Genomic DNA, 60948 nt, shown 5'->3' with positions numbered 1-60948 from the left:
AAGCCCAATTCTTTTTTGCTTGGATCCAAGTTGACCTAGTTTGGAGACCCTAAACCGCCCTAGTTTTCGACAGTAGACCGGCCAATACTTCAACCCAGCTAGATTTGACCACTTATGATCTTTACCCAACTCTGAATCCTACTGGCTCAGACCAACCGGAGCAGTCAAGCACATCACCAGACCGAGCTTATCTGAGGACATGAGATCGTAGATTTAATTTTGACTTCAAAATTGTTAAATTAATAATATTTATAATATTAAACAAGGGTATCTGACATGTTTGCCTGAAATAGAATTTAAAACGAAAAGAGATAAGTAACCTAATACTTCAAAGTATATTTTTTAAATTATTTGTGTAAAATAATTATTAGTTGATTAAATTCTGATATTTGTTTTACTTAGTAAAATAGGTCAGACATGTTAATAATCAATTTAAAAATTATGTTATATGCTTGAAATCTGAAAAATGTAATTGGGCAAATTATAAAAAATCAATTTTGTTTGCATATATATATTCTCAACATGGCTATGATCTGGCCTACCAATGGGACTATTCGTTGGCCTTTGACTTGTAATATATAACAAACTGATTTTGACACCACACCACCGGTGATTAGATAGTAGTTAAATGGATACTATTACCATCGATGGTTAATAATAGTAGTTTTTGGCTCTTTGTGTGACTCGTGCCATGGAGTTCGTAGCCATAGCCTATTAATGTTCAAATTTGGTATCAAAGATTTATAAAAGTAATAATAAATTTCAAAAAAGTATGTTTATTGATTATTTTTTGGTCATTATTTTATGTTTTATTTAAATATGCCATGCTTTGACCCACTCTGGGTATTCTGTTGCCTACTGGGCCAATATAGCTCATTATCATATTTTCTCTATTTTCAGATCCAGATGCATGATCGCACAGGACTGAGGAGTGTGCTAGATTTTCTAGAGATACTTCAGTTATTGGCATTTTAGTTTAGACTAGTTAAATATTTGTTTTATGTTAGCACTGTTATATTGAAACTATTGTAAGAACTATATGAATAAATTAATGCTTAAATAAATTTTAAGGATATGTCATTGCTTTGATATAATCTATAGACTTGCATGCCTGTACTGTCCACCGTACTGGCATGTGGCGTCGGTCATGCTTCGAATTCGGGGCATGACACAATTCCACCTGTAGTTGTATTAAGTGTTCTCATAAATATTGGATCTCCACATCTACTAGATCGATCTCCAATATGGGGGCATTACTGATGCTCCAGCAAACGATGGCTTAATATTGATGTAAAACACTATGTACAAACCGAAATGCTCTGATGCCAATAATATGCACATGCAATCTCTCCTCAAAGAAAAAGAAGATCTATCTAACAATGGAATAGCAAATCGGAGAAAAAAACAACAAAGTAAAAACGTGGCACATAGAATAATAGGAAAAGAGAAATAGAATTTTAATTCAACACAAGATGGCTTTTACAATAGCTTGCCACCCTATTTATAGATGTAGGAAACCTTGAACTATCCATGAATACATCCACATCCGTTTGTTATTGAAAAGTAGGAGATTTTTTACAACAAAAAAAATAACCGTAGAAAGAATATTTCCATAATTTGCTAGGATTTGATTTGGTATAAATATGGAAGTGGTGTGTAGAAATAACTCCTGTTGATTTGATAAGATGACTAATTAATCTTAATATCAGATTTTCCAAATTTACCCATATTTGATTGATGTTGGATCTTGAAACCCAATGTTAATCTCTTTGCTTCTTAGGTCAGTCTTTGATATGCATCAGATCAAGTAGATGTATATCAGTTCCATGACACATGCATCATACGTCTATTATATTAGCATACTTCTAGTAACTAATACGTTCATCCTGCTCACCTCTTCTGGCAATGGCAAGAGTGGTGAGAGTAAAGAGCAAAGACAAATTCAAGTGGGGTTGAAGGGGACCATATATACAGTGACTAGGAAGGGGAGAGGAATATATTATGGTAACAAAGAACACTTCTTCAAATTAATTTTGCATTTGATTTGTATTTTATTATATGTAAAATATTTAAGTATTATTTTCTCAAAAAACAAAAGAAAAGGCATGGTGGTTGAGTCTTTGAAATATGTTTGTGATTATGGATATTCGTTGCATATATTTTCTAATTTTATTGACTTTCTATAAAATTCTTGTGCTTTATATCAATAGCTTTAGAGAAATTTATGTCATGGACTCATTAGATTCTGCAATATTATGTTTTCTGTATTCTCCCATAACTATTCAACCTTAGCAACATTATGTCTCTATTAATTTTTACATGAACTCTATTTTCTAATACGTTAGTAGTTCAATTCAATTCTTAGCCATCTAAAATTTTTGTACATAATTTTTTTCTTACGAAGGATTTTAGTTAGTTGGGATGGGACAGAAATTTGTTGGAAAATGTTATCAGGAATAAAGCCCAAAGTTATTTAAGTTGTGTCATAAATAGCCAAGCCAAACATAAGATAAGGTAAAACCTTTTGTTTAACCTCAAAGTGTCCTTGAATGATTCCATCTCAATGTAGAGAAGGATATTATAACCTGTGAATTTCATTTTTGCATCCTTGTAAATCATATAATTTATGCTTGAAACCTGTCAAATTTCAGCACATCAGCAAATTGCATACACCTGTGAGCTGTGTTAACCATGAGGGATTTTTTCAGATTAGTTCTTAAAATTGTCCATATTTGCATATTAATTCATGTTTCTTCAAATTTTCATTTTAATCCCTGAAATAGTTTGCTTATATTGTCCTCACAGATATTGTCTGATGGACACATTGCAATCCACTCTCCAAGCTTTCAACGAAAAGAAAATTGGATGCATCTAGTGAAACAAGAGTATCTTTATTTCAGCTTACATTTGAAAGAGATATTGTGTTTCAGACCATGACCTTGGACAAACATAGCCCCGCATGTTCCATCTCAAAATTAAATGCAAAATAGAGATATCTGGCATCACACATGCTTCATTCCAAGTGTCATGCAATACTGCCGACCAGAGTTAAAAATACTCACAATGATTACCAAAAGTCAACTTTATGTAGTTACGGACTCACGGTCAACCATGATTAGTTTTAGTCAAACATAATAATAACAATGCAAATCTACATGAGGAACTTTACAATTCATCCAGATGAAATTTTTTCCATTAATGCTAGTAAAAGGATGCAAATATTTGAGTTAGCTTGTGAATGTTTGGATGAATGGAAGTGGATTACTCGGTGTGCTTCCACATCGTATCCACCACCAAAAACCAAAACAAAAAAAAAAAAGGATGCATGTACATCAAGTTAATATAAATGGCTGAAATGCCCACCTGCAATCTTCCTCCATTCCTCGACAGTTATTTCCTCTCTTTTTCCCCCCTTTTTTCCTCTTTTAGGAAGGGGTTGCAGTCCAATCTTGCTTCTAATCCTGAGATAAGCAATTAACTTCTCAGTGCAAACCAGGCATGTGAAAGGAAATATCAGCAAGGACCAAGGACCATCAGTCTAACCCTATATCCTTTATCAAGGAGGAATTAAAACCCAAGCCAAGATAATTCCAAACAACTGGTAACATTATGCAAGCTGCCTCCGTATGCATTTCTCTTAATGCTGAGTGGGAACTGCTATATATGCACACGACTTGTCTTCGCACAATAGCTAAAATGATTTTGAGCTCAAGAATTCTACCATGTCACAGATGAAAAACTGCCATGCAACTACTTCGGTTGCCAAGTGCTACCACCTCTACATTCAAGCTCTACAAACTAAATTTGTTAAGGGTACAAAACTTGCTTAAATCACCTATACAAGCACTCCGAGAACTATGAGTATTGGTGTGCATAAGCAAAGAAAAATTTGCTATACTTCAGCAGGCATAATTTCAACTGAAGAAACTGATATGGTTGAACGTGATCTGCAGGATCCTTGCTGGTCGAGAGAGTAAGTGATCAGCTGCTTCACAACCTGCCTATATCTCCTTCTGTAGGTTGGAAACTTTGATATGCCCCTCGTCATGCCTACTAACCTGCCAATGGCCACTGTCAGCATCCAACAAAAGCATCTCCTGCTTTCTGTGTGTTCGTGTGCATGTTTCTAAATGATGCTCTTGTTGTGAACAAAAATGATTTTGGTGCCACAATCTCCTCTGAATCACATTTATAAATTTTCTTAATTGGTGTGAACAAAAATCATGACTGTTTTGATTTATCATCATGTGCACAGTTGTATTTGCATAACACAGTAGATTTGTTTCTAAATGATGCATCAAGTCAATTAGAGCTGGGCTAAGATTCAAATGATATTCATACCTTGCTGCTAATGGCTTGAATTTGAGCAGCCTGAGAGCATCTTGAGAGCCACAGAACCATTGTCCCAAGTGTCAATGCTGGAATGTTACAATGAAGAGAAACTAATTTCTCCAAGAACCTCACCTCATCTTCTCCCATTTTTTATGACCTAATGTGCTCTTTCAAAACATCACAGGATGGAAGAACCAGTCTAATAGCCGATCTTGTGGACGGTTTAGTTGGGTAACTTCAATCACAACTTAGCAAGAATCCACCTGATCCAGCCTTTATAGAATAAAGAAAGACTGTGTAGGAAAGCATAAGAAGGCAGGCCCAAGGCCAATGGTTTCTTGGTTGCTTCCCTTTGTTCTTAACCACTTCATTTAGATCACTGATGTTATAATATTTGCATCTACAAAGTTCCTTGCCCCTCATCTCACAGCACTTCATTAATCCTGTCCCATAATCTGTTGAACCAAAGTATCGAATCATAGTTATACATTGGGAGAAAGAATAGCTTAAAAGAAACAAGAACTTAAGGTCACAAGTGATTGGCAATGAGTCACAAGGAAGACGTGAAACAGACAGTAACATCAAGAAACTGAATGCCAAACTATGAACATCAAGAAACTGAAATGCAAACCTATGGTAACAGATACATAGAAGAATCTATATATGCATATCAGATGCCATATTTACAGTTAAACTGTTCTTGCCAATGCTTAGTTGGCACACACCATCCATGAACACATAAATGTAAGAAGTAAACATCAATAGATATCTGTGTAAGTTCATGACACATGCATTTTGTAACATTTTCCTAATCTCTTTTCCCTTTTGTAGCAAGATGGAGGCGTCCATTAAAGGAAAAAAAGAATAGTTAAAAATTCAAGTAATACCGAACTTTAATTTTTAACAATATTAGAAAGAATTAAATGCTCTACTCTCAATGTGCCCAGAAATAAGCCTGACAACATGACTGGTCAACACGGCCCAATACTTGAGCCTTCAGATCAAGCTCACGGCCCAATACTTGAGCCTTCAGACCAAGCTCATCCAAGCCTTGAACAAAGGTGAAAAATACCTTCAGAAGAAAAAAGATCGCAATTTTTCCACCTCTGCCTCAAAATGGAAAATAGGCTCTCTATAACTTATTTTAGTGAAAATGTGAATTCCATTATCTCTTTTTCTTTCAAGTATGTTTAGTAAAAACTCATTAAAGAAAAGAGAGATCAGAAGGAAACCACAATAACTACTACAAGACTATGGATATGCCGGTTAAGGATAGTACTTTCATGTTAAAATGCATCTGAGTTAATGTTCTTTTTACGATCTGGTCTCTCATTTATATTTTCAGTCCTAACATAATCCCATCTTACATTCATTTATGATTCCCCTCTTCACACAATCCCATCTTAGGTTCAAATGACATTTTTAAATTACTTCTTTAGCTTTTATCCAGCTTATTATAGAATTTCTGAAGACTTCTCCACTCTTGTAATATCTGGTACACGACCGATTATAACATTACCTAACTCAATAGTCATTTATCCAACTCATAATCTCATTTTGCTTAATTAATTATATGCTTGATATGAGAATTTTATAAATCCCTGTGTTTGTGTTGACCAATACTCACATAGAAATATACAAAGTCTTTTTAAATGATAATCTTAAATAAACAAATATAAACCCATAAATTTATTTTTATTTTTATCTTAGACTATTTTGGCAACATCATAATGACAACTAAGCATGCTTTCAACTCCTAACCCTGGGTCATCTCTAATTTGTATAAATGGTCATACACTAAATCTGCATGGATATAACTTTATGCCTCACTTGTCTCTGTATTAATAACTCCAAGGCACGAAGTAAATTAAAATAATATGACTTAAGATAGAAAGTCTCACATAGAAGTGTCCTAACAGATTTGATTTTCTTTTTCTAAAGAAACAAAATTCCTTACCCACCTGAATTTAATTATTAAGCACCCTCGCTAAATTTGTATTGTAGTAGAATAATGTTAAGATCTTTCTTTGACCAACCCTAAAAAGTTCTCATAAATAGATGCCTATAGTTAAAATAAATTAAACCAAGATACCATTTCATAACTTTTTGCCTCATTTTCTACAATCAACAATCCACCAACATATAAACCCCCAACTTGGACCTCTACACTCAGAAAAATATTAAATTCAAATTTAGGTCCCTAGAAATTATAAGTTTCATGATTCAAAATAGGAGCATATATTATCTTTTCAATCACAATGTTTAATAGGATTTGTGATGTGATGTTGTTGCAGGTTTAATATCAAGATGTGCTGCAAGTGACACCTCATGCGTAAAATAAATTGATGAGAACAAGTAATCAAATTTTTAATATCAGGTGCCTAAATTAGATTTTAAATGAAATTGCAGAAAACAGTCCATCCTAGATAGTCAAGCTCATCAATTTGAGGGAAATATTAAAACAATACTCTTTTCTTTTTTTGGTAAGTGGCAGTCTTAATCCAATTATGTTACTTGAAGCATAATCTATGGTCATTTTGTAAATCTCAATTTTGTCTTGGAGCAAAAGTCTGCTATGCGTATCGGGCCTCGTACCGATTGTCGATGGATGGGTCGATACAGCCCTGCGTCGTGCTGTGCTGGCCCAAGTACCGACACAGTAGAGGCGGGGGAGAGGGAGAACGGGAGAGAAAAAAAGAAAGAGAGCGGGGGAGGGAGGGAGAGGAAAGAAAGAAGAGAAAGAACGGCCGAAGCGGTCGGCGAAAGCCAGGGAGCCTTCGCAGGGAGGCGGAGGCGGGGAAATGCCAGAGTTGGATCTCCGTGACCGGTCCCCTATTTATTTGAAACAGGAGGCCAGAGAGGGACCCTTTGATTTATTGTGAATTAAATGGATCCATGATAGTTCGTATTTATGTTATGAAAAGAATAATTCATGATTATTCTACTGTTAAATGCTTATTTATGGGCTATGAACACTATTAAAGTCAATTAGTATTTTATTCATGTATGATTTATGAAAAATATGATTTAGAAATATGCCTTAAGAAAAATTGTCTTAATGACTATGGCAAAAAGGCTCTCAAATAGCTATGTATGTCCCCTGAAAGTAGGGTAGATCGACATTCAGTTTCTATACGACTCTGCCAGCGGATAATAGTAGTTGGGCATACGACCCTGTCAGCGGTAATAGTAGTTGACATACAACCCTGCCAGCGGTAATAGTAGTTGATACAACCCCTGCCAGCAGGTAACAATAGTTGGTGATATAACCCTACCAACGGATAATAGTAGTTGATGTTTGTTGACTGACGGCCTGTCATAAATAAAATAGTGACCTTAGCATTTAGTCTAAGAGCAGTAATTTGATCAATGATAAATACTTTATGATTTTATTTATGCCTATACACTAGGGAACCCATGGATTCATGAATGATTTATGCATGATGATCGGCTTTATGATTTGTTTAATATATTTGTACTATGAAATTTTTATTTTGTTAATTTTGTTGTTTTCTTTAAATGATGCCTTGACATGTAAAATTTATTACTTGATCCGATAAAATGGTGAAAACTTTACTTATTTAAGCTATGTCACTCATACCTCTATTTTTATTTGTTTCTTTCTCTAGGCGAATAGGATCAGCAAAGGACGAAGGTTGTCAAGCTTGGAGTTCGCACTAACAAAACTTGCCGATTTTGTAAAAAGAATTTTAGCATTTTAAATTGACTATAAATTTGTAGTCAATGATTTTCGAATATTGAGGATTATGGATTTAGTATTATGTTTGGATTTAGACGCTCTGAACTTATATTAGTTACATTTATTGGATAATAAAATTGAATTTCTATTTTATTCTATTATATTTGAGATGAAATTGGAAGTTAAATGTAATGTTGGCTTCGTGTTATCGTAGGCAGTACCCCTCGGTAGCACAGCCATATTATGTTCTGGATCTAGGGCACGACAAATCTTCAGATCTGGGTCGTGACATCGTCAGCCGGCCCCAGCCGGCCTAGCCTCTCTCTTCCTTCCTCTCCTCTCCCTTTCCCCCGCTCCTCGCTCTCTCTCTTTTCCTCTCTTTTTTCTCCTCCTTCCCTTCTGGCAACAGGGTCTCGGTTTCAATAACGGAACCATCCCGATCAACCACCGGTACAGGCTCGGGACACTCCGAACTGGGCAGTTCAGGATGGTTCCGCCAACCATATTTTGGAGAATATAAGAAACAATATTTCTTCAACCTCAGTAGTTGCAATTTAGATTAAAGAAACCATTCTTATCAAAATTTGCCTTCAGAGATGCAGTTAGGGAAACAATCTTACTTTTTTCTCTTAATTGGTATAGGGAAACTTTGAGAATAGATATTCCTCCAAGAGTTTTTCGTAATTTCCACCAATTAATATAATAGCCAATGACATAACAATGGTGTTAATTGCAATAGCCCCCAGTAAATTACAATTAACAAATATTAATCTCAATCAAATGTTCAATCCACATTGGATCAGACTACAAAAACTTGTGTGGAGATATAGATTCATAACATTATTAAACTTATTGCAATGAATTTTAAGTAAATATAATAATAGCCATGGAAGATCAAGCAGCTTCTACAACAATCATCTAAACACCAATCCCTTGACAAATTGGTGGTAAAACTCCAACCAAGGAATCCTAGGCATGAGGAGCCAAACGTAAAATATTGAAGGCCAATTGGCAGGTAGAGAGTCTTGCTTGATTCATTGTAGTTTAAGCTTATGCATCCAATAACAAGCAACTGCTTCTTGACTCAGAAAGGGCCTTCAGAAAGGGGAAAGCCACCAAGGTTTAATACAAGGAATTGACAAATCTCTAGGGCACAAAAATGAAATCATAGATGTCCTGACTTCCAACATAATAACATTTTATGACATTAAGAAATGTCAAGGCAAAAAAAAGGATGTTAATAGAAAACCAACCTGAACCATTTTCACTTCCTGTATCGCCTCTCTCACAGATCTTGAAGGAGCCAGGTTTGGAACCAACATTGCAGGTGCATTTGAAGAACCAGAACCAATCTTAACTCCTCTAGCAGTGCTGGATCCAACAGAAAACTCTGTTGAGTGTGAGACTTTCCTCTTTCGGTACCGGAGGCCTGGCTTGGCAGCAAGAAAGCTAAAGTTAAATAATTACCTAAAAGAAATGTAAAACAAATATTTAAGTATTTTAGCCACATATCTGAACACCATATTCGACAAAATTAAAGGTAAATACAAAGAAAAAGCAATGAACGGTTACCCTTGGGAGGATAGACCCTTCTCTCAGATAGAGCCAATCATTAGTGTACTCATCAAACTCTGCAACCATTGCAATCACAAAAAGCAACTCCCCTTCGGAAAGATCTCTCCTATAGAAGATGCTTTAGAATTAGAGTTCATCTGCATATAGCAGGCCACATAAGAACAGATAGGTACCTGGTACACAATAACTGATCCATAGAGCCCAATGAAGATGCCGGAGATGATAGCCAATAGGATACTCCTACAACGACAAGTGGCCAGAGAAGGATGGCCAGACCAGCAATTGGCACACAAGCTGTTTCAAGAAATGGGCCTTCTCGACTAATCAGGTCTTGCAGCAACCTCTGCCAGCCCTTGAAAAGCATATATGGACTCTTTATACTGCAATAACAGTGTAAAGTGGTATATCCACATTAAGCCATCAAGCCCACAACGATACATGAAGGCACCTCCATCAGCCTGCACATAGTTTTGAAAGAGGAATTTCAGATAGAATGTAGAAGAATGATTTCAGCAATGCAACTTATCCAGTGTATGCAAATGTTAGAACTTGGAAATAAATAAAAACTGCCAGCCAACTAAGACATAGACAGAAGAGACCATTAAAGTAAACTAGGTTACAACTACTACTAGAAAGTATTTACGTAATGCATACTATTGCAGACAAAATCACTCTTCATTCAATAAGAGTAACTTCTATCTTCATCAATCCAGAGAGCATTTATATTGTCATGCACCATAATATTTAGGATTCCAATCACTATGAGTTATAAACTCACATAACAAGCAAATTTAATGCCATTACATTGATAATATATAATCACACACTGAAACATGTCAATATAAAGAAATGCAAGACAGAATCACTTATGAGAGGCTTCTTCTACAAAGCTGCCTAGCAACCAATCTAGCAACCTTACAGATTCATTTATTCCTCTTGTAAGTACACCTGATTTATGCTAATACAAGGCATTACTATGTGTAGAAATTATTGTCTAGTGTTGCATAAAAATTCACCAATATATATTAATTTTGCGCAAGACATTTTTAATATGAATCTGTTTACTAATAAGCCCAACATACTTGCAATTTTTCAGTCAATGGAGAAAAAATAAGTTGAGTTGATATCCTACCTGATTGAATGTGGTTGATGATCATGGGTGCTTTCCCGTAACTCTTTTTAAGTAGAGCGGGTATGAGTGGTAGCAAAATCTGCAAAAGTCTCTGACCACGTGCAACTCCCTTTAATGGTTCCCCATGTTCCATCCTGGTTAATTGTGAGATAATATATGGATGCTATTATTCAATTTTTTATAACACTCAAAAAAATGAATTAAAGAACTGCTCGACATATGAGCTTATTTCTCTCTTTACCACAATGCAGTGAAGGAACTTCTTTGTTTCACTGTTCTGTCGGAAGGCTTCAAAAGTTGACACCCATGGTGTGAAGAACCCATAACCAACTCCGACCAGGCCACTCCCAAGATGCTTTAAGGCCAACCAGAGGCCAAACAATACAGGCAGAGCAAAAAGAAATGCAAATTTAAGAGCTGCATTCATACAATTAGTCCTGCAATCAAAAAGACAGCTTAGATTAGGATGTCAGTCTCATTAGTTATATTTAATTCATAGAACTCATTTTAGTTCTATCAGAAAGCTAAAAGTTTCAATCAAAGAGAATGTGATCTGGTGGAGCAAGCATTGTCCAAACATAAAGAGGATAAAATCAAAGATTTTAAAAAATATTATAGAAGAGAGAGAGAGAGAGAGAGAGAGAGAGAGAGAGAGAGAGAGAGCAGAGTTCTATGATCTTTAAGATATCGAACCACGAAAGCTTCAACACTAATCCCAACAAAAATGTCCAATATTCCCATCTCTAAATTATCTTTTTTTTTGTTGTTGTTGCTATTTGCTCCAATGGATGATCATTTCATTAGCTAGCTGAGTTCAAGAAACATCCTTGATAGATAGATAGATAGAGAGAGAGAGAGAGAGAGGAGAGAGAGAGAGAGAGAGAGAGAGAGAGCATTGTGATTTCTAAAGATTAATTTTTCATTCACTCAAAAACCAAAGCAATGACACCAAATACCTTGACCAAACAATTAACAATTGCGACAAAAAAAAAACCCATTTCTATACCAACAAACAGTTATCTAGAAGTGCTTCCTCTGTTTGCAAAAATCAATACTCAGAATATCCAGCGAAGGAACAACATATTTGGCATTCATAATCCAATCTCGACGAGAATCCATCGATCCATCAACCTGCCTCCATCAATATAAACCAAAAAAAAAAAATCAAAAAAATCCCAAAAAACAATTAAAATCTCAAAGAACTTTACCAGCAAAAACAAGAAGAACAAGCAAAAAAAAAACAAAGAAAGAGATTGAAGAAAGAATTGATGGCTAACTTGAGTAGAGAGTAGACAGTCCAGGCGACGTGAGCCGGGAAGAGGCCGAGAATCACCCCGACGTTCCCGAGTATCAGCAGCAGCGCCGCGATGGGTCCCACCACCAGAGCTGCCCCCAAGAACAAGAACAGCACAAATATAATTTAGATATATTGAACAGAAAATTAAAAGGAAAATAAATGTATTCATATATATCAGAAAAAATTAGAGAAAGACCTTTGAGAGCACCGAGGAAGAGGGGCGGCGCAAAAGGCGAAGACGACGTAGGCGATCCTCACCGTTCTCTGCACCGCATCCAACGGCTCCGCGTAGTTCGTCGTCACCAGCGTATCAGCGAATCCAACTGCCACGACGACGATGCCATCTCCGTCGGAAAACCACCATATAACGAGAAAGAGAAAGAGAGCGAGGAGAAGAAATATAACGAAAGAGAAGAGTGGGGAAGAAGGAAGGGAAGAGAGAAGAAACGCAGAGAAGCTTCACAAACTATTAGTTAACTAATTAATTAAGTAATCCGATAGATAGTAGAAGAAACAAATAGAAGTATTCAAAAAGGGAAGGCGGACGCTGGAGAGAAGAACTTTTTATTTATTTATTTATGGTTCGTTTTGTTTAGAAGAGGTTAAATACTTGTCCGCGGTTCGGTCGTCTCAAAGGATGACGTTTCCGTGAAGTGCGATGGCCATCGCCGTTCGGATCGGGGGTTGCCCTGCCCGCGCGCCTTCTTGCGTCGTAACGTGACCGTTATGATTAAATATAAATAATGAGATTTATTTATTTTTAATGAGACTAGTACCTGATTATTCCTTGTACCTGCGGCACATTTTATCATTGCCCGCGCCGGCAACGCACTCTTGCCGCCATTTCTCTAGGAAGAGGATGAGCTTGGACCATGCATTGTACTAAAACAGCGTGGTACACCAATCAGCATCTGCAACGTAAGTCTTCCACATCAATGAGTCTTTTGGGACCAGAAAGGAAAATATCGTGGAGGTTTGACATTGTGCTGCTTGTCTGTTCCGAGTCTTATTCTTCAAATTTCCCCCGTCTCATCCTTAGCCTGGTTGCGTGTGTTTTGTGATGGTGCAGGTGGACCAGCCTACTGGGTTCCAAAGCAAACGAAACAAACACCTGAAATGATGGGGACCTATCATCACACATTGGCAATCACGATATCTCAATCGGCTCCGTCTGATTCAGGTGCAATTTTTTATGATAATCTCAACGCACAATCGGACATCATTACGATTACGTTGGGATTCAGGAAAGGGGGTTATCCGAACACGGGCAGCTTTTCTGCACCTTTCGCTGATTTGGTGCGGTAAAAAATGGCCAATTTTGGCAGCAAAATCTGCGATTGAGACCGAGGAGTTGAGATGGGAAGAACTCGGTTTGTCAACGCCATGGGAAGAAGGAGTCGGTCGCCGAATGATGATTTCTGCGGCCTCTTTCATAAGTCAATGCTGAGAACTTGATCATATCCGAAATGTTAGAATGAATGTAGGTACGTGGAGCCACCCCATAGATGTGTTTCTCTCGCGTCAAACCATCGCCACATCTAGCATCATATTTTTGTGACGATGCATTTGGGGCCTTGTTTATGGAGAGCCATGCATTCTAGATGTGCTCTATATAGTCTAAAATGGGTTCTTGTGCTGGCCAATCAGGCACGACGAAAATAGAGCGAATTCAATATCATCATTTTTCTTCTGACCTTTCAAACCAACTAGTGACTCCAATTCAATGTCCTCTATACTCAAAAAAACACAAGAAAAAACATGACAAGGCCGCATGAACTATAATGGTCTAATCATTAGTTATCGAGCCCCAATAGACAATAAGTGGTGATATATCTCGGATCTGACCTCTGCTGACATCATCTAACTGATCAATGGCAGCTCGCTACATAATCTTCATTAAAGGTGCTGTTGCTGGAAATTGGACCCGGGGGCAATCTTCGTCGAGGAGAGGGAGCGGCGAGTTCTCACGGCGGGGCGGCGGTCCGTCGGCGAGCGGCGTCCTCTGTCTGGTGTGATCGGGGAGAAGGAGCAGCTGGTCCTCGTGGCGAGGCGGCGATCCGTCAGCTGGCGGCGTCCTCCGTCTGGGTGCCTGCACACGAACCGGTGGCCGGGTTTTCCGGCGCCGGCCCTCCGACGCTCAAGTCAGGGAGGGGGCAAATAGTGTAAAAAGGGAGATAAATAGTGTCTGTAGAGTGCATCAATCTTTCCCCCTCCTGAGAGGCCAAGGCTCCCTTTTATAGGCGGGGGTCGGTTTACCTGCGATGTAACAGGGCGAGGCCGTAATACGGCTCGGCATGTTGTTCAGGTCGGCGCACGGTCAGGCGAATCATTGCACCGATGTCGGCGGTGAGGGCGTCGTACAACCCGAACTAGCACGCTACCAGGCGAATTATTGCATTGGTGTCGGAGGTATGGCCGGGATCAGAGACTTATCATAGTCGACTAGACTCTGCTGGGCTAATTTGTCGTGGAGAGCTGAGAGTCCCGTAGATGACAGGAGCCATGCGCATTAATTGTGGAGTAAGCCGGAGATCCGCATTTATTGTGGAGTAAGCCGGAGATCCGCATTAATTGTGGAGTAAGCCGGAGATCCGCATTAATTGTGGAGTAAGCCGGAGATCCGCATTTATTGTGGAGTGAGCCGGAGGGTTACAGCGACCATGCGCAATAAATGGCAGAGGGGCGTCAGGGTATGGTCTTCGGCCGGACCTCAGAGGTGCACGGCCGTAGTAGGTGGCTGACAAGAGTAGACCTCGAACATCGGAGTTTTTCTCAGATCGGAGGTCTCGAGGTCGGTCGTCTTGAGGTCGGGTGTCCCGAGGTCGGACGCCGACTTCGGCCGTCCAGGGTCGGAGGTCGTGCGGCTCCTTAGGGACATTTGCGTCATTTGGGGAAAAATCTTGTTCCCCCCAACACTACCCCCGACTTCCGAGTTCGAGCGGCTTGTGGGCTCGGACGTGGGAAGTAAAGTCTATCATTAAAGTTGGGGGGGGGCGAATCTCGTCCGCGTCCTTACGCTTCTCGGAGTTTTCATGGTGAAACCTGCGCCCTTTGGCGTCTCGAGGCTGCTTTAGTCAGCGAGCTTATGATGAAGCTCGTATCATTACGCTTCTTGAAGCGGGGGTGGCGTCTCTTGAATTGCCGAGGTTGCTTTGCGGTGGATAAAGGATGGGGTCCTCGAGCTCGTCGAGGCGGTGTCTCGATCCCGTAATCGAGACCCCTTACTCATCAATGAGTGTGCCGTTGCGGGGTCTAAAGCGGACACGCGGCATGACCTAAGGTCGGACGCTTCCGCTTTCGTGTTACTGGATCATAATTTCGGGGAGGTGGAGGCCACATCGGGGCTCCACGTGTCCCAGATCTTATTAAATGAGGGGAGCGGGGGCGGCGTCCGCTCGTTCCTCAAGACGATTTGATTTTGCGGACCCATGATGAGGCCCCGAGATCCGATGGGACAACGCTTCGATTTCGTACCCGATTTATTAATCCGGAGTGAATACGGTGCCTCGGCTTCCGAGGTCGACACGTGGCGCAACCCGATCGAGGGATGGGAACCGACCCCGTTGATCTGGGCCGTCAGGGGGGTCTATATAAACCCCTCGAGGTTGCCCTAAAGGTCTTGTTTGGCTGCTTCTTATTTTCGTTGTCTTTCTCCCTTGCTTCCTTCCTCAACCGAACCTTGCCATTGGTGCCCGGAGCGATTTCCGGCGATGTCCAGTAGGTTCCTACCCCGTAATTGCTAGAGTTCCTCTTTTCTTCTCCTCCCCAGCTTCCATTCGCTGTTTTTAATTTTTATTTCGTTCTTCTGTGGGAATGGGTTTGGGTCCTGAGGAAGTGGGGTCGAGCCTGTCGGGGGAGGAGTTGGAGCTGATCCGCTCCCGGTTCTTCTTCCAGCCCGGGTTTCGTCTTGAAACTGCGGGGCCGGGGGACAGGGTGACGCAGCCGCCCCCAGGTCGGATCGCGGTCTACCGCAAGACACTTTGGGCTGGCCTGCGTTTTCCCGCCCACGAGTTCGTGAGCAACCTGCTGGCCGAGTACCAGCTTGTCCCGGCGCAGTTGGCTCCGAACTCGTGGAGGACCATAATCAGGTTCTTGTCCCTGTGCCTCGGGCACGGGGTCCCGATCTCGGTAGGCCTCTTCCGCCGGTGTTTTCTGTTAAAGAAGAACCCGGCGGACGCAGGGTGGCTATACTTCGCCTTTCGGGGCGGTATGTCACTCTTCCAGGGTGCCCCTTCCTCGATTCATGAGTGGAAGGGGAAATTTTTCTTCCTGGCGTCCGAGGCGCCTTGGGGGTTCGACCCGAGGTGGGGGAACCCTCGGTTGAAGGCCCTCAATAAGCTCTCTGAGCCCTCGAGGAGGGAGCTGAGGACCCTGGACTCTCTGCGAGCCCTCGGAAGGGGCAACGACCTGACCGAGCTCCTGCGGGAGGACGCCCTGGCGAGCGTGGGTCTGAGCTCGACGCGCCCCGAGGGTAAGGGTGGTTACGTTACTTTCTTTTCTCGTTCTTTGGTTTTACTGCCACTGGTCTAACACTTAACGAAATTTTTGATTTCAGATATTCCCCATATGCCGACCAGCAACACATCACTTTTTTCCCGCCTGAGAAGGCGAGAGGCCGAGGCCGGGGGAGCCATACCCCAGCCTCGGAAGAGGGCGAGGACGGACGGCGCTTCTACGTCGACCGGGACGAGTGGCCCCGAGGCGGGGGCCTCCACAGCTGACCCGAGGCGGGTGCGGGTCGCCATTGAGGCGGGTGCATCGGCCCCTCCTTGCCCTGCCCCCCTTGCCCAGCGGGGGGAGTCGTCCATGGCCCGGCCGCGGCAGCCAGAACCCGGGCTTACTCGAGGCCCCGAAGCGAGCGGCTCCGGGACCTCGGGCTCGATCGTGCCGAGCTCTTCCCGGGCTTTCCGAGAAGATTCAGTCGAGCCGGACTCCTCTATTCCCGAGGGGAGTTCGGCCTTTCATGATGCCGAGGTCGCACGTTCCGTGTTGCGGCGTGCGATGCTTCCAGCGGACCGGGCTGATTTCCGAAACATTCCGCTGGAGGAGGTCGTCAACGGTGCTTACTGCAACACCGCCCGGGTAAGCTTCCTTCTTAATTTTCTTAAGCTACTAGCAAACTTGTGTGTTTTTCAACTCATGATATCTTCGTTTCTTTCTTTTCAGCATGTCCACGAGCTCGACGCCTTGGTGTCTATCGCCCAAGGCTGTCAAGAGGAGGCCTGGCGGCTCGGCCGACAATTGGAGCCGGCCAAGAAGAGAGTCGCCGAGCTGGAGGCGGCGTTGGCCGAGGCCGAAGCTCGGAGGGCGGCCACCGAGGCCGAGCGCCTTGCTATGGCGGGGGCGCTTGAAGAGGAAAGGGCTGCTCATGCCCTGACCAGGTCGGCCATGCGCGGTACGGAGGCGCGGTTGGGGCAGGTCCAGGCCGAGGTCGCGGCCCTTAAGTATGAGGACGGGGTTTCCCGCCTCCGAATCGAGCAACTCGAGGCCCGAGAGCAGAGGGCACTTGAGCGGGCTGACCATGCCGTGGAACTCTTCAAGGAGTCGCAAGAGTTCCGCGACATGTTGGAGGAGGAGATGGTGGACGGGTTCCTCCGGGGCTTCAAGAACTTCCGGCTGCAGATGCGCCGGTACTGCCCTCAGTACGACCTCTCGACAGTCCGTCCGAGGGAGGACCTGGGCTGGGGGTCCGACACGGAAGGCCTCCCCGCCATTTTGACATCCGAGGCGGGAATATACGAACAAGACCCCGCCGAGCCTTCGACGGGGGTGGCCGAGGCGGTCGGCGCCATGGAGGCGGCTCCGGCGGCCGAGACGGACGCCGTCCCGGAGGCGGTACCTGAGGCCCCTGCCCCCGACCCCGAGCCTATGCCGGCCGAAGACCCCGAGATCATCAATGTGCCGAACGACCCCCCGGATGTTGCTCCCGCCGCTTAGGACTTAGCGTATATCTTATTTTTTCTTTCTCTTTTTCCATTGTATCCGAGGTCGGCCCTTGAGTGGCCGACTTCCAATTTTGTAATTGGCCTTCCGGCCCTTTGTCAATGAAAAAATATTTTTGTCATTCTGTGTTCATCTTTCCCTCTGTTGTTGTGGATGAGGCTAGAGCCTTAGCTAACCGCCTTGACGACCTCTAACTTTGTAATTTAATTTTCGGGCTGCTTAACGAAGTTGCCCCTTTTTCCCGGGCTACACCTTAGCCTTCTCGGATTCCAGTCATTCCGACCGAAGGGAGCTCCGAGTCTTAGGTTTTTTAGAAAATTTCTCTAAGTCCTATAACTCGGATCTGAGAGTCGTGGAAGTCATCACGTTTAGCCTTTAGGAAAGTCCCCAGGCATTGAGGTCGGGCCTCAGCCCTTCAAGTAAGACCGGACTAGGTCTGTGCGTGCTGCTATTCGGGGAGTTTAGTCGGGTTTCCGAACTCAACTCTGAACCCCTCGTAGGGAGCGCGGGCTAATAAACAAGTTATTGCCGAAGGTTTTCGTAGTTATCGTTCTCGGATTCTGCCGAGATTTCGGTGAGCAAGGCTGGGATTTTCAAAGATTGCCTTGGTACCCGTGTTTGGCTGGTACACTCGTGGCCGGGACCACTTTCTCAGCCGGACGTCGGAGTTTACGTAGAAGAGCCGAGTTGGGCCCTAATTTATGAAGCCTTTGTACAAATTGCGGAGACTTGATGAACGGAGCATGCATAATGTAGTTAGGGGGTCGGTCTTAAGCCGACCTATTGGAGAAGCCCGGCTTCGGGGCGGGATAAGACTCCAACGTTGGATGAGATTCTGCTCAGCAGTATGTAGATAAAATTTGACAAGGAGGGCGTCTAGTTAGATGTACCTCTTGCATTCTTAGAGTTATGCTTTGCATGGTGGAGTAGGTTGCCTCCCTTCCTCGTCGACCTCCGGAGTCATTCTTGACTTTAAGGGGGCTCGGGCTTCTCACGGACCCAACGGCGTCTGCCGAGGTTGAGAGGATTTGGGGAGGCTTTATTGATTTGTAGCTCTTTGCGAGGTCAAGGGAGCTTGAGACCCTATGGTCGGACCTCGGGGCGCCCCAGCCTTGGTCGAGGGATCTTGTGTCAGGTCGGCGAGTCCGTGGACGCTTTGCGGACCTGTAGTGCCTCCCGAGGTCGAGGGAGTCTGGTTCTCTACGGTCGACCCTCGGGGCGTCCCAACCTTAGTCGAGGGATCTTTCGTCAGGTCGGCGGGTCTGGGTACGCTCTACCGACCTGCGGCGCTTCCCGAGGTCGAGGGAGTCTGATTCTCTACGGTCGACCCTCAGGGCATCCCGACCTTAGTCGGGGGAAAGCTCGCTTCGGGAATCGGGGATCGTCGACCGCTCCCGGGGGTCCACTTTGTGGCGCCCCGGGTGGAGCCACCCTTTCCACCCCTTACGGCTTCTTCCCGAGGTCGAGGGAGTCTGGTTCTCTACGGTCGACCCTCGGGGCATCCCGACCTTAGTCGAGGGATTCTTGCGCCAAGCCGATTTTTCATCGTCCTGCGATACTTCTTGAGGTCGAGGGAGTTTGGGACTCTACGGTCGAGCCTCGAGGCGTCCCGATTTTGGCCGGAGAATCTGAGGATCACAGACGACCCAACGTTAGAAGAGAGTTACAGCCATCAAGATGGGAGAATTATTTGCAAAAAGGAAGCTGAGTCCATTGTCCTGATTGTCATGAACCCCTAGGGGTTTTACTGGTAGTACATTCGTAGATTCTCGGAGTTCCAGCTTCGCGGGATCAGGGTCCCCTCTAGGGACTTTAATTTATAGGCCCCTGGTCGTTGCACCCGGGCGATCTGATACGGCCCTTCCCAATTTGGGGCGAGCTTCCCTTGCTCGGTCGGTTGAGAAGCCTCGACTCTCATGAGGACGAGGTCCCCCACTTTGAAGAGCTTGGGCTTGACTCTGGCGTTGTAGTATTGGGCCGTTCGCTGTTGGTATCTCGCCATGCGGACCCGGGCGACCTCTCTTGTCTCTTCGACAAGATCCAAGTTGCTCCTGAGCTGGGAGGAATTGGTGTCGGGGTCGTAATGCTCCACTCTTGGAGAAGGCAGGCCGATCTCCAACGGGATGACGGCCTCAGTGCCGTATGCCAGGTTGAAGGGGGTCTCTCCCGTGGGCAGTTGGAACGTGGTCCGGTACGCCCAAAGGACATTGTACAAGTCCTCGACCCACTGTCCTTTGGACCGATCAAGCCTAGCCTTGAGCCCCTGCAAAATAGTGCGGTTAGTTACCTCAGTTTCTCCGTTTGTCTGGGGGTGAGCGACTGAGGTGAAACGGTGATCAATGCCAAGCTCAGAGCAAAATTTCCTGAAATGAACATTGTCAAATTGTCGACCATTGTCGGATATAAGGATACGGGGTAGTCCGAATCTGCAGATTATGGACTTCCACACGAAGTCCCGCATCTTTTGCTCGGTGATCCGGGCGACGGGTTCGGCCTCGACCCATTTGGTGAAGTAGTCGATGGAGACGACCAGGAACTTTCTCTGTCCGGTGGCCAGGGGAAAGGGCCCCAGGATGTCGATCCCCCATTGGGCAAACGGCCAGGGGGCGATGATGGAAGTCAGCAAAGCTGAAGGTCGGCGCTGGACATTGGCGTTTCGTTGGCACCGATCGCACTTCCGGACGAAATCCGTTGCATCCTTCTGGAGTGTGGGCCAATAATATCCTTGTCGCAGGACCTTATGGGCTAATACCCGACCCCCCAGGTGATTTCTGCAGATCCCTTCATGGACCTCTCGGAGGGCATAGTCCGCCTCGGAGGGGCGGAGGCATCTGAGAAGGGGAGAAGTAAATGATCGCCGATAAAGTCTATTCTCGTACAAGACATACCGGGGGGCCTGGCGCTTGATTCGGCGAGCCTCCGTCTCGTCGTGAGGTAGGGTTCCATCCTGAAGGTAGCAGACGAGCCCATCGATCCAGCTTGGCTCGGAGTCGATGCACATGGTGGGCTCGGGTTCCTCCGTGCTGGGGATCTGGAGGTACTCGAGCGTTGTTCCCTTGGGAAGCTCGCTCATGCGGGAAGTTGCCAATTTGGATAGTTGGTCTTCCCTGAGGTTTTCCGCTCTGGGAATGTACTGAATATTGAAAGAATTCAGGGCAGACGTGAGTTCCCGCACCTTTTGGAGATACTTTTGCATGGATGGCTCTTTAGCTTCGAAGTCTCCTCGGATTTGGTTCACCACCAGCTGGGAGTCGCTGAAGGCCGTCAGGTCTCCCACTTTTAGTTCTTTCGCCAGCTTGAGCCCGGCGATGAGAGCCTCATACTCGGCTTCATTGTTCGAGGCCGGGAATTCGAGGCGCAAAGCTTGCTCGGCCACCACTCCGTCTGGACTGGTGAGGATAAGTCCGGCCCCGCTGCCCCCCGAGGTCGAAGACCCGTCCGAGTGCAGGACCCATGGCTGCCTCGGGGCCTCCTCCACGGATTCGGGTGGCCGCTCGGGGTCGTCCGGAAGGGTGCACTCCACGATGAAGTCGGCGAGTATCTGAGCTTTGATAGCCGGCCTGGGCCGATATTCGAGGTCGAATTCTCCGAGCTCGACCGCCCATTTGGCGATCCTCCCCGCACGATCCGACCTCTGCAATATTTGCTTCATAGGCTGGTCGGTCAATATAGCTATCGTGTGGGCTTGGAAGTAAGGCCTGAGTCTCCGCGCCGAGATGATGAGAGCGAAGATGGTCTTCTCAAGTTTAGAATATCGGGTCTCAGCATCCCTGAGAACCCGGCTGGTGTAATAGACCGGCTTTTGGAGCTTGTCCTCTTCCCGGACAAGGACTGAGCTCACTGCAGCTGGGGAGACGGCCAAATATAAGTAAAGGATCTCGCCTTTCTGGGGCTTGGTGAGCAGTGGGGGAGAGGCCAGAAGGCTCCGAAGCTCTTCAAAGGCCTGCTGGCATTCTTCTGTCCACCGGAAGTCTTTCGGCCGTTTGAGGCTCTTGAAGAAGGGGAGGCAGCGCTCGGCTGACCGAGAGACAAACCTTCTCAGGGCGGCAACCCGCCCCGCGAGCCGTTGCACCTCCTTAACTGTCTTTGGAGGCGACATCACTTGCAGTGCCCGGATTTTCTCCGGGTTGGCTTCAATTCCGCGCTGGGTCACTATGAAACCCAGGAACTTGCCCGAGGTGACCCCGAACGCGCACTTCGCCGGGTTAAGCTTCATTTGGTATCTCCTGAGCTTGGCGAATGTCTCGTTGAGATCGGCTATGTGGTGTTCCGCCGCTCGGCTCTTCACCAGCATGTCGTCCACATAGACTTCCATGTTCCGGCCGATCTGGTCTTTAAAAATTTGGCTGACCAGTCTCTGATAGGTGGCCCCAGCGTTTTTCAGACCAAAGGGCATCACCTTGTAGCAGTAGGTGCCCTTGTCGGTGATGAAGGCCGTCTTTTCCTCGTCTTCTGGCGCCATTCGAATTTGATTGTACTCTGAAAAGGCGTCCATAAAAGTTAGCAGCTGGTGTCCTGAAGTGGAGTCGACGAGCAGGTCGATGCTCGGGAGGGGGAAGCTGTCTTTCGGGCAGGCCTTGTTTAGGTCGGTGTAGTCCACGCACATACGCCACTTCCCGTTGGCCTTCTTTACGAGGACTACGTTGGCGAGCCAATCCGGGTAGGAGACCTCCCGGATGAAGCCGGCCCCGAGGAGTTTGTCCACCTCCTCAGCCGCAGCTCGTTGTCGTTCCGGGGTGGAGCCTCTTTTCTTCTGCTTTATAGGCCTGCTGGTTGGCCTCACCTGGAGTCGGTGGACCATGACCTCAGGGTCAATTCCTGGCACGTCCGCGGGCGACCAGGCGAAGACGTCAGCATTGTCCCGCAGGAAGCTGACGAGGCGATTCCTCTCGTGGGCACCGAGGCCGGAGCCGACCTGCACGGTTAGCTCGGAAAAATTTTCTTGTAGTGGGATTTGAATAAGGAGCTCACCGGGCTCTACTTGCTTCTTCCAGAGGGTGTCCCTCGCATCGAGGGTTTCTATGGGCAGCGAAGGGCCCATCGGGTGGTCCGGCGCCTCGGTCGGTTGCTCTGCTGTGTGGGCTGCCATGTAGCATTGCTTGGCGATCAGCTGGTCTCCGCGGACCTCGCCTACTCCTTGGCCGGTGGGGAAACGCACGAGCAAATGGCGAGTTGAAACCACGGCTCGAAGGGCGTTTAGCCCAGGGCGCCCAAGGATGGCGTTATAGACCGAGGGCAGACGGACCACCAGGAAGTCCATCCTCACGGTGCTCTCTCGGGGGGCGAGGCCGACTGTGACAAGGAAGCTAGCCTCACCTTCAACCGGGACCGCATCTCCGGTAAACCCAACCAATGGGGCATTGACTCTCCGGAGATACCCTTCTGTCACTCCCATTTTTTGGTAGGCATGATAATACAAAATGTTGGCTGAGCTTCCATTGTCAACTAGGACACGCCTTACATCAAACCTGTTTACAATCATAGAGATGACCACAGCGTCATCATGAGGGGTTTCGACCCCTTCTAAGTCCTCGTCCGAGAACGAGATGACTTCATCAGTACGTGGGCGCTTCGGGGGTGCTCCCTGGGCGGCTGTTCCTGCCGAGGCCCGCCCAATCATGTTGATGGTACCGGCGATGGGCCTGTTGTCGCCCGGATTTTCGGTTGGTGCGACATTCTCCGCCGGCCTCCTTTCCTCATGTCGGTTCCTCACGAACGGTTGAGTACTCCCCGCCGGATGAGCGCTTCTATCTCATCCCGGAGTTGGAAGCAGTTCTCCGTGTCGTGCCCGCGATCTCGGTGGAAGCGGCAATACTTCCTGAGATTTCGGGGGAATCCCGTGTCTCGCATGGGGGGCGGGGGTCGGAAGAAGTCCCGACCCTCGATTTCCATCAGGATTTCGGCCCGGGGAGCGTTGACGGGTGTATAGTTCTCGTACTTCCCCGGGTACGTCCGAGGCCGTGGTGGGGACCTCGGTCGAGGAGAGGTCCTCTGCTGAGGTCGCCTCTGCTGTCGGGGCGGACTTCTCAGTCTGGGGAGACTCTTCTCTCGGCGGGGAGACCGGCTCCTTTGCTAGCCGCGCTCCTCGCGGCGCTTCTTCCGCTTCTTCGAGGCGGACTCGATTGCTCCCCGCCTGGAGGCGACTGCCTCCTCGGCCTTGGCATACTTCCGGGCTCGGGCCAACATTTCGGTGAAGTCGGCCGGGAAGCTCTTCTCTATGGAGAAGAGGAATCGGTAGGAGCGAACCCCAGTCTTCAGAGCCGACATGGCTATCGACTGGTCTAGCTCGCGAACCTCCCATGTAGCAGCGGTGAAGCGGTCCAGGTACTCCTTGAGGGACTCCCCCTCTTTCTGTTTGATGTCGAGGAGGGAGTCTGACGTCTGTCGCTGGCGCCGGCTGGCAGCGAAGTTGGTAGCTAACTGTCTGCCGAGTTGCTCAAAAGAGGACACCGTATTCGGCTTCAGTCCCGAAAACCAAAGCCGAGCGGTCCCTCGGAGGGTTGCTGGGAAGGCCTTGCAGAGTATGGCCTCCGAGGACCCTTGTAGGGCCATGAGGGCCCGATAGCTCTACAGGTGGTCGAGAGGGTCAGTCGTCCCGCTGTAGGGTTCCACTTAAGGCATTTTGAACCTCGCGGGAACCGGCTCATCCTCGATCTGGCGGGAAAAGGGGGACTTGGTAGTGAACTCAAAGTCTCCCTCTTGTCTTGCCTTCTTGCTGTGGAGCGCCGCAATCTGGCGCTCCAGATACTCAACTTTCCGGTCGAGCTCCCCCATCCGTGGGATTGTCGCTGTGGTTTGCGCCGGCTCACGGTGGTCTGGGGCTGACTCTGCCTCAGAAAGTTGGGGCCTCTGGTCGAAACCTTCTCCCGGTAACTCCCTCCAGGGAGAAGCTCGTTCTCCGTTGTTGGCTCTGGAGGAGCCATGCAAGTTTTGGCTTGGAAAAACCGGGCCGTTGGGGAGACACTCCGGCGGGGCCTGGGCCCGTGGGGGGAGCGTAGGTAAGGCTTCCTCGCACCGCAGACCCTGAACGGCGGTGGCCAGGGCCTGGACTTGCTGTACCAGGGCGTCGAACTGTTCCGGCTGAACCTGAGGAGCTGGGTCAGCCGGAGTTGGAGAATTCTGGACGGAGTGTCCAGGGCTTTGTGGGGGACGCCGGGAGATGTTAGAGGCTCCCTTACTTCTCAACTTCATGACTGCTACTCGGGCCCTTCCTCTAGCGCCAACTGTTGCTGGAAATTGGACCCGGGGGCAATCTTCGGTCGAGGAGAGGGAGCGGCGAGTTCTCACGGCGGGGCGACGGTCCGTCGGCGAGCGGCGTCCTCTGTCTGGTGTGATCGGGGAGAAGGAGCAGCTGGTCCTCGTGGCGAGGCGGCGATCCGTCAGCTGGCGGCGTCCTCCGTCTGTGTGCCTGCACACGAACCGGTGGCCGGGTTTTCCGGCGCCGGCCCTCCGACGCTCAAGTCAGGGAGGGGGCAAATAGTGTAAAAAGGGAGATAAATAGTGTCTGTAGAGTGCATCAATCTTTCCCCCCTCCTGAGAGGCCAAGGCTCCCTTTTATAGGCGGGGGTCGGTTTACCTGCGATGTAACAGGGCGAGGCCGTAGTACGGCTCGGCATGTTGTTCAGGTCGGCGCACGGTCAGGCGAATCATTGCACCAATGTCGGCGGTGAGGGCGTCGTACAGCCCGAACTAGCACGCTACCAGGCGAATTATTGCATTGGTGTCGGAGGTATGGCCGGGATCAGAGACTTATCATAGTCGACTAGACTCTGCTGGGCTAATTTGCCATGGAGAGCTGAGAGTCCGTAGATGACAGGAGCCATGCGCATTAATTGTGGAGTAAGCCGGAGATCCGCATTTATTGTGGAGTAAGCCGGAGATCCGCATTAATTGTAGAGTAAGCCGGAGATCCGCATTTATTGTGGAGTGAGCCGGAGGGTTACAGCGACCATGCGCAATAAATGGCAGAGGGGCGTCAGGGTATGGTCTTCGGCCGGACCTCAGAGGTGCACGGCCGTAGTAGGTGGCTGACAAGAGTAGACCTCGAACATCGGGGTTTTTCTCAGATCGGAGGTCTCGAGGTCGGTCGTCTTGAGGTCGGGTGTCCCGAGGTCGGACGCCGACTTCGGCCGTCCAGGGTCGGAGGTCGTGCGGCTCCTTAGGGACATTTGCGTCATTTGGGGAAAAATCTTGTTCCCCCCAACAGGTGCCATAAAGATGTTTAAAATCTTTCCAACAAGCGGTGGTTATAGCTCAACCTACCAACGTGTGCAGTTAAACTCCGTGATGTGCATGACATATAGAAGGTCATCAAGCTGTTAAAATGCATATTCTCTTTACTTGGTGATGGACGCCAACTCTCATCTTATATAAGTAGCATAAAGGCACCTCCAAATATATATTTTTTTTTTGGTTATTCTCACTCTTCTCAAAGCTTCATTGTGTTTCCATAATTTTACTTGACTAAGGCATTAAAGGGTCTGGCTGAACAAATTCTGGTAATCCTTTGGTGTTTCTTCTTTGTTTTCAAGTTGAAAGCTAGCATCAAGCAAACTTCTTCATCCAAGCATATCCGACTACTCACCAATTGTCCCGCTCATTCGATGTATTCAGCTTGGATTTTGGTGGCAACAAGTAAAAATATCTTTGTCGAATCCGAGCAAGAGGATATCTAATAGAAAGGCAGTATGCTTGAACACCCAGACAGTCCTGACAACTGTGATAAGTGTTTCTTGCATAATTGGACTCTGATAACCCTCTGGTTTCTCCATTCCTCTGTCTCCTCTTACTCCTGAGCCTTGTTATGAATGCCTGATGTCCTTATCGGCTCTTCATGTTCATGGTTCAGGACTATAATTGGGTTCGAAGCGCCTAGAGGTATTGTCCAGTCTTGCAATAAGCTTGGACCGGGAAATTTCTGCACAGTTCTACGCACCAGAACCAGCGATGCTTTTTCAATAATTGCACTGACACATAATCCTCAAGTTCAACATTTATCTCCTATTTTATTTATCTGTTTCTATAATTTCAAAAGCTGCCAACACCAAAGAAGGATCTTCATTATTACAAGTGCGAAGACTTTTTTTTTTTCAGGAATCAATGAAAGTTGGTGCCAATAGAACAGGCAACTGTTACCTTTAGAGAGAAATAATTACAAGATTATGGCCCAAGAGCTGACGCATTCTCTTGGTCAAAGACTTAAAAATCATGGTTACAAGATAAAGATGAGAAAATTCTGTGATCCTTGAGACTTCTAGAAGTTGGTCCCAGGAAGCTTGGCATTCGGGACAACCCTTACACATGGCGGCTTGAAGTTCTAACGACCAAAAAATCTTTTCTTTAAGGCCCAGAACTGTCATGCATGAAGTTTCAAACTCTTCCCACGTAGCCCCATTTATAAAATTAATTACCCACTGTTATTAACTATCAACAATTCATGCCTACCGTAAAATATGTGCCAAGGGGGGAAAAAAGCTACAAGGTTAAACAGAATATTTACATGCCTCATCGCTCCTGCACAGTTGTCATTCTCTTCCTGCAAATCCAGGGATCTAAGGCCGAACAATGGTAGCAGTCAAAATTCACATTGAAATTCATCAGAGTTTCCACCTTACAATCTAGGGCGGCGTATGCATTTGAGAGGATTGAAAGGGTCATGCCTATGAGAAGAAGCATGCATCTGCCTTCCATTCAAGGAGAACACTGTCTAAATACTCCAACCTTTCGATGTTCTTCAAGGACTTGGCCCAGAATCCCATTGGATTTGGGACTGATACTAGGTAGATGGAACAACTCCACCATCTGCTCCTTGAGCAAAGACGCAGCATCTTTAGTTTCACTAGACTCCATTGAGCTGGGCAAGAAGAAATGGTCACTTGGACCAATAGCTACCCTTCTAACACTCTCACTTGAGCACACTGTTGCTTCATGAAGACTGCAAACTCTGATATCTTGTTGCATGCACCTCCCGTGCCCAGTGTTTCACCATTTAGTTGCCTTCTCTGAGAATAGGTTATAGTTGCTCCAACGAGCATCTCAGACACAGCATCCTTGTACTCAGTTTGGTGATACGAGTAATGCACTGAAGAAAACAAAATATAATAATGACATCTCAATTTTGCAGCATAATAGAATTGACAGAAATTGCTTACAATACATAAACGACACGATACAGTTATTTTTTATGCCAGTAATATTGTATTGCTTTCAGTTTGCTGTAACATCTACTGCTAAAATGTTAATGTTGCTCCTAAATTCACATCTAACAACTATGTTCATGAGAATGCCATTCAATTGTTTGATGCATCTCCAGTGTCTAGTCACAATAACTGCATCTTCAAAACTAATATCACTCAGGAAATTTTGTGGAACCTATTTTGTAATTGTTTTCCATGTCATATCCAACCTTTTCCTCCATCCAGTGACACATCACTATTTAAAACTTCTACAAATTAGTTTATCTGTAGTTCAGAAAAGCAAACATCGCATATGGTTCATATGGTTCCATCAATAAACAATAATACAGTCAACAAGTCCATTAAACTAATCTAAAAAATAAGAATTCTTCTCCAAAGCATATACCTATTATGGAGAATATTCACCGTTATTGCCTACTGCATCGGTACAATTTCACCCCATCTTAATCTTACATTTTCCGATATTTTCTTCTCTGTCTTGAGTCTAATCAGGCCTCTTCACATCTCTGATACATGATTAGCAATGACAAACCTGACCTCCCCCGCCCCCTCCCCCCCAAACCTTCCCTAAATGTGTTCATTCCAAAACAAATCTTTTCAGGTTTTGTCGTGCACCCCTCCTACATGCCTTTACAGTTTACATTGTAAACCATGATAGAATATTGGCCATTTTGATGTCCTATAAAGTGTTCCTTTAGGCTCAGAAGCATGTGATAAATAAATAAGACACCTCAAGAACCTCTCAACCTCATCCAGTAGGGAATCATTTGATCAGATGTCTCTTTGCCATTCTCCTCCTTAGCAAATCCAAGTACCATCTCTACATCATATAAAATTTTATAAATAAAAATAAAAATAAATGATCCTTGCACTAAACTTTATTCCTTGTATTTCCACTAAACTTGCACATTAAACTTTACATATATCTACTGACTTAGATATCGTATCATCTCATCAATAAGCAATTATTCTTTCCAAACAACATATAGAGAGCCACAGGGACACCACCAAATTATTAACAATTTCATATGCTTAGGGCTGATCCTTAGTCTAGAATGATAATGTTTAATACAATCAAAAATAACCTCTTATGACACTCTTCCTCTGTAACGCTAACCAATCTCTTTTGAAAATTGTGCTGTGTTATAAATCATATAAAAGCACCATGCTGCAATGTGAGGCAACATTTGTCTAGTGACCTCTGTAAAGGTACTTCTCTAGCATGTACAGATGATATAAAATAACATGGAAATTATAATGCCTATAGATACATGGATTTTCATCACACTTCTGCGATGTAATCTCTGCAGTAGAAAAGACAATGCATACCCAGGACATTATTAGAAGCCTAGAAGAGGAGTGGTCAATTCTGGACATCTATTAGCTACACTGCATTGTAGAAAAATTAGTTCCTAGTGAGTATGAATGGAAGTGTGGAGGGCATTAAGATTTGGACAGAAGCTTGATCTTAGTCGAACTATTCATAGTTCAATGTAACTCATGTTAAGCTTCCAAAATGAATCTTCGATGTCTATGCTTTTTCAGTAGAGTACATAAATATGTCAAAAATTGTAACTAAGTACTCGAGATATGTTTTCCTACTAGAAAGGAAACCAAAATCAATTGAAATGCAAAATAAAAAGGCTTAGCTAGTGCACATTAAGCTGCCAATTTAGTACATTTTAGTGGTCTTGTGCATCATTTTCATGTCAGCATGTGCCAAGTGTCAGGACAATATGGCAATATAATCCATAGATTCCATACTATGCTAGCAACCAGCCAGCATATGCTCTATAGAACTTGTCCCTACACCGTATACACGGCTAGGAATAAAACACAGATAAAGCTTCACATGGATTGTTCATTCTCAAGCATGTGCAGCACTCATACCAACTATTCTCTGTTAACTCCTCTTCCAAGGTATATTCTGCAATTCGGGGGAAAAAACCATCAAACATTACTAGTTCAATAACATCATGTTGGATCTAATCAAAAAGGAAAAAAATAATAATGTCATGTTGGAATGGAAAACAAAAACTAGTTATGGATGCACCTACATGATAGGAGTTGTTCCATTTCATTAGCTTGACATTGCCACCAAGCTCTTGCATATGCTGAGCAAAACTAGAGATGATTTGGTAGGGAGCAAGGTCATCATCTTCTGAATATATCTGTCCGCAGATGCAGCCTCTTACAAGCTGATATCATCCTTCAGAAGGAAAATAATATGTAAATTAAAAATATCTCGAATTTAATAAACACAACTAAAATAAGTAGTGCACATATATCTGTTCCTATAATAGCAAACAAGCTTGACAAGTACAACCAAATCCTTTAGAATCACCAATACCCCATAATCAAAACCAAAAAATGGAAGGGATAATCAATAGAGACAACCAATGCTGTTAAGATACAACTCATAAATCATAGAGTGAGTGAGATCCAATGGGATTGTGGATCAGAAGCAAGTTGTAAGATTTTTCTGATTTCTTCCAAAAATTAAAAATATAAAATAAAAACGAAAATTAAATAATGAGTTAAATGTATATAGGATAATATTAGTGGAGAACAAAAAGGCATACATGTATGAAATTTTACAAAAAAAAGGCATACATATAAGATATCTTGTTCCCACCAACATAAGATCATTATGAAACAAACATTCTTTATAGTAATTCAAGATATTTATATATTACCTATTACGTCAATATCAAGTTAGTTAAAATGTCTTAGGAAAGAAGGATAAGATTTAATTTTAGTTTTTAAAAATATAAAATCGACCACTTACTTTTAATTCCATAAACTCCAATAGCAGGCTTACTAATTTTTACTATGCAAAATTTATGAGTCATAAGTAACTAAAGTCATATGGTCAAATAAATTATAGAAAATGGGGCCTCGCATCATTTTGTACCCAATAACTAAGAGTCTGTCTAATTCATAATACGGATCTAGATCCTATGTTCCTAATTTGATCCCAATCCAGAAATGAGATTGGGATCGCTTAGGGCCATTTTGATCCAGATTGTAAGATCTGGATCATGAATTTTAGAATTTAACGATAATGGAGACCACCTACCACTTCAACTGCATGGACAAGTACAGTAGCAGATTAATAGGCATAAAATACTACCTCATTAATCACTGGCTCATTTAAATTTTGTGGCAACTAAGTTCCTTGCATATAGATTTCAGCAGGTTCTGTATGATATATGCAACATAGATAGTGAAGGCATGAATATATAGATCAGTTAACCTTTATATTCTTGAATTTCTTTAATATGCAGACACAACTTTCGCAACTTTATTATTTAAGAGGGAAAGACTTTTGTAGCAATTCTAATGTGTCGAGGCCTTTGTAGCCTTTGTAGCTGAACTCTCCACGTAATCATGAACTTGAACAGAGAAATTTATTAAGGCATGAGGAGTATTATTTTTGGGATTTCAAGTCTCAATAAGATAACTTAGTTGAAAAGGAAACAGGTCAATCTCATCGCCTTCCCTATGGGAAAAAATCATAATCATAAGCACAATCATCTAGCTTTTTTCCCAACTATTTGAATCGGCTTCATCAATCCTTATTCGCTGCGTATTTCTATCCAGGACCACCTCTGATGTTATTCCAAGTTTCTCCATATTCTTCCACATAATCTCTATCCATGTTAATTTAGGTCTTCCTCCTCTCTTTTTTTACAAATCTCAGCACCCACTAATGTACCTCTCCTTACAGAAGCCTTCTTAAACCTTCATTATACATGACCATACCATCTCTATCGATCTTCTATCACTTTGCTCTTAATTTGTGTAACTCTTACAGCTCCTCTCGCATATTCATTTCTTAATTTATCCTAACTAGTTTTATTACACATTCATCTTAATATTCTGATTTCTAGCACACTTAATTTGTTTTCATAGCCATACAACTATTGCTATTCTATAAAATTTTCCATTGAGCCTCTAAGCTATGTGCCTATCACATAATATTACGGATGCACTTCTCCACATCATCCAATCAGCTCTAATTTTATTACATATATCTTTATCTATCTCCTAATTATTTTATATGCTAGATCCTAAATAACATAATAGGTCACTCTGCGGAAGAGAGCATTAAAAAGGACCCTAAACCAACCATCTTTCTCCTCAAATCCCCGCCATTATGCCCCATTTTATTATTTTTTTTTCAAAAATCCATGTATTGTGCATGCTAAATGTTGGTATCAATATGTAAGAAAAAGCAATTGGCTTTGCAACTAAAAGTAAATGAGTGTACCAGACTAACTTGTCCACCGCATTCTCCCTCAAGCAACTGGAAAAGGAATAAAAAGAACAAGAACTAGCTGACAGAAATGAAAGTTAAACATAAAGCATACTATTGAATGGTGTCCAGCATCAAAGTTTATACCTGAAGAACCATGTACATGCAACCTTTTGAACCTCCAGAAAAAGTTGCGAGTACAATAGGCAATGGCCTATACTCCAGTTCCTGTTTCCCCAGCAATGCACCAAAAAGATGAAAACAAATTATAATCCAACTAGTTGATGTCAAATTCTATTAAGACGGCATTAGGGATTCAAATGTGCAAGGTTCAGCAATCAGGAATTCACCAGGACAAACCTTCACTCAATCCAGGTCAAAAGGTACAGCTATATGATGAAAATTCTGGGAAAAGCTCATCCAAAAAGTGGACTACAATTTATTCGAAGTCCAAGAACATTTTGGGTACAGTAGGAAGCATATAATCACTAGAGTTTCTTTTGTTGCATAAAAGATATTGTATAATCACAGGACAATATGCCTTGAAAATAATCCAATGGAACCTGCTATACCACAATAATACCTTAACAAGCTCATCAAGAACACCACAGGCTAGTGATCTGGCCTTATCAGAAAAAAATCTGCATAAGTTACAAATTATGTGCTCAAAAAGTTCTGAGATATTTATTATAGACCTTCTAAAATAATAAAGATTCAATTCATAGAGTGATGCAAAGAATCACAGAGATACAGAAATTAAATGTAAATAAAAGCTCACTCAGAGCCACTTTAAGTCTGATAATCCCGTTGCTAAATATGGGGGCTTAAAATTCACACTGCAAAATCCTTGGAATTGACCCTCCATTAGCTATCGGCCTCAAAGATTCTGATCATGAATGAAATTTTCTTACATAAAAATACTTTTGTCAATATAAGGCTAAAGAAAGTTCTCTTGGAGATTATACTTAAAAGGTCGAAAAATGAAAGTATTAGACCTAATTTAGACATAACCACTTGCAGAGAATAGTTTAAAAGACAGAAAAATGTACTCAATTTCTAAAATTATTGCTCTGCAAAATTAGTAGATTTCTGTTACTCAGAAGAATCATATGTTAGAATATTTTATTTTAAAAGCTTCAACAATAATTTTACTTTTATTATATTAGCATATAACCATAATAGCCATGTCCTGACTTTCGCTAATGTAAATTATTGGCAAATAGTTGAGTTCTAGCTATTATTTATCAGGTGCAAAGATATTCTTCTATCAAATTAAATTGAAAAAACAAACAAAATTATGTTCCAATTCCATTTTCAGAGATAAGTTAACTGAACTAGAAGAAAATAAGTGTTTATTTCATTTTTTTAATGAGTCAGAAAAATTCTGTGATAAATGTAGGTGAATGACTGTTCCCCAGAGCATGTTCTTACACTGTTCTGCCAGTAAGATAGGGTCACGGCTTTTAGGTTTCATAATAGGCTTGTACTTTGCTCAGAGTTGCTTTGGCTAGGAATTCTCATAAAATGAGAAGCTTGATAGTAAGTTCAAAGCTGGTCATAAAACATTCACAAACCTTTTGGATCACAGCTTGATCTTTAAGCTGATCTCGCTTAAAATGGAAAGCGATAAGTCTTGCTGGTCTGTTGGTTAAAATCTAAGTGAAGGGATCCAGATATAGAATCGAATTTGTCTTTTTCACAAGATATTTCATCTTAAAAAGATATTTAGAAATATAACACACAAAGGGTACCATATATACTAAAAAGTGTATCTCTAGAACCATGATTTAGCTTGATAAAACTTCACTGACACTTAAATGCATTTCTACTGCAGTGTCGGTTTTGGTACACAAAATGGTTTTCTGGGAAGCACATGGACTGCAAATTTCAAATCCAGAAAAATCAAACTAAAAAAATGCACCTCTACTTAATCCAAGTTTGTATTTTGACCGAATTCACTGGTATAACTTTAGATCAACAGTATTCATGGAATATAACAACAGCATTTTATAATTATTCTATTCTACAAGCAACCCTGCACAGCATCAATTGATGGTGTAACATTCTTCTAAGTAGAACAAATTGAACTCCAAGAGAGGGCAACATATTCAATGAGCTGAACACCTTTGGAACAGATCCATAATCATGTAACAGAAGAATAAAACATCACGCTTATTGATGTAGTTCACAATAACAGTTACATATTAGTGTGGCAACCAGTGACCTTCGAGTAAAATGACTAGTCCCTTAAGCAAGCAAGCTTCCTAACATTGCACGAACGAACATAAACAAATAATATATTTTGTGGAGACTCCAAATTCAATCAAAGGCATTATTTGTGACACTTCATCCCTCTTCCCTATAAGTTATACATAATAATTTAGTATGAAAACTAAGAAAGACAAACAAAAATTGATGTATTTTGACTTGGCAACTGAGTATGACCACGTTAAAGTTTGCAACATTATTGCATTAGAACTCCATAGAGCTATGATTACACATAAAGCTCAACTATTTAATGCTTTTCTACTGTGTCAACAGATCAAACAGACACCAACAATTCAAATCTAAGAGGCAAAGGATGCGAGCAAGGGACAACCCGGAACTTAAGGAGTAGAGCTTACAGGGTGAGGAAATCTGCATGGCAGACGAGGCAGCTCCACCCGAGGGACCAGTAGATATCTATATACGGCTTCAGATCCCTCGCCTCGCTCGAGAGCCACGCGAACACCACCACTATTCCTTCCACGTCCTGCCTCCCAACCCTTCCCTCCTCCCCGAGTAGAACCGACCTCCATGTTCCCACATTCCCGGAGATTATAGAGCTAGGGACTCCAGAAATCTTAATCTCGTCGTTCAGAGGCGATTCAAGGTTCCGATGATCGAATCCGTAAAGCCTAATTTCTTCGAAAGAAAAACCCTATTATCGTCTGAGATTTCGGAAAGAGGAGAAGAGAAAAGTAGGGAGGAAAATGGGAAGAGAAGCCCCTCGCCACCATTTGGCTTCGAGGTCTAAAATAACTGGATAGCGCCCGCGCTAATTTTCGCTGGAGGCGCAGGATAAGCTTTGGCGAACGAGGTTCACCTTGGCCGTGAGGTTTAAAATAACGGCGTTATAATCCTTACTTTTTGATATTAACAACAGTCCTCCTGTGACCGGCCCAACCTTTAGACGACTGAGACCGTCGCCTAAGACCCCGGCCTAAAAAAGGCCCACCACAGAAAAGGTCTCAAAGACAAAATAAAAAGAAAAAAGGTTACATGTGAGTTTGCCTTAGGCCGGCACTGAAGGGAAGGCCTCAGTGGTTGAATGGATCTGAGGACGGGGACGCACTGCAGAGAATCGGCAACTGATTTTTGAGATTCGCAGGTTGATGGAGGAGTGCGACTTCCACCAGGCTTCACACGTGTTCAGGAAGGTCAACGAGGCGGCCGACTAGGTGGCCTCCTATGCGGCCCACCACTCTGGTGATTTTATTTGGATTGGGAGTAGGTCTGTTGTAGGGCCATTACGTAGTATTTTATTTTCTTATTTTGTTGGCCATTTTCACACCTGCAGTATATGAGCTGTCGTTACACCAAAAAAAAAAGGGATAATTAATTTCCCACCCTCCAAAAGACCACGCTATAACAAAAAGTCCCGGTTGACCGGTCTTAAAATCTTTCATCCAATATCTTTACCAAGTTTAATTCCCGGTCCTTGAGCCCCTTTTATTTTTTTTGAAAAGGTCGAAAATTAAGTGTGTGCAGAGAAGACTTAATTGTATACAAAAAAACACTTATATGTGTAATGCACGCAGTTAAGTGTTCTCTGTATACAATTAAGTTTTTTTTTGCACACACTTAATTGTGTGATGTAGAGAATACTTAACTATGTGCAGAGTAGGAAAGAAAAAGAAGAGAACAGAAAGAAGAAGAAGAACAAAGAAGAAAAAAAAAAGGAAAGAAAAAGAAGAAAAGAAAACAAAAAGAAAGAAAAAAAAAGGAAAGGAAAGGAAAAAAAAAGGAACGAAAAAGAAGAAGTTAAAAGAAAAAGAAAGAAAAGGAAAGAAAAAGAAGAAAAAGAAATCAGTTAAGTGTTCTCTGTACACATTTAAGTCTTCTCTGCACATACTTAATTTTTTTTCTTTCATTTTCTCCTTTTTTTTTCTTTTCTTTTCTCTTTTTTTCTTCTTTTCTTGTTTCTTTTTCTTTCCTTTTCTTCTTTTTTCTTTTTTTTTCTTTTTCATTCCTTCTCTTCTTTTTCTTTCCTTTTTCTTCTTCTTTTTTTCTTTTCTTTTTTTTTTCTTTCCTTTTCTTTCCTTTTTCTTCTTTATTTCTTTCCTTTTCATCCTTTTTCTTTTCTTTCTTTTCTTTTTTTTCCTTTTCTTCTTTTTCTTCTTCTTCTTTCCTTTCCTTTTTTATTTATAATTATTTTATTTTATTAGAATATATTATTTATTTATTTACTTGTTTATTTATATTTATTTATTTATGTATTTATTTATTTATTTATTTTTCTTTTTTTTTCCTCTTTTTCTTTCTTTTTTTTTTCTTTTTCTTCTCTTCTTCCCTTCTTCTTTCTTCTTCTCCCGCGAGCCAGCGGCACCGGAGGGGGGTCGGGCTGTTGGAGGGGGCCGCGGGATGGGGCGGGGCCGCCGTCGGCGGCGGCGGAGAACACCTCTCCTCCTGCAAGGCCGTTGGCTCCAGAAAGAGGACGGGCCGCGACAGATGCAGGAGGAGGGTGGGCCGTGGCCGCAAGAGGGGGCTCGTGAAGGGGCGGGGTCGGGGGTGGGGGCATTCATGGCGGCGCGGTTGTGGGAGGGGGCTCGAGAGGCGGCGAGCAGGAGCTGGCGGCGGCCGCGGGAGGGATCTCGGGCGGGGGCGGGCCGTGGGAGGGGGCGAGGCCGCGGAAGGGGGCTTGGGAGGGGGCGAGCAGGGGCCGGCGACGGTCGCGGGAGGGGGCGAGGCCGCAGTAGGGGGCTTGGGAGGTGGCGAGCAGGGGCCAGCGACGGCCAGGCCTTTTTCTTTTCCTTTTGCTTCTGAGAACGAGAGATTAGGAGGGGAAGGGGCACGGGAGGGGGCGGGGCCGCGGGACGGGGCTCGGGAGGGAGCGAGATGGGGCCGGTGGCGGCCGCGGGAGGGAGCTCGGGCGGGGACGGGCCGTGGTCGGTGGCGGCTGCCCCTTTTTCTTCTTCTTCTTCTTCTGGGAATGGGAGATCAAAAGGGTTAGGAGCATTTTAATATTTTTAGGGGGTATTTTCGTCTCATAATAAAGTATTGAAATATGGCTGGACTGATTGTTAAACAATCAGTCAACAGGGATTAAACATTAGAGACCGGTCAATAAATGTAGCGATGATTAATTACCCCCAAAAAAAAATCCTCAAAGACAAAATAGCCTTAGGCCTCCAAATATATTGGGGCGCTCCTGACAACAAGTACCATAAATAATGATCTGAGTGTCCTGTCTAAGTTGATATATAATAATAGCCAAAAATATAGCAGTTAAAAAAAAAAGATGGTATTGCCCAGAAAAAATTATATAAACAACATTTTAAGTTTGGATAAAAAAAAAATTTATCCCAATTTTTCTAAAACTTTAATTAGATGCCATAAACTAATTTGTGTTGCAATATATTTTGGTCGTTTTTGCCCATTACAAATCATTATTATGTGATGGTCACGTAATAACAAAATATTTACAAAATTTCAAAAATGTCGTTGCCACTAGTATTATTATGTAATGGTCATGTAATAATATTATTAACACAGTAATGAATAATAATACTTTAATATAATATGATAAAATAACATACACAAGTAATTCGTATTATTATAAAACATTCTAAGATAATAATATTATTATATAATTAGTAATATTATTTTATAGTAATAATATTATTATATTATAATATTTTGCAGGCTGATGAGGAGTTAGGCACTCTTTAAATTTTCTATGGTAGGCCAACTAGTTAAACCTTCATCCTACCCGGAATCTCCGATCTACACTCGACTAACAATCTCTGACTCGAGTTAATATCCTTAAGATATCCAACGTATTGACCCCATAAAACTTCTCATGCATCTTTATTGCCTTACAAAGATGCTGGAGGTTACCTTTATTCTCAGGGAAGACCAACGCCACTCCATCTATAGGCTGCAAAATAGGTTGGTTATTTTCCGACTTGCAGGTACTGGATGAACCATTCTCATCATCCAAGCAAAAAGAGAATCAACATCGATATGGGCTAGGATGGCAGTGACTCTATAGGATCGGATTTTGTTCAGATAAGAATCACACCAAGCCAAGACGTTCTCAGTCATGGCAGGCTTATGAGTGAAAGTGATAAATTGGAACTCTAAGCATGCTGGCTATAGAAGAAGATGGTTGAAGAGAATAAGCCCGGATAAATTATCAAGTGTGGATCATTAAAAGGAGGTGATAAGGGAGTTAATAGATGAACATGGGATTACTAGAGCAAGGCCGAACTGTCTGGCGAAAAAGTTGAAAGAATCATGTTCTACAAAACACAATGTTATTGCTAGACTGTTTGATAATATGGCCCATGTTTAGATCCCATTCATGTGACTAGAAAATATGTTCACAATGCCCTCATAGCTTTGGCATCCTTAAAAGACATACCAACCCTTGGAAACTAGAGTCGCGAGGAGGGAAGAAAAAGAAAAAGTTGGTCCAGCGAGCGGAACTCTCAGAAAAAAAAAATTGAAGTAAATGGAAAATGAAAGACAAGGACCGCCAAATGAGCAAGTCTTGGTAAGTATGCATGACCTCTGCTCTGATGCCATGTTAAAATTACCAATTATCCCAAAAGCTTAAGTTGATAGGATGAGATAGATTTATTTATATATTTTATAATTTCTTACCGGCAAAAACTAGACGGCCATCATACTAGGCCGATCCTCAAACACAGCAATAGCCAGTTGAAGGTAGGTCTTGATGACAACTCTAGCTAAGCAAGAGCACAAAAGAAACTTACAAATCCAGACAAGTAAAAGGGCAACTTATTCTTGCTTGGAAATAAGCTGATTCTTTGATCAAAGGTGTTGATGTAACTAGTATAGCGAGCGTTTTTCTCTAAATCACAGGATGCTAAACTCCTTGTCAGTCAGCCTAAGGTTTAAAAGAATTCTGAGGTCCAAAAGACTAGGACTTGACATTCCATGATTCAAGTGCAACGAATTGGTCGAAGGCAACCGCAAACAAAGGGCTAAGAATGAGAAGACTATGGTCAGGAATGAGTACCTAAGGGCTAAGAAGTAAAGATTGGTTGGAAGCAGAGGGAGACCTATAAAAGGATATAACATGTAACATCCCATTAGGCTAAGAATGAGAAGACTATGGTCAGGAATGAGTACCTAAGGAGAAATAGCTTTAAGAAAACCAAGAGCGTTCGAGTTGCTCCGATCGCTACTCCACTTGCTTCACTACAGATTCTATCTCAGTAAAGGCTATGAAGGAATGGGTTGCGAATAGAAGAAGAATGAAGTTTAATTCAGAACATAGGAACGAGCAGCAATGAAATTAGATTTTTGCAAGAGGAAGAAGACGATGGGGATAAATGAAAGAAAAAGGCTGGGCGTTACTATAGAAGCTGGGCGCACCGTAGAAAGGCATATGGATAAGATGCCAAGCAAGGGTGAAATCTCTAGGATAAGGTAAAGATAGTATGCCACTTAGAAAAACCTCCCTGATATAAATACATGGCACGTCGATTATGATTTACAAAACTAAAGAGGTGCAAAATAATGATGAAATTTTGGTGTGTGGAAAATTCTTCAAACACAGGATTGAGGCTGGATTTGGTGTCAAGTATATCCTATCATCTTTGTGATCATTAATTGATGGGCTATAGGCAATAATTTTTACACCGTATCCAAGCGAACGGTTAAGAGATATGGTCCAATCAAATACAGATTGGTGAGGAGACTAAAAACAGGCTAAGAAACAGTGACTTCTATGAAGAAGAGGAATCATCACATATCCAAAGATCTTGGCCAGAGTATGGAAGTTCGATAATGTAGACCGAGCTGGAATAGTAAATCGAGCGTGAACCAGACATCAGAGTACAAACCGAGCATAGATGAAATACTAACAGGAGACTTAGTACAAATTGAATATTAATGACTGACCAAGTATAGAGCACTGCCATGTAAATTGAGCATGAGCATAGGCCAAACTGCCGGCTAAGCTGCAGGATATGAGACAATTCCCAAGTAGATCAAAGTGACAAAGGGAACAAATCCTCAACATAAAACAAAGCACCCTAGTAGGTCAAGAACAAACTATCTCAATGAGGAATGACTGATAAGTGATAAACGTACGGTTACCAAGATGCAGATCATGTGGAATAGGGAGTAATGCCCAGATAATGGAGGGGTACCATAACTGTTATGAGTAGTGGAGGCATGAAACAATAATGACAAATGTTAGAATAGAAGTGGACCATTTGTTCTATTAGTTATAGAAAAGAATGTATATATATGAAGTTGTAACGGTCTTTTTAGATGAACAATCATTAAAATCCCTATTTTTATTTGTCAATTAAATTTATTTTTATCTTAAATTATCAGTAGTTTAGTTTATAGCTTAATCTATCACCGCTGCCTTTTTCTCAAGTAGGTAGCATTTCAACAGAAAAAGTCTTTGAAGGTTCAAGGCACTATAACCCAAAACGTATCTACCCTTTTCTACTCAGGCCGATGGTATGCTCGCACATCCTTAGAACTAATTAATTAGTTGTGCTTTAATAACCTGAAAAGTGGCAACATTGGAAAGGCTGATCCTTAGGACAAACAAGGGTGAAACCACGTTGGGTCTCCCCAAGCCTATTCTCACCTTGTGTTCATTAAGGCTATATTTGATATCACTGTCACTTTTCCTTTTAAAACAATTTAGAAATAGAAATTCTGTTTCTATCTTTTTTAAGATTTCTACAAACACAAACATATTCAGCATCACTATTTTTTTTAACAACCCATTATCAAGCCAACAAGAGGCAGCAAAGGAGGAGTGGCGGGAGAGGAGGTGGTCTGGAGGAGGAGGCAAAATAAGAGGGACATGATATTGTTGGCGACCTCCTTATCATGGTGTTGACATGGATGAGGCGGATGCTGAGGTTGGCAGCGAGGGTGGAGTCGATAGGCTAATCGGTGGAGCCAAGGCAAAAGATGAGCTACTAGGATCCAGCTTTATAAATTATAAACTTGCAATAAATTTGAAAAAAGAATTACTTTTTTTGATAGAAACAATATAGAACACCACTAAACGTCCACGCCATGCACATATAAAACTAGAAAATATTAAAGAAATCACTCATGCTCACTACTAGTTAAAAATCATTCACTGTGGTAGCAAGCTTGATGTACTTTAATGAAAATAAACAATTTCAATGAAAACAAGAAAGAATACTAGAAGCACAACTTGAACTTATGTCTGAAGTATGGTAGATGAACAAAGAATGAAGCTTTCTCTTTTATATCATGATTTCACCATATCCAACTGTTGTTGCCAATCTTCAGACTACTAGGGTGGATTGCCCCTGTCGATCTATAAGACAACAATGGGTAGAAAACTCACCGAATCTGCCAAGCCCTCCAATGTTTAAGATAGAGAGGAAGTATTGGGTGTAGGAAAGATAAGTAACTTGATAACTAAAATCGAGGGAATGAGAATAATCTTTTTGTCTAACCCTTTATGCAGAGGTTTTGAATCTATATATCGCTATGGAGTTTGGAATCTCCAATATTCATTTTGGTTGCATCGTAACTGGAGCTACTTGGCACATATTGGCCATGATTATAATCTTTAACTCTCGGTGTGATTGAAGTACTGAAGTCGCTGACAAAGCTAAAGGGATTCGGGTTGACTTGAGATGAGCATCGAGCTGAATGGCTGTCCGGCCGATTTGTAAGATTTCATCCAGCACATCGAATGATGTGTGATATTAGAGATTAGACACTTCTGATATGCTTGGGTCTGACTAGTTGATCGGTCAGATTTGACTTAATCCGACAACATTAAAGGGTTGCAGAGTATATCCCAATTGCCATATCAACTGTGATTTGGACAAATACGATTATACAGTATCATCATGTTTATTTCCTACCACATCACCAAAATAAATCATGAGATGAGATCATTTCCTCTATTCAAGGGTGCAAACTCCCAGCCATCTCCGTACATGCTCATTTTCCTATCATGTCTCAAGACTCGAGAAATTAAAATCATAAGGTCTTAAAATAGTTATAAATCATGTCGACTAAATCTTGTGAATCCTTCATTTCGTTTGTTCCTCCATACTCCAACGAGAATTGCACTTCATTAGTACACGCTTTCACGTGCTTAACAGTATACTAATCATGATGCTCTCCCATAACAGTTAAAAGGGACAGGTACAACACTTGTAGGGCCTCTTGCTCATCCACTGTCGCCATCCATTTGCTCAACATTTCCAGTTCAAGCTTACGATTTCAATCCATAAACCTCCCGCATCCAAAAATGAGAAGTACAACTGACAACATGTTTGTGGAGCAAATAGTCCAATAGGTATCAGTTTAATCCATCTCGCCCCAATTGCAAGTACAAACACTATCCTTCCGAACAAAATGTCATTAAAAATAAGATTCCCCCTCACTCCCTTGGCTACTAAAATGGAAGCTTTATCAACATATTACCTATAGCTGCACTTCAACATACACAAAAAAGCTAAGCTAAGACTGTTGGTAGCTTGGATAGAGAGGGGAAAAAAAGCCCTTGACTGGAGTCTGGAAAGATAAAAGTAGTTGATTAAAAAAATTCAGCAAACTGCCAAAGCCATCCACTGCTGAGGCGACCACGTTCTCACCCTCGCCTCTTTTGACTTCCTCGGAAGTTTGCACATCTAGGGATCCACAGAAGGCTCTCTCCCCAGTTCCCAACGTCCCAAGCCTTTACCTCCCCAAAAGTCCACCTCTCTCTCTCCTTTCGCCACAAAGCCTGGATCTCAAATTACTTCTGAAGCTAACATTCCTTCTTCTCCTCCCAGAGTCCCCCCCCTGAGATAGCCTCCATGTCTCTTGACATGGGCACCAGATCCAAAGCGATCCTCAGAAAAAAAAACTAATCAAATATAACCCTAAACAATTTTAAAAAAATCATCGTTTAATCCAGAAAGGATGAAGAAAAAGGCCTGGAGATGATTGGGTGACGGCCAGCTCACCACGTGCTTCACCCCTCCTTCCCACGCGGTCTCTCCCTCTTCTCAGGCCGACGCGCCTCCGCCGACGCCCAGAACAACCCAAGATGCAAACTGTCAACTGAAAGCAGTAGAGAAGGGGAAGAGAGAAGGGAGGATTTAGGGCGGAGCAAATTATTGGAGTTTAAAATGTTCCTCTTGCCCACCTGAAACGAGACGAAAGGACGGGGGCTTCAGTTCAGAAGCTTCTCCGTATATCTCGTACTCCAGAGGGATAGGGACAGCGGAAGAGGATGATTGTTAACTTACAACAAAACTGTACATTATTTCCCTAAAATTAAAATAAAATGAAAAAAGATAACAACTTTGCATTTCTTTTTCTTTTTTTTCTTTTTCTTTTTACTCCCCTCCCTTCTGATCATGGCTTTACTCGATGCCACTCGTACCGGCCGTCCAATGGAACGTCGTTGGAGACGTCGTAGTTGTACCTGCGACAAAGAGAGGACGGCGCTCAGGTTAGGGCAGCCGGATATGTCGTTACGAAAGTACGACGAGGGAGAACGGAGGAGGGGATTTACTTGTCGCCGAAGATTTGGAGATTCTCGGAGGCGGCTCTCTCCGCGGCCGCGAAAAACACCTCGATTTCCGCCGCCTCCACCGTCGCTATAGCCGCCGCCTCCACCGTCGCCGATCTCCTTGATTTTCTCTTCCCCGCCGTTGATTCCAGGTTGCACGATTCCCCTCGCAGCTCGCTCGGCGGCGTCGTCTCCTTCCTAAAATAAGATAGAAAATATTCAAGTTAAATCACAAAAATTAAGACAGAATAAGATAAATGGGAGGCAAATGGGAAATAGTGGAGAACCTCTCTCTGCTGCGCTCGAAATAACATGGCGACGTCTCCAAATCGTCGTCACCCTGGAGAAAAGAGAAAAAAACGAAGAATTCAGATCAGCTGAAACCCTAACGAGCTCAGTTCCGTCTTTGTTTCGTGTTCCGCCTACCTCCCGATCGCCGGATCGAAGGCACCGCCGGCGGCCCTCGACGGACACAACCTCGCTGGAGGCGTTGCTGGAACAGCGGGAGAGGCGGTCGGAAGAGGCTGGGCTAGGGCCCCGAGCCCGCGGCCCGCCGGGATTCGCCGGTGTCCTCGCGATCCGGGGGGTCATGACGAGGCTCCGGCTCCGGAGCTGGAGGTAAGAATTCTGGACCCCGGCAGGTTCCGCCGCCTTCCTCCGCTTCGACCCCGCTCTCTCCTTTTCCGCCGCCGCCGCCGCCGCCGCCGCAGATGCGGAGGCGAGGGCCAAGGTCCGGGACCTCGTTCTCATCCCAACCACCTGGGACACTTCCATCACCCCGACTTCCCCCCCGACCCCTCTGCACTTCCTCATGCACTCCCCAGACCTTCCCCTCCTCCTCTCCTCTCTCTCTCTCTCTCTGTGTGGAAAAAACAAGGCGAAGGGGGTGGTGACGAGATCCTGCCGTCCGCTGGGATGTACTTCTAAGGTGGGGGTTTCTGTGGGCACGGAACGGAACGGTGACGTCGGGGTACAGAACGGCGCCGTCAGGCGAATCTGGACGTTGGGATTTCGAGAGGAATGAAGCGCCACGTGTCACCGTCTCAACCCGTTTCGTCCACCGGCTCATCCGGTCGGATACCCTGATATCCGGTCACCTCGCTTGTTAGTGCGCCTAACAGATGGGATGGCAACGGGCTGCTTCCGGTGGCCAGAGTCCGTGTGGCGTGGGGCTGGTCGGGAGCGGCTTGAATTTCCTAAAATACCCTCTATCGTCGCCTTAGTAACGAAACTACCAGTAACAGTCTTAGATTCCCGTTTACCAACGGGCGGCACGTTAGGTGGGCCCCACCAGCAACGGCAGAGGCCACTCGTCCAATTGCAATCGAACGGCCGTCGTGATAATTTGAAATGTTATAACGGTCGTTATTAAGTTCATAACGGCAGAGTGTACAATTTGAAATGTTGATAACAGCCGTTATGATGCATTAACAGACAATAAAGTCTACCGTTTAATGGCCGTAATAATTACGCCGAGAGGGAGACAAAGATTAATGGCTAAGGGCTCTTAACTTCACCAGTCGTTAGGCAGCGTCCGTTATGGAACACAGACTACTAGGCTGGTCGTCTGACCAGGGCCGTCCACGTGTATTCAAGGATTGGTTCGTTCTTGTTGGAACTGTAGAGACACTGTTATGATGTATTAACAGACATTAAGAAACAGCATTGCCTACCGAATAAAACAGACACTTACAACAGCTTCGGTTTAATGAACGTATTAATTAAGTATATTACACAACGTCCGTTGTGGAACAAAGAGCTGCAGTGTTTGCATGTGATCATGGCCGTCCATGTATTCCGAAGGTTGATTAGTTGCTGCCGGAATAGTGGAGACCAAGATAATATAATAGGGATCAGGGAGCTTACAGAGAGAATCTTGGCATTTTACTTCGACCAGGTTTAATTTGGGTTACAAGTAAAACGCACGGGGGTAGTTGGGTGCACCCATCACCACCGTAAGTTTTTGGGACCACTGGTAGGATTTGTGGTCCACGGATCGGACGGATGGGAGGACAGGGATCACGACAACTAGAAAGATTGTGGGCCCAAAATAGGACAAAAGGGATGGGGAGAGAGAGGGGCTTCCCTTGCGTTCTGGTTAAGTCGAAGTTATGGTATATGTTTTTTTCTTTTTAACTTCCGAGGATGAGATGAGAGTTTGTGCGGCGATGCCTGGAGGGGTTTGGATTTCACCCACAGTGGGTCAGATGGGTGCTCGGATGTATATTGTCCCCATCCTTTGCCTTATTGTTTAACGGCTCACCATCGTGTTTCTTCGAGTCGTCGGTAGGATTGAGACAGGGCTGCCCTTTGTCACCACTTTTGTTCATTCTATGTGCAGATTCTTTGTCCCGTGCACTCAGACAGGCCGTCCATGAGCAGGAGTTGGAGGTCTATGGCCCGGCGGCCAGGACAACTAGGATTTCTCATCTGTTATTCGCTGATGATTGTATACTGTTAGCTCGCGCGACGAGCAGATCAGCACGGGCCATTAGTAGGATCTTGGGGGCATATTGTGGAATGTCGGGTCAGCAGGTTAATCTGACCAAGTCTGCCATTTTCTTTAGCCCGAAGACTGACCATGGGGCGAGGCAGTCTATTATGAGTCTTCTAGGGATTGGAGAGCAGAAGGGGACCCTTACATATCTCGGGGTACCTATTACGGGACGCCGTCTACGTCGGAGGGAGTGTACATCCATGGAGCTGAGCATCACCCACCGTTTGGAGAGTTGGCAGGTGGGTGCACTGTCGATGATGGGCCGAGTCATTTTGGTACGGTCAGTGTTGAGCTCCATCCCCACTTACTTGCTTTCCAATACCCTGGTCCCTCTTGCAGTGATCCAGGGATTGGAGAGGATGTTTCGCACATTCATCTGGGGACGGTGGGGAGGCAGAGATGGCGTTCATCTGGTGGCATGGGAGTCTATTTGCCAGCTGACCAGCAGGGGAGGACTTGGTATTCATTCATTGGTTGAGCGCAGGGAGTTACTGGTGACCAGGATGGCAGCCAGGTTTCTCCTAGAGCCTGAGGGCTTTTGGGGCTCATTGTTGAGGACGAAGTACGGGGATCCTGCCCCCCACTACGTCCTACGTACTGGCCGAGGAGCTTCCTTTATCTGGAGAGAGATCTGCGCTCGCGCCCCAGGAGTGATGCTAGAGATCAGGTGGGAAATTGGGGATGGGCGGACGATCAGCATTTTGGAGGACAGATGGCTGGCTAAGGTAGCATTGCAGGGTTGGCCCACCGAGATTGACCATGGTTGGATGGAGGGACGCAGAGTGTGTGCCTTACTTGCCCAGGGGGAGCGGAGGTGGGACGCGAGTCTTGTTCGACAGGTATTCGGGGAGCACCTTGCTGAGCGCGTCCTGGCTTTGCCGATCCCAGAGGGGGAGGCGGTGGATAGGAGGGTATGGAGCAGGACAGGGAGGACGTCTGTGAGAGTTCGGGACCTCTTGTCGATTGGTAGAGGGCCCTCAGCGAGACAGATGGACTGCGGCTGGATTTGGAGGATGCACATTCACCCCCGAGTGGCCTTGTTCCTGTGGAAGGGGGCTTGGGGGTGTTTACCTACTAGTGGGGTTTTGGTGAGATGGGGAGTGAGGGTCCCGGCCGGATGTGGAGCTTGTCAGGCGACGGAGGAGACCATCTACCATGTTCTTTTTGGGTGCCCTAGAGCTAGTCAGATATGGAGACATGCTTCAGTTCAGCCTGACCAGAGGCAGGTGTGGGCGTCCACTGAGGAGTTCCTACGTCACTTGGAGGCCTCGATCTGGGGGTCTGTACGAGAGGAGAGGAGGACTCGTGATGCCTACCTGGCCTATCACTACTGGCTGGAGAGGAATACACGGGTTTTCGATGGCGAGAGCCACCATCCGAGGTTGGTGGCAGACCGAGCTCTACGGCTTGTGGCGGAGATCACCGGCTCTATTGAGGCTACACCTACTGGGTTGGCCAGGGACATCTGGGGCCCCCATTCTGCTCTTGCAGCGTCCAGGACAATACTAGTATCCTGGGTGCCCCCACCCCCTGGCTTTCTCAAGGTGAACTTCGATGGTAGCGTATCAGCGGATAGGAGCTATGGAGGTGTGGGATTTATTATTAGGGATCATGACGCCAGACTTGTGGCGGCAGGTGGACGAAGGATTTTTGACTCATCAGTGGTGACCGCAGAGCTTCGGGCGGCCTGGGAGGGTGTCTCCTATGCGAGGTGGGTACTAGGTGCGGATCGCATCCTTCTCGAGGGGGACTCGACCACGGTGATTGGGTGGATCCGGGAAGAGGGTGCTCAGTTGAGGACCGGCCGCTGCTTCACGATATCCGCAGAGCTTTGGGGGAGATTGTCTCCTACCAAGCCTCGCACGTATATCGGGAGGCGAACGGTGCGGCTGATTGGGTTGCTTTCTTCGCGGCTCATCACTCGGAAGGCTTTTTTTGGATGGCCACGAGGCTGTGCCTTCATCCTTGCGTAGCATTTTATTTTCTGATTTTGTTGGCCATCTTCACACTCGTCATGTGTGAGTCGCCGATGTACCAAAAAAAAAAAGAACCCATATTTTTTTATTTGGGCTTGGGCTAACCCCTAGGCCACTGCACCCGGGCCGACCTAAGGGCCCTGGCCGTAAGGCAGAGGAGGAAGACTCCCCATCTCCTCCTTCACCGAACTCCCCCGAATCCATCGAAAGAGGAAACAAAAAAAAAGGGGAGAGGGAGACGGGATCAAATCCTACCTAATTTGCATCAATCTCCATCTATAAAAGAATCTATTCATCTCCTCCTAGGGCATCAACCGAGAGCTTTTCCAAAAAAAAAAAGAAAAAGGGAGATCCGTAAGAAGCTTGGGTTGTTCGCCATCGGGCTTATCGAAGGAGCTCGCCGGAGGCGAGGTGAGGTCCCTCTCCTTCCTCTCTCTTGGCCGTGGGACACTATTTTCTTGGGAATCCGGCCGGCAAGCCGCCGGATCGATGTGAACCAAACTCCCCGGCCTGTTTTCGGTTTGCTTTTCCTCTTTCGTTCCAGTTGGCCGTCGCCGGCCGTGGCGCACCGCCGGCACCACCACAAGCTGACGACCATGGGGCGTCGCCGGCCGTGGGTCGCCTGCCGAGCACCCCCCCTTTCTATCGGGGAGGAAGAAGAGAGAAAGAGAAAGGGTGTTGGGTCTTCCCTTATCCTTTCTCTTATTATATTTTTTTTCTTCTCTCTCTAGTTGGGGGTTCTCTCCCTAACCTTGGATCCGGGGAGATAATTGTTTTGAGGGTTCTGGATTGTCATATATTTTGGGTAAATTTTAATGATGAGTTGATTCTGTAGGGAAACAATTTGTTGGACAAGAGGACGCTGAGCGGGGTTCTGAGCATCCCAGTTCATAGATTGCCGTGAGGGCGGGTGATTAGTTGTCTGAGTTTTCAACAAAGGGTAAGAATCCTTGTAAGCCAATCCTACATGATATAAATATTTTTACATCATATATGTTTGATATGCTATGATCCAAATAAAGCAGAGATAGTTTTATATTAAATTATATTTTGATCATGTTGGCTTGTGATTGGTATTATGATGGATGCATGTATGCGCATAACCTACACCTGCATATTTGGATTTATAAATGGGGTTCCTATGATTTGATGGCATTAAATCGTATTTTGGTTATATTTGTTTGTAATTGATAATATGATGGATACAACCCGAGCATAATTTATATTTACATTATTGGACTAATGGATATGGTGGATGGACTAACCATGTTATATTGATTGCCCTGTCACGGGCCGGAAACGTGACCTTGGTTAGTCTAGGCCGGATATAAGATGGAAAAAGGAATTGATATGTGTATGTGAATTGGTTAAATGAGTAGAGACTTTGGGCTTATCTCGTTATTATTGATTGCCCCATCACAGGCCGAAAATGTGATATTATCGATTGCCCGTCACAGGCTGGAAATGTGATACTATCGATTGTCCCATCACAAGCTGGAAATGTGATACTATCGATTGCCCCATCACAGGCTGGAAATGTGATACTATCGATTGCCCCGTCACAGGCTGAAAATATGATACTATCGATTGCCCCGTCACGGGCCGGAAACGTGACCGGGATATAGCCCAAAGTCGGAAAGATAATTGATCCGGATCAAGTTAATAGAGAATGGAATGAAAAAGCATTGAAAACATTAATTGAAGATTTTGAGATATCGTATGACGTATCACACTTGAGTGGCTGGATTTTTGTTGACATTTGACTTGCATATTCATATTGATTATTCGAGCTTTTGATAGCTGGCATATGATTTTATGATATATGCATTGGTTTATCATAGTTTTCAAATTCATATTATTATTGTGTTGGTATGGATGTGTAGGGATTCTTACTGGACTGTAAAGCTCACCTCCTCTTCTTTTTTTTTATCAGAGTTGCAGGATGCATAGATTTGGATGGAAGGGGCGCAGAGTGCGAGTAACAGAGTCATTAGCTAGTTAGTTTGTTTATCCTTCTTTGATGTCGATGAACATTTGAAGATCTTGTAATTTAACTAATTCGCTTATCTGGACATGTTAGATTTGTCTATTTGAATTACTAGATTAATTGTGGATTTATTGGAATTTTTGTTAACCATAGGCCTTGCATGATCTTTAGGGCGCTGCTCTGGGGCTCATACGGCCGGTCGCGTACCGGACCCGGGTGCTGGGTACGGGGCGTGACAGAGTGGTATCAGAGCTTAAGGCTAAGGTATCCTAGGGTTTAGGTTCAGGTGAGTGTGAGTGGAAAATTATGATAAAAAAAAAACTATCAGAGCCTTGGTTATAATCACTTGAGATTGTAACAAGAATGATATTATAATCTAAGGTTTAAGACTACTAAGGACTGTGGCCTTAGTGGCATTAGAGTTTGAGAAAATTATTAGGCCCAGAGATAGTGCAATAGACCATAGATAAGGTGTAAGTAATCAGAGAACGACTTCGTACAGCTCAGAGTCGTTACAAGAGTTATGCTGATAATAGAAGGAGATCAAAATAACCTGCTATGTGTTATATATGGAAAGGATCAAGTTTTGTCATGCCATGATTTTGTATGTCAAATCTTGTGAGCTTGCATTTTGAGAGGGAGATTGTTTAGAAGTTCGAGGAGTATGTGACGGTTGCAACCTCTCAAAGTATGAAACTTAAGTATGTTAATTTCGAGGATGAAATTTTTTTTAGGAGGAAAGAATGTAAGAACCCATATTTTTTTATTTGGGCTTAGGCTAACCCCAGGCCACTGCACCCGGGCCGACCTAAGGGCCCCGGCTGTTTAGCCGTGAGGCATAGGATTGGAGTGTTCCTCTCCTCCTTCACTCCTCTCCTCCTTCACCGAACTCCCCCGAATCCATCGAAAGAGGAAACAAAAAAAAAGGAGAGGGAGACGGGATCAAATCCTACCTAATTTGCATCAATCTCCATCTATAAAAGAATATATTCATCTCCTCCTAGGGCATCAACCGAGAGCTTTTCCAAAAAAAAAAAGAAAAAGGGAGATCCGTAAGAAGCTTGGGTTGTTCGCCGTCGAGCTTATCGGAGGAGCTCGCCGAAGGCGAGGTGAGGTCCCTCTCCTTCCTCTCTCTTGGCCGTGGGCCACTATTTCCTTGGGAATCCGGCCGGCAAGCCGCCGAATCGATGTGAACCAAACTCCCCTATTTTCGGTTTACTTTTCCTCTTTCGTTCCAGCTGGCCGTCGCCGGCCGTGGCGCACCGCCGGCACCACCACAGGCTGACGACCATGGGGCATCGCCGGCTGTGGTCGCCTGCCGAGCACCCTCCCCCTTTCTATCAGGGAGGAAGAAGAGAGAAAGAGAAAGAGTGTTGGGTCTTCCCTTATCCTTTCTCTTATTATATTTTTTTTCTTCTCTCTCTAGTTGGGGGTTCTCTCCCTAACCTTGGATCCTGGGAGATCATTGTTTTGAGGGTTCTGGATTGTCATATATCTTGGGTAAATTTTAATGATGAGTTAATTCTGTAGGGAAACAATTTGTTGGACGAGAGGGCGCTGAGTGGGGTTCTGAGCATCCCAGTTCATAGATCGCCGTGAGGGCGGGCGATTAGTTGTCTTGAGTTTTCAACAAAGGATAAGAATCCTTGTACGCCAATCCTGCATGATATAAATATTGTTACATCATATATATTTGATATACTATAATCCAGATAAAGTAAAAATAGTTTTATATTAAATTATATTTTGATCGTGTTGGCTTGTGATTGGTGTTATGATGGATGCGTGTATGCGCATAACCTACACCTGCATATTTGGATTTATAAATGGGATTCCTATGTTTGATGACATTAAATCGTATTTTGGTTATATTTGTTTGTAATTGATAATATGATGGATACAACCTCAGCATAATTTATATTTACATAATTGGACTAATGGATATGGTGGATGGACTAACCATGTTATATTGATTGCCCTGTCACGGACCGGAAACGTGACCTTGGTTAGTTTAGGCCGGATATAAGATGGAAAAAGGAATTGATGTGTGTATGTGAATTGGTTAGATGAGTAGAGACTTTGGGCTTATCTCATTATTATTGATTGCCCCATCACAGGCCGGAAATGTGATATTATCGTTTGCCCCATCATAGACTGGAAATGTGATACTATCGATTGCCCCATCACAGGCTGGAAATATGATACTATCGATTGCCTCGTCACAGGCTGGAAATGTAATCTATAGATTGCCCCGTCACGGGCCAAAAATGTGACCGGGATGTAGCCCAAAGTCGCAAAGATAATTGATCCGGATCAAGTTAATAGAGAATGGAATGAAAAAGCATTGAAAACATTAATTGAAGATTTTGAGATATCGTATGATGTATCACACTTGAGTGGCTGGATTTTTGTTGCCATTTGACTTGCATATTCATACTGATTATTCGAGCTTTTGATAGCCGGCATATGATTTTATGATATGTGCATTGGTTTGTTGTGGTTTTCAAATTCATATTATTATTGTATTGGTATGGATGTATAGGGATTCTGATGACCCAAAGATTGATTTAAAGATTGATTTTGATGATCACAAAATCTTGAAGTATAAATACTAATGTCTGTGTTGCAAAAAGAAAGATAATTTGTTTTGCAAGGAACATAGCAAGTTGGAAAAATACAAGAAGGCCTCAAAAGTTTTCAAGAAGAGTTGGAAGAAAGCTGCACTTCATTGGCCCAAGTTTCAAGTTCAAAAGATTCAAGTTGGAGGAGCAAATTCAAAGAAAAATCCAAAAGAATAGTGTTAGATGTATGCCCTAGAAGCCAATCTGGTGGACACATTATTAATTCTAGGACATAAATTTGTACTTGACTTTATTATTATCGAATAATAAATGGGCATCTTTTTATTCATATTGTTTATGTGTCTATGAATCGTCCAAGAAATTAATAAGATGATGGTACATATTCTCAAGAGTTGAGAATTTGAGCCATGTATCATTGGTGATTAATTTCTAAATGCTCATGATCAATGGATCATCACGAGGACGGTGATCGATCCGATCAGTGCACAAATCGCTTTTTTTATAGATGGACGAGACTCGAGTCCACAGTGTAGGGACACTGAAGTGATAGTGCAGGTGCTTGTTAGAGAACAAGGGTACTGAGCGTGACCAAGACAAGAAGTCACTTGGATGTCTATCCACTCGTCAGTGACTTGCTTGATGTTGCAGTAGTATGACTGGTCCTTTGACCTGCGGTGCTTCGGCTACTCACAGTGAGGTTATTATAGTTTGACTACACGTATACATGGTCTCTAGCCATATGGGTCCTTGTAGTGTAGATTGGCTGCAGTAAGTTCACTGTAGGAGTAGGGTATGCACTTACATGGAATCTATCGACCTTGATAGAAGAGAAGTGATCCTATGTGATTTATTAGACTGAGTTCTAAGACCTTGGCCAGGGCAGTAATATAAAGTGGAGAAAGAGTTTTTCACTATCGAACTCAAGTCAAATAAATCTAGACATATGACAGACGACGGGGTTTGACGAGTTATCCATGACCTCCGGTCTGTAGGGATCCACGATAGAAGGACTGTATCATACGATAACTGCACCTAGAGGTTCATCATTCTATTCTGCTGGGTGGCCACTACATACTGCTAGGTGTCACTGGTGGATGGTGAGACTCACAGGGATCATCTTGATGGTCGATAAACCCTGATGAGTTAAGTTGGAATTGTTTCAACCCATTGAAAGGAGTTTTCAATGATATTGTGATAGAGATCATAATATATCTCACTACCAGTCAGAATGGAACCTATGGGGTCACACACATTAGAGGTATTGACCGATCCAATGGTTGAATGTGATTAGGAATCACAAATAATCAATTAGATTGATAAATGAAAACCCGCTAAGAGTTAGTGGCTAGAAGAAGGAATAATTACAATCGGATTATAATTTAATTTAATTAATTGGACTTGATCATGAGTCCTACTTGGAGTGAGAATCATGGAGTCCTAATTGGATTAGGATTTCAAATTAAATTAGAGTCCTACTTGGAATAGGATTTCTAATGTCCTAATTGTCTTAGGGCTGAAATTTGAACAAGTTCTGATTAGATTAGGATTTTCTTAAGTCCTAATTAATTTTAAATTTAATCTAATTAATTTCATGACTTCTAATTGGATTAGGATTGAAGAGTTCAATAGAGTCATGGTTCAATTAAGTTCTAATTAGATTAGGATTGGGAGGAAATTGAAATAGGTCCATACAAGTCCTATTTTGACTAGGATTGGACTCATGCACTAGACCCAAATTAAATCATCCATTAATTTGATTAAGTGGCAGATTTAAATGGATAAGAGGGAGGGGAATATGCCCCTCCCTTTGAGCCATGCGTGGGAGAAAAAGGAGGGGCGCATGCCCCTCCTAGGTGGCATGAAATAGAGATAAGGATGAGCTCCTAAAAAATAGGAGCTCATCTTTATCCCTTTGCAATTAAAAAGGGAGCATGGAATTTCGGCAAAAATGAATGTTTTTCTCCTCATTTCAGCTGTGAGCACCCTCCTCCATCTTCCTCTTTTGAGCCACAATCAAGAGAAGAAAAAGAAAAGCTTGGGACGCCCTCTCCTTCTTCATCTTGGTTCCAAAAAGGAAGAAAAAGAGAAAGGCTGCGGGTCTTGTTTTCTTCTTCCTAAATCCATCCTTCTTCTTTTTCCTCTCAAGCCAATCAAAGGTTGATTCAAAGGAGAGGACTTCAGCCATCCATAGCCATCTCTGCAAGGGAGCTAGCACCCCGGTGAGATCCAAAGGCTTCGATCGAGTCAGTACTTCGTGTGGATACCTGTAGAGGCCGGACGTGTGTGCGGCTTCCACTGAGCCTTGATCAAATACCACGTAAATCAAATTTGCGGAGACCATCTACCCGCACAAGGTGAAGATCTGATCTTCTTAATGATTTTAAAATGGTTTAAAATAATTTAATTCTAATCTATCTACAAACGAAAGGTTTTAAAACACGTTCATGCGATGAACGGATCCCGCATATGTTTTTCCGCTGCAATCTGAAAATTATTTCGAAATTTTCATGGCATATGTGGGATGCTAACAAATAGTCCTCGAGTCGACTCCTGGAAGTTTAGAGTCGACTCTGGCACTCTGGAGTTTCAAGAAACAGTGTTCGAGTCGACTCCGATACTCTACGAGTCGACTCCGACTGAGAACAAACAAAAAGACAGAGAGTTGTTTTTCAGCGCTACAGTGCTCGAGTCGACTCCTACTTCAGCGCTACAGTGCGGAGTCGACTCCCAGCTACAGTGCCGACAGACTACTATTCACAAGTGACTCCTGTTTCAGCCGAGTCGACTCCTACTTCAGCCGAGTCGACTCCAGCACGCTGGGAGGCATAACGGCTAGTTTTTTCTTGATTCCAACGGCTCTATTTTTGTCTCTAACGGCTATATTTTTGTTTTCACACCCTCTAAAGCTATAAAATCAAGAGGAGAGCTAGGGGAGAAGGTATGGAAGTGGGAGAGAACATTTAGGGAAGAGATTTCAAAGAGATTACAAGAAAAATCTTCCAAAAGCACAAAAGGGCCATTCAAAGTAAAAGAGAGAGAAGAAAAGCATCCAAGTGAATTCCAAAGCTTCCTCTCCCACTGTGTGCTGCCTCGATGATCCTCTACTTCGTGCAAAATCAGAAGAGGGTCAAGTAAAGAAGAAGCTGAGTTCCTTCATCTACAAATTTGTTTGAGGGCTTCTTCACTTTACTTTACTTGTTTATATATTTGCTATATTTGCTTATTTGAAAAGCTTGTATTTGATTTAAACTCTTATTCTAATATCTTGTAACTTGATTCAATCAAGGGATTGAATCAAGGGGTTAAGGTTTGTTGGTGAGCCAAAGGGAAAACCAACGTTGTAAGGTTGTGGTTGGAGAGCCTTTGGAAAAACCAACTGGGTTGATTGTGAACCCGGAAAACAATCGTTGTAAGGTTGTGATTGGTGAGCCTTTGGAAAAACCAACTGGGTTTGATTTTGAACCCGAAAAAACAATCGGTTGGTTCTAGTCGGTGAGCCTGTGAAAACCGACCGAGTTTGTTGTGATCTCGCAAAACAACAAGTGGGGTTGTAAGCTTGTAAAACAACCGGCTGTAATCTGAGAGATTATAGTGAAATTCCCAAGAGGTCTTGGGGAGTGGATGTAGGTGCTGGGGTGCACCGAACCACTATACATCTTTGTGTTTGTGATGCCTTATCTCTTGTATTTCATGCCTTACATTCATTCTTGATTGTGTAATATCTCTAGCTTTGTTTTCTATAGAGTTATAAGTGATTGTTTAGAATTTGGTTAGCTTCCTCTCCATTCTTACCATACACATAGATTAAAATTGATCATACAACTATAAGTTAACTTTAGATCAATTGCACCCTAAGGCCATAGTATAATTGCTCTAGCTTAATTTTCCACTACTTTACTTGTAATTGCCTAGAGCTTAAGTAAATAACATCTTATCATTCCGCTGCATTCAATTCAAAGTAAAAATTAGGGAACATAATTTTTAGAAAACCCAATTCACCCCCCTCTTTGGTTGTCACCTTGGGCAACAAGTGGTATCAGAGCAGGTGCTCTTCTATTAATTATAGTCTTAACCGACTAGAGCTAAAGATTATGACAACCCCACATAATACATTATTTGCCGAGGGACTTTCCATAAACAGACCTCCACCTTTTGATGGAACTTACTATATTCAATGGAAAGCTAGAATGAAAATTTTTGTTCAATCACAAAACTATAAAATATGGAATATCATTATAAATGGCCCTCACACACTCTCTCAAGCTGTTAATGAAAAAGACTTAGTACAATTGAATACTAATGCTATGAACATTCTATATTGTGCTATCCATGAATCTATATTTCATAAGATTTCTGCATGCTTATCTGCTAAAGAAATCTGGGATACTTTAAGAAACATTTATGATAAATCTCAGATTAGCTCACATGTGCTTCAATTGAATACTAACAATGAGACTGCAGAATCTTCCACATTAGCCGAGTCGACTCCCAGTTTGTCCGAGTCGACTCCTAGAGAAAAACAGTCTGAAAGGCAGAGACTCAGTCTTGGAGATCCTGTGAACGAGTCGACTCCAAGTATTTCAGAGTCGACTCCCAAGTTAGCCGAGTCGACTCCAACAAGGCCCGAGTCGACTCCGAGGCAGAACATTTCAAAAGACAGAGAATCATCTTTTAGGCCTCTGAGAGCGAGACGTCTCCCGAAGATCTCGAGTCGACTCTCAAGTCAGTCGAGTCGACTCCAAGTAAACCCGAGTCGACTCGAGAAAAAAAGAACAACAAAAAAATTCAAAAGCTTCCTAAAGACAAAGAAGAAGAGGAAGCTAGATGAAAGTAAGAAAGAGATAAAAAGGAAGAAAGCCTTGACCAAGAAAGAGTCAAACAAGAAAATGAAAGCTAGAAGCAACAATGATGATATTAGCTCCAAAGAACTACAAGAGGTAACTAACTTGTGCTTCATGGCACAAGAAGATAAGGTAAAATCTGAATCTACCTTTACATCAAATGATTTTCAAGAAGAATTCCCTTATGATGAATTATTAAATGCTTTTCATGATTTGTATGGTGAATGTAGAAAATTAGCTATAAAGAATAAAAATCTTAAGAAATTAAATCTGAAAATTTCAAAAGAAAGAAATTCTAGTGATGAAATACAAGATAAACTAAATTCTGAAAATGAAAGCTTAAGGTTAAATTTAGAACAATTGATTCAAAAAAATCAGAGTTTAATTAAAGAAAATCAAAACTTAAGTAAAGAAATTAACCAATTAAAATCTTTTAACAAATTCACTGTAAGTTCAGAAAGATTAAAAATGATGTTTGAAAGCCAATATGTTGCTTATGATAAATCAAAACTTGGCTTGACACCTTTACTTAACAATAAATCTCTAGAGAAAAAGGTTATCAATTCACCAAGCAAACCATTAAATAAGATAACTTATTTCAAACATGAAAAGAATGGGCATAACAACTTTACCTATCGTTCTAACATAATTAAATCAAGTGGTAAAGTTATTACAATTAAACAAATTTGGGTTCCAAAAGGAACTATATGTCCTAACTCTCAAGGACCCAAGCAAGCTTGGGTACCCAAAATGAAAATATGAGGATGTAGATGTAGGTGTGCCAAGATACCCATGGAACAAATAGAACTTTCATACCTTGAGATGCCAAGATACCCACGAATGAAAATATGATGAACCTCCTTATATTGCAAGACATGCTTTAATTACCTTGAGATGAGTTCTATAAAGGTTGTCTTATCTCAAACCTTGAGTCTTATAAAAATAAGCTGAAACTTATAGAAAATATATTTTTGAGATTGACAATTTTGTTGAACATTATCTTAGGATTCTAAACTCTTAAATGGAATGATCAATTGAGGGGGAGAAAGAAAATTTCAGAAGGAGAGGTCTTATTGGACTTAATTGCATAAATCTATAGCTAAAGGAGAGAGAAAGAATACTAAATGAAAAGTAATCCTAATACTCTCCAATATGTATCATCTGAAACTTAAATCTGAAAATCTTTATGATACACCTTGAGGCGTGTTATTTGGTTAGTATATCTTATGCATCACTCATGAACCAAATTACAAATCTTGAGAGCCTCTAATTTAATGAAACAGGGGGAGAACAATGTATTAAATTTTCTTGAGTATCTCTTAGAAAATCTATTTTGAACTTCACTAATGAGTCCTAATTGGCTTGCTCTTTAGAACTTCAATTTTGTGCCAATTCATTATTTTATGTATCAAATTGTGCTTATTCTCTAAAGAAATAAAACAAAGTCTTTAAAAGAGCTCTAAGATGTATCAAAAATTGCATGAATTCATATTTTGGTATTTGTGCCCCAATGCTCTTATTATCATAAAAGAACTTTGAAGTCATTAAGAATTAATGATCCAACAGGATGATATGTCTTTCAAATATATAAGTTTTGATCTTTTACTCTGAAAATCAATTGAATTGCTCTCCTATTGATAAAATACTTAATAGATTGGGCAAAAGGTCTTAAATGAACAAGCTTTTCCATTTATCATTGAAGAGAGGTCAGATTTCCATTCGTGCTTTCCTTGAATATCATTTGTGGTACTTCTTGAATTAACCTAAGGAAGATTCCACCTACACTTGATTAGAAAACTATCTGTGGTATCAAATTAGAAAATTTCTTGAAATCACATTCGATGTGTTCTGCTCTGGAATTATCTTAATTGGCTCTGATCTATGCTCATTAATCTTTTTCTAACATTATTGCCTTGAGTTATATGATTCATATTCTTGCAATAACTTGACATGCAAATCAGAGTACAATAAGAAAAAGAAATATTTGAGTATTCTTATCTTTGTGCTTAATGTTCCACTATCTTTTTGATGTTGTCAAAAAGGGGGAGAAATATCTAAGTATATGCTCATAATGCTTTGTGTTTTGCATTGAACACCAACTCAGCTTAAATTGAAATATGTCAGCTTAAATTGAAATATGTTGATTGTGTTAAGCTGATTAAATCTAAAGCATTATCATGAAGTATGTTTTAAATATTTATGTTTTCTACTTCATGCAACTTAGCTATGCATTAGTCCTAGAACACAATATATTTTATATTGCACATACTCCAAGTTTTGTCATCATCAAAAAGGGGGAGATTGTTGACCCTCTAATGGATTTTGATGAATACAAAACACTAGAGCATAATTCCCTTTATCTTAACAAGTTATTTGAGGATTTCAGTTGGTTAATTAAGAATATTGTTAAAAAATGTCTAGGCAAGTTCCCATGATTTTTAAGAACTTATTGAAGAATTTTTGAGATGAAAGAAAAAGTTCAGGGACAGTCGAGACGTCTCCGGGTTGTCTCCGAGGCACAAACAGGAAGAACTGGCACGTCTGGAGACGTCCCCGGTACCTGCGGAGTCGTCCCCGCAAGTAAAAAGCAGACCAGCGGAGTCGTCCCCTAGATAGCGGAGACGACTCTCTCAGAGAATTCCAGAAGACTTGTTTTTCGGAGATATAACGGCGGAGACGTCTCCGTAAAGCGCGGAGACGTCCCCGGAGCGCGGAGTCGTCCCCGAAGAAGCGGAGTCGTCCCCATGCAAAAAGCGCAAACAAGCGGAGACGTCCCCGTAAAGCGCGGAGACGTCCCCGGAGCGTCTGGGACGCGACTAACAACTTTTTCAGGTTTGATTTGAATTTCAAACGTCTCTTTTTTGTGTCTAACGGCTATAT

The 60948-nt window shown here is 43.2% G+C and overlaps 2 protein-coding genes and 1 pseudogene across 2 annotated transcripts; all 3 read right to left on the bottom strand.

The window, feature by feature from the left end:
- Positions 1-3164: 3164 nt before the first annotated feature.
- Positions 3165-28993, bottom strand: LOC120105753 (annotated as a pseudogene).
- LOC103718678 lies at positions 27040-37213 on the bottom strand. Its single transcript, XM_039118489.1, has 8 exons — positions 37022-37213; positions 35058-35353; positions 33017-33074; positions 32581-32661; positions 32449-32484; positions 30233-30384; positions 30066-30102; positions 27040-28060 (listed from the first exon to the last, which is right to left on the bottom strand). Exons 1-6 carry the CDS (start codon positions 37211-37213, stop codon positions 30367-30369), a joined length of 681 nt encoding a protein of 226 aa, XP_038974417.1. The 3' UTR covers positions 27040-28060; positions 30066-30102; positions 30233-30366.
- A 6541-nt stretch (positions 37214-43754) lies between these two features.
- On the bottom strand, positions 43755-45036 carry LOC103718667 (cyclin-dependent kinase inhibitor 1-like). Its single transcript, XM_008807587.3, has 4 exons — positions 44612-45036; positions 44473-44525; positions 44189-44383; positions 43755-44098 (listed from the first exon to the last, which is right to left on the bottom strand). The coding sequence occupies exons 1-4, from the start codon at positions 44996-44998 to the stop codon at positions 44029-44031; spliced, it is 705 nt and encodes a 234-aa protein (XP_008805809.2). The 5' UTR covers positions 44999-45036; the 3' UTR covers positions 43755-44028.
- Positions 45037-60948: the final 15912 nt, after the last annotated feature.

This window comes from Phoenix dactylifera, unplaced genomic scaffold (assembly GCF_009389715.1).
Source record: "Phoenix dactylifera cultivar Barhee BC4 unplaced genomic scaffold, palm_55x_up_171113_PBpolish2nd_filt_p 000357F, whole genome shotgun sequence".
NCBI lineage: Eukaryota > Viridiplantae > Streptophyta > Magnoliopsida > Arecales > Arecaceae > Phoenix > Phoenix dactylifera.
This window is presented reverse-complemented; position numbering and strand designations above follow the sequence as displayed.

Coding starts and splice junctions, on each gene's coding strand:
- LOC103718667 (XM_008807587.3), bottom strand. CDS start 44,998: ATGAGGAAGTGCAGAGGGGTCGGGGGGGAAGTCGGGGTGATGGAAGTG. Junction 44,526..44,611: donor TTCGATCCGGCGATCGGGAG/GTAGGCGGAACA, acceptor TCTTTTCTCCAG/GGTGACGACGATTTGGAGAC. Junction 44,099..44,188: donor CTCCAAATCTTCGGCGACAA/GTAAATCCCCTC, acceptor TCTTTGTCGCAG/GTACAACTACGACGTCTCCA.
- LOC103718678 (XM_039118489.1), bottom strand. CDS start 37,213: ATGCCCCCACCCCCGACCCCGCCCCTTCACGAGCCCCCTCTTGCGGCC. Junction 33,075..35,057: donor CATGCAGATTTCCTCACCCT/GTAAGCTCTACT, acceptor TAACTTATGCAG/ATTTTTTTCTGATAAGGCCA. Junction 32,485..32,580: donor GCATGTACATGGTTCTTCAG/GTATAAACTTTG, acceptor TTCCTTTTCCAG/TTGCTTGAGGGAGAATGCGG.